This window comes from Miscanthus floridulus, chromosome 14 (assembly GCF_019320115.1).
Source record: "Miscanthus floridulus cultivar M001 chromosome 14, ASM1932011v1, whole genome shotgun sequence".
Lineage (NCBI taxonomy): Eukaryota > Viridiplantae > Streptophyta > Magnoliopsida > Poales > Poaceae > Miscanthus > Miscanthus floridulus.
In genome coordinates, this window is record NC_089593.1 from 37,678,517 (window position 1) to 37,750,605 (window position 72,089).

Here is a 72,089-nt window from a genome sequence, read left to right on the forward strand (position 1 = left end):
ATTTTAGGTTTTTGTTTCCATTTGGCTATGAAACCGAACACCGAACTTAGCACCGAACTTTCAGTGACCAAAAACCAAAGCCAAAACCGAAAACCATAAAAACGAGATTCGGTTCGCTTCGGTTTTTGGTGGATTTTTGCCTAGCCCGGCATGGTATCACGAGACACAAGACGCTTCGCTCTTGCGACCTCTCCTCGTTCCACAAACCCTAGCAGCCATCGTCGTTGAGTCTACACTCGCTGCCCCCTGTCACCGTCACTGATCGGTTCTCGCCTATTGACACGCGCCTTCCCGGCGCCGCTGTCTCTTGCTGCATATATCTAAAGTTAGGTGTCATATATTCCCTTCTTCTCAAAATAATTGCACATCTCATTTTAAGTCAATTTTTTAAGTTTGGTTAATTTTATAAATGATATTATCAATGTTTGTATCCCTAATATGTTTATTATAAAAATAGAATTTCTATTAATGTAGTGTTCCTTATTATACATAATAAATCTTAGTATATTTTTATATATATTGATCAAACATAAAAATGCTTATCTACTCAAAACATCATATGCAGTTACTTTGGGACAGAAAGAAAATATTGGAAACTAATAAAAAAATGAAAAATGCAAAAAAAAACATGCACGCTGGATAGGGCCCCGCCGGACCAGCGCTCGTCTGCTTGGCTCTGTTCGCTTAAGCTTATAAGACAGAATTAACCTTACTTTTTTAATCATAGAATAATATTTTTCTCTCGTACCAGCCCTGCCCCCGCAACGGTAATAAGTCGTGCCGAATAGAAACGTGTGACCCTCCGGTGCTCATCTTTTTCCGACAAAACCCAATCACCCCAGTGGCGGCAAAGCCCTAAAATTTCAAAATCAATGGCCAAGAACCCCAAGGCGGCCGACACCCGCCGTGGCCGTTCTCCCACAAGAAGGCCCCAACCGCGCCGCGCCAAGGCGGCGCCGGCAGCCTCCTCCTCCGCTGCTGACATCGAAGACCTGGCTTCCGCAGTGCCTGGGGCCGCAGCCCCGGGCGCCGCCGCACCCGCCGCGCTGCGCGCGCAGCTGCTCCGCTGGTATGACGCGCACCGTCGGGATCTGCCGTGGCGATGCGCAAGCGGCAGCGAGGAAGAGAGGGCGTACGCGGTGTGGGTGTCGGAGGTGATGCTGCAGCAGACGCGGGTGCCCGTGGTCGTCGGCTACTACGAGCGGTGGATGGTGCGGTGGCCCACCGTGCGAAGCCTCGCCGCCGCTACGCAGGAGGTGAGCAATAGTTCATAAATCAATTGGGCAAGAGAAGCAAAAGTTTTTTTCTTTTTGTGGGGAAGATTGGATCTTTTGACGTCGAAATTTCGTGGGGTTAAATTAAATTATAATCGAGTTCTTGATTCGTGGCTTGATGCTTGCCGCAGGAGGTCAATGAGATGTGGGCGGGTTTGGCTACTACCGTAGGGCTCGATTTCTGCTGGAGGTGAGTTGTGGTGATAATGGATTGATGGCGAATAGTTGGGGCATGTCAATTGGAAGATTGACGCTTGCTTGCCAACCTTTGCTGCTGCGCACATTCCCTGTTTGATGTTTTGCCTCAGAGAGCCTGCAACATTAATTCAGAGTTCCATTTTCCTTGAAATGAAGGAAAGGAAATCTGATTAGTAGTTCATCATTTGCTTTGCATTTGAACTGATTTTGAGATGTCAAGATATTGACATTTTGTGTCAGGAATTTGGCCTTTTATGTGGCCTTCCTCTCTTGTTCTTTGGTTTCCAGCTTATACAAGTTACCTTAATTTTAACAGTTTTGTGGTCTTTATATAACACTATAAACCAGGAATGAAGGATTTCTATCTGTGGTTTATGGTCGATCTTCTTTATGATGGAGAAACAGGGAGCAAAGCAGATCATGGAAAAGGGGGTGTTTCCTCACACGGCGTCAGCCCTCCGTGAGGTTCGTGGCATTGGGGATTACACAGCTGGAGCAATCGCTTCAATTGCCTTCAACGAGGTTGTTCACAGTTTAGCAACTCGTCAAATTAGCATGTGCATTTTCTTTTCCTTTTTCAAATGATTTTGTGACTTTTTCTATCATTATTATAGGTTGTACGAGTGATCAGCAGGCTTTACGCCATTGCTGACAACCCAAAGGAATCCTCAACAGTGAAGAGATTCTGGTAGGCAGCATTATCCTTCTTCTTGTTTGACAGCTTATAGAGGTGTTTGGTTGATCCATCATCATCTCACTCCTTACTGATTTGTGGAATGGAATGGGTTGATCCACCACCACCTCATCCCTCACAAACTATTATAATTACTATATAAGCCTAAGGGATGAAGTTACTCCATCGGAATTCATGGGCTGAACTCACGATCGACCACTTCATCTAGAATGTGGTGGTTCCTCAAACCAAACACCTCACAATTCATCTTGTTAGTTGATTGTTCATGGTAGTGTTTATTACAATGTTGGATTTTTTAGTAAAATAACACCATATACTGTAGTTTGTCCTACATTTTCCTTTTTGCACTACAATAGACCTGAATAATACTGTACACTGTGCTGTATCACCAGTTGAAATAAAAATGCACATATTTGATCTAATTTAAACTCTTGATTTGCATTTTCAAACCCCTCCTAACCTCAGTACAGGATTTATCCATAGTTGGACAGACATTGATTGATACTGATTCATCTGTAATCATGTTGTCTTGCTGTGAATCCAATTCTGAATTGGGAAGCTTTACACCAATCTCAGAATCTGCACAATGTACATTTTTCATCATAGGGAGCTTGCAGGTCAGATGGTTGATCCTTTGAGACCAGGAGACTTCAACCAAGCAATGATGGAATTAGGAGCAACGTTATGTAGCAAGACAAAGCCTGGTTGCTCTGAATGCCCAGTCTCTAGCCACTGCCAAGAGCTTGCACTTTCCCATGAAAATTCAGTCCGAGTTACAGACTTCCCACGTGTGGTTCCAAAGGCCAAACCTCGGAGAGATTTCGTTGCTGTTTGTGTCGTTCAGATTGCACAAGGCTTGGAGGAAGAGGTGACAGCTGCAAAGGGCAACGACCATCTCTTTTTGCTGATCAAGAGACCAGAGGAGGGCCTGCTTGCGGGGCTCTGGGAGTTCCCACTGGTCCTTGTGGATGAAGGGAAAACCGATTTGCTGAACAGAAGGAAAGCAATGGACAAGTATTTGTCAAAGTTGCTTAACATCGACATAGGACAGAAATCTGTCGTGATCTTCCGGGAGGATATTGGTGAGCATGTCCACGTTTTTTCCCACATTCGCCTGACAATGCATGTGGAGCTGATGATTATTAATATCAAAGGTAGAGTTTGTTGGTTTTCGTCACCAGAAAAAAAAACAATCTGTTGTCCTTGAAAGCCCTTCATATCTTGCTTGCTAACTAACTACAATGTAGATGGTGTGGATCGACTATGCAAAAAGGAAGCTGATAGCACAAGGTTGAAACTTGTCAACGAGTCCTCCGTGGAGTCCATGGGATTAACATCTGGTATTCGGAAGGTAACTCCAACTGAAGCGTTTATACAATATGAAATTGCATTAAACTCAATCAAGATTAATGTGAGCTTCAATACAGGTGTACAACATGGTCAGGGCTTTCAAGGAGAAAAGGCTCCCTGTATCTGAGACAGGTCATGTACCCACGAGGAAAAGGACTAGACGGTTAAAGCAGTAACCGAAGCAATTAGAAAGTAGAGACAAGGACTAGACGGTTAAAGCAAGTAACCTAAGCAATTAGGGAGTAGAGACGGCTAGTGCAGTAGAACATGCAGCTTGTAAAGTGCTGATTTCTATTTTGGTGCATGTATCTGGCGTGCTGAGTTTTAGAACTGCTAATTGTTGCAAGCTCTGGAAGAAAGAAAGGCTGGTACCCAGTACTGTAGTTTATCGTGCAATTTTGCTGCATTTCCAGCCGTGAAGTGATACATTGCATTTTATGTACGCTTTGGTTTGTTCCATTTGGGGCCCTCTTCTGATTTACACAGAAATTATCTTGACCATTTTGACTGCAGATAGCGAGCTTCATATTATCATCTGGATGCACAGAAGCGACAAGCTGGTAATCAGACAACAATTGCATTTGTCTAGTGATGATTTATTTGTACAATAACATGGTGGTACAACTGATGAAACAACACAAGCCAACCCAACAGGTTTCAATTCAATAGTTCGTTTTTTGCTCGAAACAGTAACAAGTACAGCATTCATATTAAATCCACCCTGTTGAATCGCATGGATGCTGGCGTTGTGCTTTCTATCAACCAAAGCAGATTATTCCTGGAACGGAGTGAGATCGATCTTCAATGGCTTCTCTCCCTTGGTAACTCGCTTCACATGATGGGAGAAAAAGGTGGAAAAACGTAAGGTAAATTTACTGAGATTTGGCTTGAATATACTGAAGGATATCAAACTTACAGCGATTGCAGTCAATTCCTCCAATAGCTCTTCCAAATTGTGCAATGGCTAAGAAAGAAAAGAGTGCAAACAAATAGTATGCGGGTTATATGATAAACATCATCAATGCTACATAAGGTGGAAAAGATTGCATGAATGAACTTGATTATACCCATTGAGTTGGGCCATCGCATGGTGCATTCAAGGGATCATCATGTACCTGTGGGAATGCAATAAAATAGATTTAATTTGATAATTTTGCTTAATGAGCATAACAGCAGATTATGCTAAAGGAACAACATAGCATCCTCATTTCTTTATTTTCACATCTCTTTACCTCCATGAAAATACCATCAACACCAACAGCAACAGAAGTCCTTGCAATGCATGGTATTAGTTCTCGTAGCCCCCCGCTTGCAACACCTCCACCATCAAGCTTACAAAATAGAACACAGCAAGCCCCAATTTAACGAAAACAAACACCAGCAAAAACAACGATGAATTCAATATAAGGTAGTTCTGAAGTTGTGATAGAAGTTAAAACAACTACTGTTTTGGTGGCTGGTTTTTTATAGTAGGTAAAATTTCAACATAATAGTGAGACTGTTTAACCTAAAATAGATCTGAAGGCCCAAATTTTGGACATTACAGATTCTTGTGATTGTGGTTATTAAATATAGATATGAGACCATGACTGGAACAGCATAGCACTTAAAATGTTGCATGCAAGTTTACATCAGGTAGCAATTGGTAAATGCACATCACAATTGGTAAAGATACCTTTCTTCCAGCCAGTTGCTGTAGAGCATGTGTTACATCAGCTACCTGAAATGCATATTAGTGGTCTATAATTTACAACATAGTTGTTGCTAGCTACCACATAGTGGGATCAAGAAGGGTACAATAAAAAAAGGAAAACAAGAAGCATGAAAATGACAAATCACAAATGAGTTGTGGATATTAATAAAATGGAAAAAGTCTACTTAACGCCCCCACATTTCATACTTGGTCTACTTCACCCTCCAACTATGAAACCGTCTGTTTTACCCCCTGAACTTTCCAAAACCGTCTATTTTACCCCCGGGCGGTTTTCAACGGCGGATTTGCTACAGTAACAGCGGGTTTGCTACAGTACGGTGGTTTTACTACAGTGATGGCGGGTTTGAATTTCCTTTTTTAATTTATTTTCGGTGAATTTTTTAAAAATCATAGTAAATCATAGAAAAATCATAAAATGAAAAATCTAATTTTATTGGATTCCACATGAGTAGATCTACACAGTAAATATATAATACGGTATGCTTTAGTACAAATTTTTTTTGTAGCTTTAGATTAATTGGAAAATCCAATTTTGTCTGTAATTAATTGGAATTTATTTATAACTAAGTTATACATAGTCCAATGAGTACGAAATTTTTACTATAGTTCAAGCATACAATAATTAGCGTACCATAAAAATTTCACCACAATTGGACCATAGAAGCTGCAGCTATGAATTATTCCAATTAATTACAGACAAAATTAGATTTTCCAATTAATCTAAGGCTACAGTAAAAATTTTGTACTAAAGCATACCGTATTATATATTCACTATGTAGATCTACTCATGTGGAGTCCAACAAAATTAGATTTTTTATTTTATGATTTTTCTATGATTTACTGTGATTTTTCAAAGATTCACCGGGAAAAAAAAGAAAATTCAAACCCGTCATTACTGTAGCAAACCCACCGTTCTGTAGCAAACCCGTTGTTACTGTAGCAACCCACCGCTGAAAACCGCCCGGGGGGTAAAATAGACAGTTTTGAAAAGTTCAGAGGGGTAAAACAGACGGTTTCATAGTTGGAGGTGAAGTAGATCAAGTATGGAAGGTGGAGAGGGGTTTAATTAGACTTTTTCCTTAATAAAATGGAACTTTTCCTAAGCATCAGACAGAAATACAACCACTTTCTGGTGAAATGTAGAAAAGGCTTGATCTTAAATTATTTTTGTCCAAGATTGGTGAAATGCTGTTCCAGTACTAGCATTCGTTGTTAACATCTGTGTTGTTGGAAGATTAATGTTTATCTGAATTAATTGAAATTTAACAACGTAGGTTCATTTTTTACAACAGGAGAGAAGGACCACCTTTGTATGTCAAAACAACTGCACCAGATCAGAAGAAAAGGCTCAATGCTAACACAGTTAAATTGACACAAAGGAGTCATCATTCCCATTATAACGATCAGGTTGCATCTATGTAAGGTTTAAGTATTAACTTGATTCTTTTCACTAGTTGATCCACGATTTGAGATTTGTGCAATGCCATAAATATTGAAAAACTAGATGGAAGTGTTCAATAAGGAACAAGTCAGATGGGTCTACACAGGTGGTGGATTATGCAGTTAGGGATGTGAGTAAGGATCCAGATTGAAAGCTTAGACATATTGCGACCACCAACAGTACAGTGACACAAGTGACCCTAAGCTTGATGGATGGAGTGTGAAAAATCACACAGTCTGTTAGGAATTTCTCTCCATGTCTTTCCCTCCATATCCACAGCATGTATACGATGATAACCCTCGCAGAACCCAATATAGTGTAGACAATCGTTAAGAAAAGCAGTTGCTGATTTTGAAAATGTCAACTCAGCTTCCTCGTCCCATTTAGATTCCTTAAAGATCCATGCTGCAGTTTTAGACGAGTAGATCTCCACACCCATGCACAGACCATCCTCCTCCATATATTCAAATACATGGAGGTGCGAGGAGGTTGTCGAATCGAACCCCAATCGAGCCTTACCAATAGAATGGATTCTAGGTGGCAATACCTTTAACTTATGGGTCGTCGGATTGTAGACGACATAGCGGTATTCATCAACCCCAAGGCACTAGCAAAGGATGAGGCCATTGCAGCAATATGAGACAGCTACATTGTTAATAGTGAAGAGCAAGAAGGACAAGGAGGGGTAAACACCAGTGATGTTGTCAAAGTTTTGTTGGCCGTAGATTCCATCATAGAAGAAGCTGGCCATAGTCTGGGGCATCGGCTTATGGTTGTCCGAGATAAGGCGTTTTTAGGTGTGACAGGCACATTTGCAGCAGAACAAAGAGCGGGCGGGGAGGTGGTGGAGGATCTCGACAAAGACATCGTCCATGAGGCTGGCCAGTGCATTCCTCTTGTTGGGGGCCTTCTCCATTTCGTCAGTGTGCAGTAGGATGAGAGCTTGCTCACTAATGAGATCACTGAAGAGGAAAATAATCCAACAAAGATCCATCAGTGAAGTGCACAACTCATACCAAAGTGCAACTTTAACAAACATTAACAATTTTCATGGTACGACCTCATCTAAATTTAGAGTAGCACCACATAGATATATATAACTCAAACTAGAGTAGTAGTTAATGGAGCCGTAACTTTTACAATTCCAGCTAAATCAAGTTTAACCATCACACTTACAATCAGTACACGAGCTCAAAGCTTCTTCCATAGGAGATAGACAAAGATTAAGAGGACTACAATTACAACTGTTTTGAAGGAGAAAGAGGGTGGAGTAGCTATTGGGTTTTGAAGACAGAAGTCATCATCATGAGCTAAGGGTGGATTTGAGTTGGTTCTTGACTTGAAGGCAGGAACTCCATCTTCATAGAAGTTGTACTTTTTATAACAAGCACCACGAAACCTATGAACTTGTTCCTAGTAGTTAGGCCAGTTGTAGTAAACTCCTGGCTCATGGCCATTGAACACAACATAGCAGGGATGACTCATCTCAAATTTGCACAACCCAAATAGGCTGCCACAGTTTTCACAAGTAGAATGTCAGTGCACAAGTGGTAGTGATCATCATTGGCATCAATAGCAGCATGTGAAGCTTAAACATTAGTGGCCTCAATCATGTGAATGATGGACACAAAGCATTGATTAGCTTTCAATGCCTTCCTCTTGTTTAGAACCAAATGGATAACTTGGTTGTCAACAAGAAGACACAGAAATCAAACATATGAGCTGCATCCTAATACATCCAACAGCCATGTAGACATCATTGGCACAAAAATGTGGCCTCAGATATGTTACAAGTTTAAAATACCATAAGGACTCACTGGTCGCACTGGAGCATACGAAACAGTTGCTATTTTACTCTAATCCATCCTAGTTGTGGGGTTTGCCCAAGGCGGCAGCGGCTTGCCTTGGTCGCGCCCTTCTCTGGTTGCGCCGCCCCCTCCTCTGGCCACGCGTAGGAGGCGTCGTAGACCTGACATCGCCGTGCGCTGAGTCTCGCTCGGCCCGCTAGGCCAATTATCAGGGGGGCCACATTGGGCGCATGACAGCCGTCTTCCCTTACAAACGAAAGGTACACACCACGTGATCCAATCTATTGCGGTCGTTTGCCTTGCTATGTTGATCATGATGATCTTCATTATGCCGCTGCTAATCTTGTCCAATCTAACTAGTATGTTAGGGCTCTACGTGCTAGTTTATGAGATTGTCATGATTTATATTCTGGTGTTAATCTGGAAATTACCTCATTTTTCAACGGGGTCATCCCACGAGAATGACAAGGCACAGCCACCGCGGCATTGATCACGACCATGGCCCTAACTTTCTCAAGCCACAATGGGAACCTTGGGGAGGAGAGGGGGTCGTTTTTGCAAGCTGAACCACCGCAGGACTCATGGCACGAACACCGCACAGCAGGGCTAAGGAGGCTAAAGAGAATGTCTACAATGCTACGTTTGGGCAGCCAATCAAATGGTGACCAAATTTGTAAATGGTGCTCAATTTTGGGTTGGATGTCTTGGACATATTTAGGCATAAGTAAAACACATATATCTTTTATGGATTCATATATCCACGTTATATTGTGTTCTAGAAAATATATATATACTACCGTTCCAATACAAACACACACACATATCCAATCAATACATTCACATAATGCTGAGCCATACTATTTTTAATTTAATTAAAGGTAAATCATAATATTGAAATATAACTTCAGCAATACATTACAAAACACTGTATCTATTATTGTGATTACATAAAGACAAACAATACCCGGCAGAAAAGACACAGCCACATGCGTGCCGTCCTTTGATCGAGTACGAGTAATACGTTGGCATTTTTTTGACGAGTTGCTATTATATATATCTTAGTGCTAACTAAAACCCAGGAGCGAACACTACAGAAACAATTAACAGAGAGACTTAAGTGGCTCAAATCATTTTCAAACCCTAGAGCCTCCCGTTCCCATCTTCCATATCTAGAAAAGTTAGGAGAGATTCAAAGGGAGGCTCTATTGTGGCAAAGGCAGCTGTAGGAAGGCAAGGGACAGGATCTGAACATTCCATTCCTAAGCAACATTGCTGCGGTGAGGCGTGGCTGTCTTGTACCAATTCCCTGGCGAAGCTATGGTGGACACCGCATGTAGCGCCGTCATCAAGAGGACCAGAGTGAGGAGTAAGAGGAATACCGGTGACCTGCTGGTCATCCTCTTCGCTGCCGACGCTCCTCTCGCCGCCATATCGGACCGGTGAGGCCACGAACGCATAGGCTTGCTCATCGTCTGCTACTTGCCTGACATTAACGCTGGCGATTTGGCTGTAGTGTTTGGTCCCAGAATGATTCACAAAACATGCCTATTTTCCACGGACCAGCGCAGACGGACAAATCTTGGACTTCACTTAAAATTTCTCTTGCAACTCTATGTGGTGAACGTGTATTATTGCTCTATAACGTCCCTGTACACAATGTCAAGTTGCCAATCACGCATGGGAAATTGCCAAATTGGGACTAGAAAATTGGAGGTTGCTGCCCCCTGATTCACGATGGAACTCACGCAATCGATATCGACATGCGAATGGCGCCAAGCAGCTTGACGCGGAAACCTAGACCCTGGAGGCCTGGCATACTTCGACCAGCATCATAAATTGACTCACTATTCAACATGGTCTTGCCGGTCAGCAGATGCAGATCTGGTGTTCAACATGGTCTTGTGTGTACAAGTGTAAACGCATGCCTTTCCCGCTTTGCTTTGCAGCATGTGTACGTGTAATGTCTGAATCTGTAACTAATCTCGTGTAAACTGTGGACAACATGGACTTCCGCCATCTCTAGGTAGGCCATGGCCCTTGTGAAACTAACGGAACCTAGGCACCTAGCTAGTTTTAAAATACCGAAAATACAATGAAGTGCTCATGAACAGAGACTCCTTTATTTCCCCAATATGCAGGCTTTTCAACAAACTTGTGATCTGTGGAGATGGAATGGTAAGTCCAGTCTACACAACACAAACCTAGTTGAAGAAACCGGACAGCAAGCAATTTGGCAACTTGCATACATAATACTCGTCGCTACAGTTAGTGCTTGAATGATAGGCGTTGCCGAACACCGAATTGGGACGTAACGTGTGTCTATATATGGACGATCCTTTGGACGAAACTTGGCAATCTACCACCACAATGCAAATTCAATTCAGTTTCTATATATTAGAGCCCATGCAAATTAAACCATCGCATGACGATGCACTAAAAACCAAAATAAAAGGCATTGTTATATGAATCGAATTATAGGATCCACTGACATTAAGACAGGCAATTACACGGCGTGAATGATTGTGAAAGCTAAAAAGAAAATTTAAAACTCCCCCCTAAATATAAAACCTAATCATACCTCGTTTCAAGTTACAGTTTACACTAACACTGTACACTTGCTGAAACTGATCTTGATATAAAGTCTTAACTCTGATCTCAAACTTTATCAGAATAAATTATATAAAATTCGCGAACTATCAAGAGGTACGCAAACCTCAACTCTGATTGATCTTGATATAAAACCTTAACTGTTATTGACCGTAACCACTGAATGAGCAAGAGGTATGCAAACCTCACCAACTAGGCCTAAATCTAAAGCAAGCCTTTTTAGTGGTGGTCTAACTAGCCTAAGCACTTCACAAAACACCTACACATATCACCAAATGATTTCACTAAGCACTATAGTGGTAAGAGTTGGAGCCTCAACTCCCTTGGTACTCGATGGAATCTATATTGCAGTTTAGATATTCTTTTATTGAGATCAACTGGAGTGTTAAATATGCAATACAAAGTTAAAGAAGAATCACGTCTCGATTATATGTTCACAAGTTGCTGTATATGGTCATTGCTTGCCATTGGCAGCACAGCAAGTCCGTACCCGGTCCGCAGGCATCACAGTCGTTTCCTACTTGTTCTTTGTTTGGAAACCCGTCACTATTTGTATTGGCACGTGGGTACATTGAATCTAGTTAAAGGAGCAATAATGCAAGATCGGGGACCTAAACATAGGATTGGCCAGCACATCGATAATTCCCGTCGTATCCTCATGTGTGCGCCAATGTGTACAGTTCATGCCACGTCACGCTTAACTACTTCAGCAGTATTTTTCAAGGAACGAACAGTGTTTTCCTCTTACAACAAATCAACATAAGCATCAGTATTACCCAAATTTTAGTGAAATGAATAGGGCCTAAAGATGAAGCCAGACCTACGATTTAAACCGTATGGTCGATTTAAAGGAAGGTAAATGATTGCTGAAGCCAAAAACAAACTTTAACACTCCCCCCTAAGTACAAAATCTATTTAAAGTTCTTAACAGAATAATGCATCTCCAGTTAAAATAATCTCGACACAAATTATTAAACTAGATGAAACTTTCGAACTAACCCAACTAGAATAACATCAATCGAATGTCTGGAGTTTGAAATATGAAAGTAATAAGCATGCTATATCAGTGATTTGTAGTGGCGGCTCGGAACAGAGCCGTCTCTACAAATTTATTTTCAGTGGGGGTTGGACACTATAACTGTCTCTATAAATTTATTTCTAGAGATGGTTAGGAATAACAGTCGCCTCTATAAATCTAATTACAGAGCCGGCAGTATATTTCCAGCCACGTCTGTTATATTTCCCGTCAAGATCAAACTATGAATACATCCGCCTCTGCTACATTTCCTGCCAAGATTCAAGCTATGAATCAGCCCGCCTATGCAATGGTACATATCCCGCCAAGATTATTCAAACTGTGTTTGTAACGACTTAATATATGTACATTTGTTCAAACATCAGAACGTACACTACATTTGGGAGCCAATGTGTTGAAACACACGCTCATTTGGATGCACGAGAACGTTTGATAGTATGAGATAGCACGTCGATAATAATTTAAATCAACTCAGTACAAAATAGTTGTTGAAGTACTGGATATATGGAAACCATCAAATTGCTTTAATCACTTAAAGAGCATCTTCAGGAGTACCTAATATTTATTTCCTAAAAATATAGAGTTTTGCAACTCCCAAAAAAGTATTGGGAGGAATAAAGAAGGCCATCTCCAAGAGTTTCCAATAATCCACTTCTAAAATATAAAAGACAATTTTACATTGGGAATCTTATATTATTTCTAAATTACCGTAACCACTTTTATATATTCTTTCTCTCTTGTACATTTGCCTCACGAACCCTTTCCTACTATTTGTTTTTTCCCACACCTTTAGATTGACCGACCGATATGCACGGAAAAGAAGATACATGCGACCTAGAGTTTGCAGGTCTTTACGCGCATGTGGGGGTTTTTTTTCAATTGCAAAAGATTAGGATATGAGTTTGGGAGTTGTTGGAGGTGATTTTTTTTCATTCTTCCCAAAAATCACGGATTGCGATGGATTATTGGATACTCTGGGAGATGCTCATAGGCCCAAGAGGAGGCATATCAGAGCATCTCCAAGAGTCTTTATCTCACTCTCTAAATCATCATTTGGAGAGTCATTTGCATAAATATCGCTTTTCTATATCTTTTCACTCTCCAACAATTTTTCTATATCTTACGCGCACTCTAGAGAGTCATTCTCATCTTCTATTTTTTTACAGCGAAAAATCTAGAATAGAATATAGCTATATTTGAATAACTATTTAGATAAGCTGTTGGAGGGTAGCATTTAGGAATGATATAGAGAGCCACGTTGGTGTTTTTAGTTTTGTAACTTAAACAGCAGGCTAGTAGAAAAATCATATTTGATAATGGGCTCCCGTTCAAGCATATAGACGTAGGCCCAGTCGGCCCATGTCGACTTGGCAGTTGGACCTACATGCTCTCCGCTTGGTGAAGCTGTCTCGCATCAATTGGCGTAGCGCATTCGCGCTGCTCCTCTGCCCCCATTCTCCCCGCCACATCGCCGCCGCCCCCGCCGCAAGGTGGCCTGCTCTCCTTGGTCCCTCCGGAGTTCAGCGGGGTAGAGATGGTACGAAGCTCTGTGATCGAGCATGTATTACTAGTTTGATTTGTGCGTCTCATCCCTCGATTTGTCCAAGAGGCTTAAACGTGTTTGCTGTTGGTTAATCTTGTTATAATTACAAGCGGGTGAAAAATCTTTGATTCCTGGCATGCTATAGATCTGATTCTTGATTGGTAGAAACATATGCGGATTCGTGTCTCAATTCTTATTTTGCTTTCGCCAGTGTCTGTTATACATTACCTGCGTTAGTCCTTTCTGCTATTATCATAGCAAGTAGAAATTTTACATTCCCTCACACAAAAACAAAAACAAAAACCCCTAGAAATCTTACATACAAATACCTGAGTAGCACGAACCTTGCCGATATGCCAGACATGGTTGATCCTGTATAATCGGCTACCTTTTCTATCTCATGGTTATTGTACTGGTGCTCTGGGCATTCGGTGTTTATGCAGTGCTCAATTCTTCTACAAATGAGTCGGTTAGGATGAACATGATCTTTCAAATGTTTACTAAGATTACTTCTTTTGCAGCCTTTACATGGTGGATGAGCCTTGCGTGCTCATGCCAAATTAAGACGATGCTAGGGATAAAAGGAAGAGAATGAAGAGCTCTTCAAACATTATATAGTACATATATATTTGACATGGGTGGGCATGAGCTCTTCACAGATTTGTACTTTTATCCTTCTCTTCAGAAGGTGCACACTGAATCTGTGAAGGCATGGGTGGGCATGAGCTGGGTTCGAACAGTGGGATCTCTGAACAGGCTGGGTGCTTCTAAGATCTTTTCTGATGATAATAAGTTCGCAGTGCTATTGGCGTTTTCAATGGATATGGGGAGTAAATGTAAATCGATATTAATGAAATTTGGGAACAAGTGATGTTACTGATCAGCTCTATCCAGATTTCTTCTATATGCTGCATGGGCTTATGGTTCGTACTGATAATTCGTTGAGCTTGGTCTTATAGATTGCACATCTGTAGGACTTGCTACTAGTTTCCTAGCTGCAATGGTCTGGTTTTTAGAGATATGAATGATATCATATTTTCATATGCTTATTCTGCTCCTAAGTCATTGTCGTTCAAGGCCGCGATGTCAAGCCAACAGTCATCAATATTTATTTACATTTCAATAATTAATACTGTAGAAAGCTGTTCAATTACTATCCTCTGTTTGTTTGGTCATCCCCAACTAACCTGACACCAAAAGTCATTGTCGTTCAAGGCCGCGATGTCAAGCCAACAGTCATCAATATTTATTTACATTTCAATAACTAATACTGTAGAAAGCTGTTCAATTACTATCCTCTGTTTGTTTGGTCATCCCCAACTAATCTGTCACCAAAATTATGATTTTCCATGGTTATAAATAAGAGCTTGGAAGGGCGGACTTGGTGCAAGCGGTAGTCTTACTGCCTGTGACCGGAAGGTCCTGGGTTTGAGTCGCGGTCTCCTCGCATTGCACAGGCGAGGGTAAGGCTTGCCACTGACACCCTTCCCCAGACCCCGCACAGAGCGGGAGCTCTCTGCACTGGGTACGCCCTTTATAAATAAGAGCTTGACACATCACAGAAAGAACAGCACAGGCTAGAATTATAAAATATTCTTATGGATATGGTAGAATCCATTTTATTGCTCAAATTACACAGGCCTAAAAAGCATAAATTACAGCATAGGCTTAATTGTTTTTGGCTACTCCATATATGTAAGATAGAAGGTTTGATCTTCACATACAAACTATGGATTGGACTCAATACAACAGCTCTATCAAGACTCAAGGTCTGGTTTCAGTTTTGGCTGTGGCTTCCCCATATCACTATGACTGTAACTTTTTTCATTGTTTGTAACTTTTTTCATTGTTTACTTCCGCGTCTATTTTGATAACATATTTCCAGATTTGCAGGGAAATATGAGTGATCTCCACATACAAAGTTTTGGAGCAATGTGTACGCACACCAATAAGAGGTGTCAAGAGTCAAGATTGCTTCCATCTTTGTCTTCCACATACCACTATAATGGTAATTGAAAAGCAGATGCCAAATCCCAAAGCAGTGAAGATGAAAAGCAGTACATCTGCAGGATTTTTCTCTGAAGCGTATGGTAAGCTTGTTTCTGTTTGGTTTATGCATTGATTGGACATTGGAGGTCCACACAAACCAGTGTTCCCAAGAAAAGAGCTATTGGAAAATGTGGAGAACTGAGATGACTCTGGTATCTGTCCAGACAACATGTTGTAGGATAGATTTAATGTCGATAGGAAGTTTAGTGATGCTAGCTCCTGTGGAATTTCCCCATATAACTGATTTGAGGAGAGGTCCAATGTTTCAAGGTTCTTCAGGTTGCCAAATTGAGCTGGAATTGAACCCCCAAGAGCATTGTGAGACATGTTGAGCCCGTGAAGGAGCACAAGATCCCCAATGGTCTCAGGGATAGTACCCCAGAATGCATTGTCTGAGATATCAATCAGCACAAGGGTTCTCAATATCTTCGTGATGGTGACATAACTCCCTTTGTATGTTATTGAAGCTGTGAACTGGTATGTTTGCCCATGATAGTATTGATTTTCCATGATTAATGTCTCGTTATCAGACCTGGTCATCATAGACTTGAGCATCATAGCCCATCGTACTGGCAGGGTGCCACTGAAGTTGTTTGAGGCGATATCAGCAATTCACAGTTCTGTAAATTCACATTTGTTTGCTTCTTCGGTATTGTATGATGGATTCAATAACTTTCCAGTGAACTTGTTAGATTTGAGGACAAGAACTTGAAGTTTGGGAAGTGTACTCAACCAACATGGGAATGAATCACTAATCTGATTGCTTCCGATGTCAAGGAGCTCGAGGTTCCTGCAAGCAACTAGAGATCTGGGTATTTTCCCTTCAATCCAATTGTCACTTAAATCTAACACTTCAATTGCACAGCCTTTGCCAATGTGATCAGGTAACTCTCCAACAAGTTTATTTCCTCTTAGATTTAATACTTGCAATGCACTGACATCCTCCATTAAACAAGATGGGATTGAACCACTTAAGTTGTTATAAGAGAGATCAATGACTTGTAGACTCCAAACTGCACCACACATTGATGATGGAATATTGTTAGAGAGCCTATTTCTAGAGGCCTTGAAAATGAGAGTGCCATTGAGGTAAGTATATAAATCAAGAGGCATGGATGAGAACAAGTTGCTTGAGTAGTCAAGCGTGACACTGCCACCTCGTGGTATAGGTAGGAGCCCCTTGAAATTGTTGAAACTGAGATCAAAGTATTCTATGTGAACAGGAAGCAAAGGTTCAGACCCAATACTTGTAAACATATTATGTGATACATTCAGGAGGAACATGTTCGATCCACTCCAAGTTTCCCATGCCCAATGCGGTATTGCCCCATGGATTTGATTATCAGAGAGGTCAAGACCAATGATGCCATCAAGATGCCTCAAAATGTTGGGAAAGCTAGATATTCTGCAAGATGCTAAACGTAGGAATTCGAGTTTGGGAAAGGGCACGGTCGAAGAACTATTTTCTCCTTCCACAACATGCAGTTCATTGTTTGAGAGATTTAAGACAGTTAGATTTTGCATTTTTGAGAATGCAGATACTTGCACTGTGCCTAGAAAAGTATTTGACTGCAGCAGGAGGGTTTGTAACCTAGTCAAATTTGAGATCTGTGGAGGTATCTTCCCATAAAAGTTGCAACTGTACAGTGCTAATTTTGTCAATTCCCTTAAGCTTCCTATCCAAGAAGGTACTTGTCCAGATAATCCACAGTAAGAGAACTGGAGAACAGTCAGAGAAGTCAGGTTTGAGATCCACGACGGCATGGATCCTACTAGATGCAACCCAGACACCTCAAGCAACTCCAAAGATTTGAGCTCACCTATCGCAGAGGGCAGTAATCCAGAAAAGCCCCGTGCACCAAGGCCCAACATCTTTAGAGACTTGAGATTGCCTATGGAACTTGGTATTGTACCTGAGAAGTTTGTGTTGTCGACAAACAAATTCTCCAAGCTGCTGTCCTGAGTGAAAGTTGGCAGAACACCAGAGATCCCAATATTCTCAGAGATGTCAACTGTTTGTAACTTCTTGTCGACACAGCAAGTGTGTATATGGTGTGGATCTGTAGGAGAATAAGCAGCATGGTTAAAAATGGTTGGAGGTGACACAGATCAGTACTTACTAATGGAGGATGATCAGAGGATGGAACATTGCTTTGTTTGCGTAGTATATATAGAGTTATCTACCTACACTGTATTTTCAGTTTTTCACACATGTAGCAATGCAAATTGTCAGTAACCAAAGTCACGAGTCATAGTTGTCCACCTAACTGAGGCTGTCTTTGGTCGAGTTTCTGAAAAATGCTTTTGCTTTTGTGTTTTGTGTAGTATAATTTTGGAAGCACCTTGAATCCTATTTTTGACGTTTGGCTTTCTGTTTTTCAAAATGATAGAAATGTAGAGTTGTTTTATAGATGCTTCAAGGGAGACAGTGAGAAGGGGTAGGTTTTATACTTGTTCTACCTAAGCAACTTGCATTCACAACAGCTTTTTCACAGCTCACAACTCACATTAGCTTTTCCACAGCTCATAGTTAAACCAAACAAACCCTTAGTACCTAACTCGAAAATGGCCAAAATTGGACAAGCTAATAAAAGAATCCAATAGAAATACTAATAGAATATTAGACTGAATTATAAGATGAAAGAATCGCAAGATAAAAACATAATATGGATGCTTATGTTTTGATAGATTGAAAATAGTAATTACACTTGCTGAAGGATGATGTGGGTAGTTTGCATGAAATAAGATTGAAAGCTAGTGGATGAGTGATGTGGGTATTTAATGGCTCATAACGTGGATAGGTTGCATGTCGACATTAAAAACTAGTAGAGGAATGACGTGGCATTTTATAGGGATTATGTTGATAGCTTGCATTCTGAGATTGCTCCAAAGCTAGTGGAATTTGCTTTTATATGATATATAGATATAGATAGCGAATATATAAGAGAGGCCGAGTTTAGTCAAATTTTTAGGCTCTCACGATTTTCCCATGGATAGTAAACAAATTTCATACGAACTAGTTCAGCTTAATTATAACATGAAAAACGTATGATTTAGGGTGAAAAACAAGCGTTCCAAAGCAGCCAGGATGCAGATATAATAAGCATATCATTGGAGGCTTGTCTCCCCAATCACTATAGGGCACGCGTGCGCCGCTAACCGAAGCGGCGCACACAATGACCCCATGGCCGGAACTGAGGAAGAAGGGGGCGGGGGCAGGGGCAGACGGTTGGCGGAACTGCCAGCGGCGAGGTCGCCATGGCCAGGTGGTGGATGAGGAGACGGCGGCGGCGGTTAGGGTTTCAGAGGCTCTGCTTGTAAGTAATGGCTGCAGCAGCCACGACGCTGCTGCTGCAGCAACTACTTCTACGTCTAGTGTTCAGGACTGAAAGAAAATAGTTACAACGCTGCTGAAGTAGCACAAAGCGAGCAGGCCGAGAGTTTGTGACCATCCATAGCCGGAGGTCTTTGAAGGAGGGATCCGAGGCGGTGGCCGGCCGTGCGGTAGTTGCGGGTTGAGGGGCGGTGAGCGAGGTCACGGCGGTGTCACCGAGCGGGCAAAGGAAGATAATCGGATGGGCTGTGCCGGCGGCGGGGGCGAGGAGTCACCGGTGAACTCCTAGATTGGCATTAAGGAAGGGCGGGTTCGTTTGACGAGGGTGATAGGTGGGCGATGAGGTCGCCGGCGAGGTCGTTGGTAGCCTAGGTGGCGGTTGAGGCGGGTGGGGGTAGGGCTAGCCAGCTGGGGCTCCTTAGAAATAAGAAGAGAAGAAGACCCGAGGAAGAAGAAAGAAGAAAGTGTGCGCTTGTATCTATAGTGGCACGTGCGTGTGAGAGGTAAGAGGATCGGCTTGTCTCTTCCTCTTCCAGGCTCTAGCCCCCAAGCACCTACGCTGGATTCCCTCTTCCAAAGCGGGCCTTAATGTTGAGCACTCATACTATACTGAAGAATTATTTTATTCATTATGCAAAAATTATTTTGTCACTTAATTTACTTCTGGCCCCGTTCGCTTGGCTGAAATTAGCTGAAAACACTATTCCGGCTGAATTTTTGTAAGAGAAAAACGTTGTTCCGGCTAAAAAAAGAAGCCAAATAAGCCGGATTATAAGGTAAGCCGAACGGGGCCTCTGTGTCGTCGTGCATATCTTTGCAGTATTAATAACGCGTAAAGAAAAGCAATTCCAATTGTTGGATGAAGCACGAATGCAGCAGCCAATGCAAGGATAAAAGGAAAAGAGAAATTAAAGGAACAATGGAAAACATACGGAAAGAATTTTGTGCAGCGACACTTACAGTCTTCATCTTTTTTTTTTTTTGATTTTTCTGCGTTTATGGACTACATGCATGATATATTCTGCTTGGGATAACAAAACCGTGAACTCTTCAACTTTCGTTTTCGTACGTTTAATTTGCAAGTATAGGTTCAGGATGGACAATAAACAAGATCTTTGCATTAGTCTAATGCTTGGCTCTTCCATTTAAATTCCAATTTCCAATACATTACAATGATCTCCATGGGGCTGAAATACCAGAACACGATTAGATACATTACAGCAAGATCAAACTACATTTTCCCAATGAGAATAATTCCACTTTTGGGGTTCATAATTCCCTCGACAGTCGTTGAGACATACATATAGAGGGAGAGATAATAACCGGCAAAGAACAACCAGGTATGTCTATGACTATCTCTTGATGTTTGCATTTCTAAGCATTTATTTGGCTTTTAACGACGTTGAATGTATTATCAAACTACTAGAAACCTCCTCTTAATTTCAATGGAGAGGAGGTGGACAAGGATGTCCGGGAGGAAGGGGAGTAGGCATAGAGCAAGAAGACGATCCTGGAGGGACCCGTACCGGACGCATTGCGAACGCCATGCTAGACACCTCCGTGGCTAAGAGGATCAGCGTCAGCGTGAGGAGGAGAAGGAACGCCGGCGACCAGCCTGTCATCCTGATCTGCGCCGCCGCGGATGCTCCACTCCGTGTCGTCACACCGTCGACGATCGATCCCTGGGCAAGTGGCTAATTAATCTTGGCGCAGGCACAGGTTTTGCTAGTTTGTGTTTGCCATGCATATATGCACATATGTATGTATATATATAGAAGGTCGTCTGTCTTGCCACGTGTGATGAGTACCATTATATTATTGCTTCGCAAGTGCCAGCACCAAGCTAAAAAAGCCATCTGCTATATGCAACCAGAATATTAAATTTCTCTTAGTGTTTTGGCATTCAAAATTTAGTATAAATTTTTTCTACTAAATGCCTCCTAGTGATATTTCCATGTGCTATCGCTAGTGGTAGTGATTTACTACTACTTAAAAACACTAGGAGAATTCCATCATTTTGGTATCAGTAGAGTTTGATATAGCTTAGCTGCCAACTAATATACTCCCATGATCATTAATTAAACCTATATGTATATTTGCACCCGTGATCATTAAGTAGAGGCACGGCCAAGCTGCGTACTTTCTTGGTAACGTACTCCTTACATCTCAAAATAATTGATGTTTTATGTTTGTTCTTAGTCAAACTATTTTAAGTTTGATTGAATTTATAGGAAAGAATATCAATATTTATGACACCGAATACAGAAAATATGAAAATATATTTCATAATGAATCTAATAATACTTATTTGATATCATAAATATTAGTATTTTTGTATAAATTTCGTCAAACTTTAAAAAATGATTTAAAATAAATGTAAAACATCACTTATTTTAGTACGGTGCGAGCGGAGGCTAAGACCTTTGGTTCCTTTATCTGGAAAAAAACAACCAGCCTGGCCTATGGGCGATGATCAATCGATCCAACAGGATGCGTGTGTTGCGTCAAGCCGTCAACGTTGTTTATCCATGCCTCTTTTCACACTGCACGCACACGACGCAGAGTTGCGTGCCATGCACGACGCATGCATATATGCATAGTTCCATCAACTGGACTGACTCGTCGCGCGCTAGCTAGCTATACCTGCTGGAACCTGCAGCGAATGTGAACCTAGCAACCCTGGGTGGAGCCAAGGTTGACTGACTTCTAAGTTCTAAGCCTGCTTCGACGTAGCTTCAGGGTCCGTTAGGTTGGGCTTTTGAAAGTCAAAAGCTCAATCCAAAGGACTATTTTTGGAGGCTATTTTTTCAGAAGCAATTGTTTTTTCGTAGTACATTTTTGAAAGCTAGTTTGATTCTGTTTTTGGCTTTTGACTTTCTGCTTTTCGAAATTGGTGGAATAAAAAGTTTTTCTATAGTTGTTTCAAGAGAGATAAAGATAGAAGGTATATTTTATACTTGTTTAACCAAATATCTTTTAGCTTTTCTACAGCTCACAGTCCACAGCAGCTTTTCTACAGCTCACAGCCCACAGCAGCTTTTTCCCACAGCCACAGCTCAACCAAACACACCCTCGGTACATGTGCCAGCGACATGTGATGTGAACCGGTCTGTATTCGACCGGAGCATGCACACCTGTATTATATACTTCCCCATACCAAAATAAATGTCATTCTCAGTTAAATATTTTTAACTTTGACTAAACATATATAAGAAAATATGAATATTTAGAGTCCATAATTAGTATCTTTAGATGAATCATTATATATATATATATATATATATATATATATATATATATATATATATATATATATATATATATATAGAACTACTATCCTGTAGCTAGCTACAGAATAACTTATTCTGTAGCCACTTTGAGTTACGATAATTACTATGTTATTTTACGAGATTATAGTAACTCCTTACTAAGTGGTTTAATATAACATTATGATAAATATCCCCATGTGTTATAGTAACCCAACTATCGTAAATATGTATTTATATTATGGTAAATTAGTATATAAAATTATGGTAAATGGAGGTGGCTACAGAATAACTTATTCTGTAGCTGGCTACTGAATAGCCTCTCCCTATATATATATATATATATATATATATATATATATATATATATATATATATATATATATATATATATATATATATATATATATATATATATATATATAATAATAATAAACTTATTTCGTAGTACATTTTTGAAAGCTGGTTTGATCCTGTTTTTGGCTTTTGGCTTTCTGCTTTTCGAAATTGGTGGAATAAAAAGTTTTTTTATAGTTGTTTCAAGAGAGATAAAGATAGAAGGTATATTTTATACTTGTTTAACCAAATATCTTTTAGCTTTTCTACAGCTCACAGTCCACAGCAGCTTTTCTACAGCTCACAGCCCACAGCAGCTTTTTCCCACAGCCACAGCTCAACCAAACATACCCTCGGTACATGTGCCAGCGACATGTGATGTGAACCGGTCTGTATTCGACCGGAGCATGCACACCTGTATTATATACTTCCCCATACCAAAATAAATGTCATTCTCAGTTAAATATTTTTAACTTTGACTAAACATATATAAGAAAATATGAATATTTAGAGTCCATAATTAGTATCTTTAGATGAATCATTATATATATATATATATATATATATATATATATATATATATATATATATATATATATATATAATAATAATAATAATAATAATAATAATAATAATAATAAAAAACTTATTTCGTAGTACATTTTTGAAAGCTGGTTTGATCCTGTTTTTGGCTTTTGGCTTTCTGCTTTTCGAAATTGGTGAAATAAAAAGTTTTGCTATAGTTGTTTCAAGAGAGATAAAGATAGAAGGTATATTTTATACTTGTTTAACCAAACATCTTTTAGTTTTTCTACAGCTCACAGCCCACAGCAGCTTTCCTACAGCTCACAGCCCACAGCAGCTTTTTCCCACAGCCACAGCTCAACCAAACACACCCTCAATACATGTGCCAGCGACATGTGATGTGAACCGGTCTGTATTCGACCGGAGCATGCACACCTGTATTATATACTTCCCCATACCAAAATAAATGTCATTCTCAGTTAAATATTTTTAACTTTGACTAAACATATATAAGAAAATATGAATATTTAGAGTCCATAATTAGTATTCATTATATATATATATATATAATAAACTTATTTGTGGATATAAATGTTGCTTCTATTTTATAAAAAATCCAGTGAAACTTAAGAAAGTTTGACTAGCATGTATTCCTTAGTGATATTTATTTTGGAACGAAGGGACTATAATATTTTATATTTTATATTGTCCTGAAATGGTCACTTGAGGCTACAGGAACGTGTTATTTGTGTCAGAATCACATGATGACATGTACACACCCTTTGTATTGTTAAGAACAAATGGATCGGATTCTCGTCCATTTGGCCTAATTGGCTAAATAAAATTATCGTCGTAAACTAGCAAGGAAAGACAACGATTATTGTGATTAACAAATGGATCGGATTCTCGTCCATTTGTTGGCTAAATAAAAATCATCGTTGTAAGCTAGCTAGGAAAGACAACGATTGTGACGGACAAATGGATCGGATTCTCGTCCATTTGGCCTAATGGGCTAAATAAAAATCATCGTTGTAAGCTAGGGCTCTGTTTGCTTGGAGGAATTTGGAAGAATATGGATGAATTTAGATGAATTTGTGAGAGAGTAAACAGTGTTTTTCAACCATAAACAGTAAATTCCGGAGGAATTTTGCACCAAACGCCCCCTAGATAGGAAAGACAACGATTGTGACCTCTTAAGTTTTTTGTTTGAATGGATTGGTACATGCAACTTAATATGATATCAAAAACTATAAATCTTGAGTTAACTAGTATAATAAAATAAAATAATTGTCGCTTATTCCATGTCAGAGGCATGAGGGAGCCTCTCCCATCAACCTTATGTTGTCGTAAGAATCACTAATACAGCTGGGCTTTAGAGGCGGCTGGCTTGCCTCCAGCTCTCTTATTCCGTCCCTACAAGCTGCCTCTAGAAATCGATTTGTAGAGGCGGTTGCATTTTAAGCCACCTCTACAAACCGTTGTCTAGAAATTACAAATTTAGGCAAAAAGGGGGGGGGGGGGGGGGGGGAGCTGAAAAAAGCAAAATTTTTAAAATCAAGAGTCCTTAATTATTTGCACGCTGCACAGCCACCGGCACTCAAACTCTAACCACTCCACCCATACAACACTTATGTTCAAATGGGATATTCATTCTTCTCATTTTATCTTTATCTAGTTTTCAAACGAGTATTTGAGACTCTAAATGAATTCGAATGAAAACATTGTCAACTACAGAGTTGCATAACTTTTTGAGATCTACGACTTTCATTTTGATCGTTTCTCCATCCGAGATCATTTAAAAAATTCAAATTTCCAATGTGAGAAGTTCAAGCGTAATTTTTCACGCATTGATGGTTTCAAATAAAAAAGTTTTTAACTATAAAGTTGCATACTTTTCGAGATCTATAACTTTTGTTTTGATTGTTTCTCCATCCGAGGTCGTTTGAAAATTCGAATCTCAAATGTGAGAAATTCAAGTATAAATTTTCATGCATAGATAATTTCAAATAAAAAAGTTGTCAAGTACAAAGTTGCATAACTTTTCAAGATCTACAACTTTTGTTTTGGTCATTTCTCCATCCGAGGTCATTTGAAAAAATCAAATTTCAAATGCGAGAAATTCAAACGTAATTTTTCATACATAGATGATTTCAAATAAAATAGTTTTCAACTACAAAGTTGCATAACTCTTTGATATCTACAACTTTTGTTTTGGTCATTTCTACATCCGAGATTATTTGAAAATTTAAATTTATTATGCAGCTCCTATTTTTAAAGGTGGTGGGAAATCGATTTCTAGAGGTAGAGGCAGCTGAAAATATAGCCACTTGAAAACAACAGTCGCCTACATGGCCCCGTTCGGCTTACCTCATATTCGGCTTGTTCGGCTTGTTTTTTCAGCCGGAACAATGTTTTTCTCTCACAACAATTCAGCCGGAACAGTGTTTTCCAGCCAGTTTCAGCCAAGATTCAACAAGCCGAACAGGGCCTATACACTCGTGATCATTAAGGCCCCGTTTGGCAGAGCTTCTCCACCGGCTTCAGAAGCCGTTTTCTACCAAACGGGGTAAAGTAAAATAGCTTCACTTGTGAAGCCCCTAAAAACATGCTCTCACAATGATTTGGGGTGGGATGGAGCCAAAAAAAGTGGCTTCTCCTGGCTCCTCCTCCAGGGCCCTAAAAACATGCTCTCACAGGGAAGCCATTTTGCCAAACGGTTTACTAAAACCGCTTCAGCTCTACTGGTGGAACTGTTCGTGGAGCTGAAGCAAAAAAAAATAGCTTCACTAGTGAAGTGAAGCCCTGCCAAACGGGGCCTAAGTAGAGGCCCGGCCAAGCCGCCTACTTTCTTCGTAACGTAGAGGCTAAGGTGCTGTTTGGTTGGCTCATTCCCCGGCGTGATCCGATTACATCGGCACAATTGTTTCCGTTGTTTATTGTTTGTTTGTGGCACCTGTGATCAGTTGGCACGAGAATGGTTAGAGCAACTTCCATAGTTTAGCTAAATTTTATAGTTTAGCCATTACGTAAAATAAAAAACTTCTCAAAAAATAAGAGGTCTCCTTGCTTTTTCTCATCTTCATATAGCCAGCGTCCATGGTTAGCTTTATATGGTCACCTACAATCAAGGGATAGCCCGCTTTCTATTTTACAGAGTCAGATAGCACATATGTTAGAGTCAACCTTTTGCTATACAAATTTTAAAATTGCCTCTAAAACCAGAATAGCCAAGCTCGTAGAGTTGCTCGACCCTTTTACGTCCGAACACGATGGCAAAGTGCTCGCGCTCTGCCTGCCGAAGAAGGAAATAATCGATTCCCTTTCCATTACCGCCGTGGAATGGTTACCTTTGCATAGTTGTCTTTCTATAACCAAACAGCATCTAAGAACTTTTGTGCCTTTATCTAAGGCCTTGTTTAGTTGGCCAAATTTTTTGAAAAATGGTACTGTAGCACTTTCATTGTTATTTGACAATTAGTGTCAATCATAATCTAATTAGGCTTAAAAAATTCGTCTCGTGAATTTCGTCTAAATTGTGTAATTAGCTTTATTTTTTATTTATATTTAATGCTTTATACATGCGTCCAAAAATTTGATGTGACAGAGAATCTTGAAAATTTTTGTAAAATTTTAAGAACTAAACAGCACCTAAAAAAACAATCAGGCGCGTGTTGCGTCAACGTTGACTATCCATGCATATCTGCCATGCTCATGCATGTGATTCATATGTGTGCATAGTTCCATCGACTGGACTGATTCGTCGCGCGCTAGCTAGCTATACCTACTGGAACCTGCAGCGAATGTGAACCTGGCAACCCCGGGTGGAGCCAAGGTTGACTGACTTCTAAGCCTGCTTCGACGTAGCTTCAGTACATGTGCCAGCGACATGTGATGTGAACCGGTCTGTATTCGACCGGAGCATGCACACCTGTATTATATACTTCCCCATACCAAAATAAATGTCATTCTCAGTTAAATATTTTTAACTTTAACTAAATATATATAAGAAAATATAAATATTTAGAGTCCATAATTAGTGTCATTAGATGAATCATTATATATATATATATATATATATATATATATATATATATATATATATATATATATATAGTAATAATAATAAACTTATTTGTGGATATAAATGTTGTTTCTATTTTATAAAAAATCCAGTGAAACTTAAGAAAGTTTGACTAGCATGTATTCTATAGTGATATTTATTTTGGAATGAAGGGACTATAATATTTTATATTTTATATTGTCCTGAAATGGTCACTTGAGGCTACAGGAACGTGTTATTTGTGTCAGAATGTACACACCCTTTGTATTGTTAAGAACAAATGGATCGGATTCTCGTCCATTTGGCCTAATTGGCTAAATAAAAATCATGGTCGTAAGCCAGCAAGGAAAGACAACGATTATAGTTCCATCAACTGGACTGATTCGTCGCGCGCTAGCTAGCTATAGCTACTGGAACCCTGCTGTGAATTTCTACCAATGTGCCGTCGAACCTGTGTAGAGAGTTCCACCAATGTGCCGTCGAACCCGTGTGTTGCGTCTTCATCACATCAGATGGACAGAAGACCCCGAGAACCGAGATACTAGCCCGTCGTGATAAGCCACGTGTTGTTGCTTTTTTGCTCGCCCTGTCTGCAACTTTGGTGTCAGACAGACAGATAGATGCTCTGTAAATTATTTCTTGATGATACTTAAATTCCTCAGTAGTTTCTTTTTTGTTTTGGCCTTGCAGCACAAGCAAGCAGCACTGACGATTAGTCGAAAGGAGCAGCGACTTCAGATTTCCTTGGGTCGCCTCTCGGGTTGTGATTTGCCGTTGCCACTACCAACTGCTCCCACTCTCTCTCAAGATATCCAAGTTTCCAATTCCACTGCAGTCTGCACAAGTCTGAGAGTCCACAGGCATGCATGGCGCGCACTAGCTAATCCGGTCCATCGATAGCTACTGCCATTCTCTGAGACTGAGCTACAGTCTTCCTTTTTTTTTTCCATGTGGACACGGGCAACCATGAGAAGCTTCCCCAATGCAAGCTTGGGGCATTCCCAGCACCAAACATGCATAAAGTAGAGGAGTTGCCCAAATATACAAATGGTGGTACCATATATTTCTTGTTGGTGCTGTCTTTAACCTTTATTATCTCTCTCCCTGTTTTTTATTTCCTGGTTGGCACAAGAATGGTTACAGCAACTCCAACAGTTCGGCTAAAATTACTAGCCAAATTTCATAGTTTAGCTATTTTATAAAATAGAAAACTTCTCAAAAAAGAAGAGGTCTGCAACAGCTTTGCTTTTTCTCATCATCGGATAGCTAGCATCCATAGTTGGCTTTATATAGCCACCTAAAATTAAGAAATGGCCAGCTTCCTATTTTACAGAGTTAGATAGCACATCTATTGGAGCCAACTTTTTACTCTATAAATCTTAAAATAGCCTCAATGCTCGACCCTTTTACGACCCAACACGACGGGGAAGCGCTCGCGCTCTGCCTGCCGTTTACTCCGCTGGAAAAAAAAAAGAAATAATCGATTCCCTTTCCATTACCGCCGTGGAATGGTTACCTTTGCATTGAAGTTGTCGTTCTATAACCAAACAACATCTAAGACCTTCTGTGCCTTTATCTAAAAAAACAACCAGGCGCGTGTTGCGTCAACGTTGACTATCTATGCATATCTTTTCACACGCACATGACGCAGATCACCCTGGGCGCTTTTTCACCGAAAACCGAACACCGAACCGAAACCGTACATGAATAGTCAGTAGTTCGGTTTTTCTGTTCGGTTTCGGTTTCCAGTTCTGTGAAGTTCGGTGTTCGGCTTCGGCTTCGGTTTCTATGCCATACTGAACCGAAGTACCGAGAAACCGAGTCGGCCCAACATGCCTCCACTCTCACCACACTCCGCAGTCTTGACCGGTGACGGCCCTATCTGAAAACCGCAAGCACTCGCTCCCGTAGGCCACAGCTGTGCCGCACTGCCCCAAAACCTAACCCTATCCCGGCGCGAGCGAGGGCCAAGGGCTGTGGCAGAGCGACAACGCTAGGGCGAGCGCGAGGTCGCGACGGCGGCGCGATCGCGAGGCTGGCTCGGGCGCTTCGGGGTTTCGACGGCGCGAGCGCGAGACAGGTAGTGATTCGGCGAGAGTTCTCCCTCCGGCCCTCCCTCACGCACGGGGCTCCTGCATGTGCACCCCTCCCACAAGTGGAACGGGGCGTCGCTCCCCTAACCCTAGAGGCGGAGGCGGCGGCGGCGCGGCGCCGTGGCGCAATGGGGAGCGGCTCACGGCGGGCTGGAGGGGAGCGACGCATCTGCTCGGAGATGGGCGGGGAGCGGCGAATCGACCAAGCAGCAGCGGCGAGCGGCGAGCAGCGAGTAGCGGCGGCGTCCGGCGAGCTGCAGCGGCGTCCAGCACGCAGGGGCCTAGGCGTAGGCTGCGTAGCTCCCGGGACAGGCCAAGGTGCGACAGCGGGCAGGGAGGCCACGCCCAGACGCGACGACGAGCAGGACTTGTAGCGGCGGCGACCAGCGGACCAGATGCCCGGGTTAGTTCGGTTAAACCGAAAAAACGAGCCAAAGAAACCGAAACCGAATTCGTCGGTTTTAAGTTCTCTCACAAACCGATCGGTTGCCATAGCTTGGAAACCGAAATTTTTTTAAACCGAACAAACCAAACCGATTTGTCAGTTTAAACCGAATGCCGAGGCTGAGACACAGAGTTGTGTGCCATGCTCATGCATGTGATTCATATGTGTGCATAGTTCCATCAACTGGACTGACTCGTCGCGCGCTAGCTAGCTATACCTACTGGAACCTGCAGCGAGTGTGAACCTGGCAACCCCGGGTGGAGCCAAGGTTGACTGACTTCTAAGCCTGCTTCGACGTAGCTTCAGTACATGTGCCAGCGACATGTGATGTGAACCGGTCTGTATTCGACCGGAGCCTGCACACCTGTGTTATATAGCGCCTGTTTAGATTCTAAAAAATTTTGCGCAGTACTCGTCACATCGAATCTTGCGGCACATGCATAGAGTACTAAATATAGACGAAAAAAAACTAATTGTACAGTTATGTGAGAAATCGCGAGACAAAACTTTTGAACCTAATTAATCCATAATTAGACACTAATTGCTAAATACAAACGAAAGTGCTACAGTAGCCAAACTGCAAAAAAATTTGAATCTAAACGGGGCCATACTTCCCGTACCAAAATAAATGTCATTCTCAGTTAAATATTTTTAACTTTAACTAAATATATATAAGAAAATATGAATATTTAGAGTCCATAATTCGTATCATTAGATGAATCATTATATATATATAATAATAATAAACTTATTTATGGATATAAATGTTGTTTCTATTTTATAAAAAAATCCAGTGAAACTTAAGAAAGTTTGACTAGCATGTATTCTATAGTGATATTTATTTTGGAATGAAGGGACTATAATTTTTTATATTTTATATTGTCCTGAAATGGTCACTTGAGGCTACAGGAACATGTTGTTTGTGTCAGAATCACATGATGACATGTACACACCCTTTGTATTGTTAAGAACAAATGGATCGGATTCTCGTCTGTGGGGGTATTAACCCCTATACCCTTACGGCTAGGCTTGGGCCGGCTCGGATCAGGGGGTCCGGTCCACTAGAAGACGACGCGCGGCCTGGCCAACCTGTTCGGAGCCCCGCGCAAGGAGTCAAAGCAGATTTAGAGATCAAGCAAGATCCTGGTCGGTTAGAATAGGAATCCTTATCCGGCCACCTATAGCAATTGTAATTGGCTAGGATTAGTTTCCAGATCTGTAACCCTGCCCCCCGGACTATATAAGGCGGGCAGGGGACCCCTCTAAAAAACATCTCTCATTGACATACAACAATACAATCAGATGTAGGACGTAGGTATTACGCCTTTACAGCGGCCGAACCTGGATAAAACCTTGTGTCTGTCTTGCGTTACTATCTTGTTTGTTGCTTGCGCATCTGTCTGCCGATAATCTACTACCTTGGGCATACCCCTAGGTAGACTGCAAACCATATTTCGTCGACAGTGGCGCGCCAGGTAGGGGGTGTGCGTACTGCTCTCCAAGCGAACAAGATGGTCATCATCTCCGGCTTCGTGGCTACGCCGAACGGCCTTACGTTCACCATCAGCCAGATCACCTGGACCACCGGCTCCGACGACTTCATCGCTATGACCACGGAGGAGGCGCGGATTCAATCTGCGTCGACCACTGCTTCACCTGCATCGGCTATGACTCCGACCACGGTGGATCTGGCTCCGACCACGATGGATCTGGCTCCGACCATGGTGGATCTGACTCCGACCACGCCCGCATCGTCTTCAGCCACGCCGACAACCCATCGTCCGCTTTCTCGCTACAAAGGGAAGCAGATCGACAACACCGACCTGCTCGACTCCATTGATCGGGTCAGCACCAAACTTGCTGAAACCCTAGCTCTGGTAAGTTCAATTCAAAGTCAACCTAATGAGCAGGTAACCGCAACCCACAACAGATCTACCCGACCAGCTCAGGCCAGTCGTCCTGCACGACTCGGTACAGATCTCATGGTCACATCTACTCCTGAAGGGCGCTCCGCTCGTCGCCGGCCAGCCTCCGCAACGGGTCTCCGGCTCTCCGAGTACGAAGCCTCGATGGAGAACTACCAGGCCCAGCCCTACGGCCTACGAAACACTGCCTCCAACTACGCGTACAATATACAACGCTGCTCGGATTGGTGTTTTATACATCGACCTCGGCCGAAGCCACGCAACTTCGTCAACATGGTTCGGATTGAGGATTATCAAGAAGGATCCGTCCACATAGTCCAAGAGGGTGGCTCCAGCTCCTCGTCTGGCATCGCATCTAATGCCTCTATCCGCACAGAGCTCCAGCCTCATGACGATGAAGGCGTTGAATATGATCTGGATATCCCAGACCACGCCTTGGGTTCCCACAGTTCCCGTCTTTCCCACCAAGGCGAGGGGACTTGATCAATGTTGTCAGTAATGACGAACCACCGGCAGTCGGCGAAACGGAACAAGAAAGGCTCGCACGCGAAGCACGCAATATTGACCGGTTTAATCGCCGACAAATCGAAGCCGAAGCAGAAGAGGAGGCACGACGCATAAGGGTCCAGCCACGCGACCTCAACAATGCCTTTGACAGGGTGGGGGACAAACAGGTCTTCAGGACTCCAAGCGCCAACGTAGCTGTCGCTATGGCGACAATGCAACGGCTACCCAATACCTCAGAAACCCAAGCAGTTCACGACGATATACAAGCTTACCTGATGGCTGCTATGGCCCAGACCGCAGAGATCGTAAATCAAGCCCGGGCTCCATCCGTCTCAGTCGAATCAAGCCACAGCCGCCAGTACTCAAGTCGCTCACAGCCACCCAACCAACGTGGCTTGTGCAACAACAACCCATCAGACAACCGTCAAGGCGGAAATGGTGGCCATGATGGTGGTCGGGACGACAACCGCCATCGGGAGGACAACCGCCGTGACGTTCGGGACAACAATCACCGAGACAACCGCGATAATCGCCGCGATAACCACGGTCGCAGGGCTAATCAGGATGGCAACTGAGATCGCCGTGATGGCAATAACAATCTCCGCCATTACCTCGGAGGACGTGATCTACGTGATCGCATCAACCAAAGAGCCAACGATCGTGCATCCCACGAAAGCTATCGCCGTATGGAATATGATACTGCCCACGGGCCACCGAGTTTGAAGCAGTTTACTCTGCACCTTCGCCAAGTCATATGGCCCAAGAACTTCAAGCTCGAAAAACTTCAGAAGTACGACGGCAAGGAGAACCCTGAATTATGGGTCATGCTCTATGAAACTGCGTGCAGATCAGCCATGGCTGATGAGCACGTCATGTCTAACTACTTCCCAGTCATTGTTGGCCATGCAGGTCACCAATGGCTGGTCAGCTTGCCGGCAAACTACTTTGATTCTTGGCAAGAGCTCAAGCAAGCCTTCATCGACAACTTCATTGCTACTTGCGAGCAGCCCGACAACAAATATGATCTACAGCGGATTCGAGATCGGAAAGATGAGCCACTGCACGAGTACGTCCGGCGTTTCTCGGAGATGCACATCAAGGTTCCGTCAATCTCCGACAATGAGGCAATCGAGGATTTCATCACTGGCCTCTGCTTCCACAATGCCCTATGGGACAAGCTCCTCCGCAAGAGACCCGAATCAGTCACAGCGCTCCTGGCCACTGCCAAGAAATATGCGAATGCCGACGACGCTAAAAAGATAATTATCGAAGAAGTAGCAAGGGTTCCACGCTCCGACCACCCCCCCACACCGCGACGACTATCGCGGCAACCGTGATCGGAACGATAATTTTGACCGCCGCAACCAGCGCAACGACTCCCGCGACCACCACGACCAATGTAATCAGCGACATAACCGCCATGACGATTACAGGGGCAAGCGTGCTCGGGAAGACGACGGCGAGGTCAACACCGTTAAAAAAGGTGGCGGACGTTGTAACTACGTAGAAGACTATGCCAAAGCATTGAAAGGGCCCTGCCAGCTCCATCCCAAGTCAAACCATACCATGGAGAATTGCCGCGTTCTTAAGTCTATCTACACGCGTCAATAGGCTCCGGATACATCCAACAAGCCTAACGACGCAAGGGAACAGCGCAACGAGGACAACGATGATGAAGACGCAGATCCCCGCCACAAGTACGTCAAGCCAACTGATCGCATGCACACCATCATTGGAGGCAAAGTGTCCATCGAGACCAAACGAGAACGCAAGCTGCTCGCCCGTGCTTGCTTGAACGTGGCCAACACCGACAACCTCATCGTCGATCCGTGGCTCCCTCCTTGGTCTCACCGCGAGATCTCCTTCAGCAGAAAGGACCAATGGGCCACAATACCTGAACCAGGACGTTTTTCCCTGGTCCTCGATCCTTGTATCAACAAGTTTTAGTTCGATAGAGTGCTGATTGACGGCGGCAGCTCCATCGATATACTGTTCAAGAAAAGTCTGCTGGCCCTGAAGATAACCCAGATGGATCTCAAGCCATACGAGGCACAGTTCTGGGGTGTTCTCCTCGGATAGAGCTCTACACCTCTCGGGCAGATCACGCTACCTGTGCAGTTTAGGACCCTGGACCACTTCCACACCGACTACGTTAACTTCGTGGTCGCTGACTTCGACGGCACCTACCATGCTATCCTTGGTCGACCATCGCTCACCAAGTTCATGGCCATACCTCATTACAGGTATTTGGTGCTCAAGATGCCTACCGAGAAAGGAGTTCTAACTCTCAAGGGCAACGTATACGCAGCTTATACCTGCGAGAACGACAGCTTTAAAATAGTAGAGGCTCACGACCTCTCTATTCGCATGGTTGAGACCATGCTCGACGCCAAGAAGACCCCAGCCGGCCACTTGGAGATCCTAGAGCTTGAGGCTCCACGCAAGAACATCAAGTCTAAGGAGCACAAGGTGATCCAGCTGGTCGACGGTGATCCCAGCAAAACGGCCCTTATCAGGGCCAACCTAGATCCAAAATAGGAAGACGCGCTCATCAGGTTCTTGAGGAGCAACATGGATGTGTTCACATGGAAACCTGCTGACATGCCCGGTGTACCTTGGAATCTAATCGAGCACTCCTTGAATGTCAACGGCAAGGCCAAACCTATCAAGCAGAAGCTACGATGGTTCACTCGTGACAAGAAGGAGGCGATTAGGATAGAAGTTACATGGCTTTTAGCAGCCGGATTTATCAAAGAAGTGTATCATCCGGAGTGGTTAGCCAACCCGATTCTTGTACGCAAAAAGAATAATGAATGGAGAATGTGCGTTGATTATACCAATCTCAACAAATACTGCCCTAAAGACCCCTTCAGCTTACCTTGCATAGACAAGGTCATAGATTCAACCGCCGGTTGCGAGCTGCTTTCCTTTCTCGATTGCTACTCTGGTTATCACCAGATCGCTCTAAAAAAGGACGACCAGATCAAGACATCTTTTATCACGCCTTTCGGCGCCTACTGCTACACGACCATGTCATTCGGGCTCAAGAACGCCAGGGCTACCTATCAACGTGCCATACAGGCCTGCCTCAAAGATGAGATAAAAGATGACCTCGTCGAGGCTTATGTCAACGATGTAGTTGTCAAGACCAAGGAAGCACATACCCTTGTTGATGACCTGGCACGCACCTTTGCAGCCCTTAATACATTCCAATGGAAGTTAAACCCAAAGAAGTGCATCTTTGGTGTTCCTTCTGGTATATTGCTTGGCAACGTCGTCAGTCACGATGGCATACGCCCTAACCCAGAGAAAGTCAAAGCTGTCTTAGACATGAAGCCTCCCAAAAAGGTGAAGGATGTCCAAAAGCTTACCGGATACATGGCTGCTCTTAGTCGTTTCATATCAAGATTAGGAGAGAAAGGACTACCATTTTTCAAGCTGCTCAAAGCATCCAAGAGTTTTGAGTGGTCAGAGGAAGTAGATGCTGCCTTCACATAGCTGAAACAATACCTTACATCACCTCTGGTCCTCACTGCTCCCAAAGAAGATGAAACTCTCCTACTTTACATTACAGCAACTAATCGGGTGGTCTCCATTGCCATGGTGGTCGAGCACGATGAGCCTAGCCACACCTATAAGGTACAGCAACCAATCTATTTCATCAGTGAGGTACTCAATGAATCCAAGACCAGGTACCCACAGATTCAGAAACTGATCTACGCCATACTGATAACATCCTAAAAGTTGAAACATTACTTCGATGGATATCGTTTGGTGGTCATGACTGAGTACCCTCTGGGAGACATCATTTGCAATAAGGATACGAATGGGCGCATCGTCAAATGGGCAATGGAGCTATGCCCTTTCTCCTTGGAATTTGCAAGCCGTACTACAATCAAGTCTCATGCACTCGTCGATTTCATCGTCGAGTGAACAGACTTAAGCACACCTGCCTCTCGAGGGCCCGATGAGTATTGGAAGATGTACTTTGACAGCTCTCTCAACATCGATGGTGCAGGAGCAGGAGTCCTTTTCGTGTCACCATCCAAGGAGTAGATCTGGTATGTCCTCAGGATTTATTTCCCAACATCTAATAACGCCACCGAGTACGAAGCATGCCTGCATGGTTTGCGCATTGCGGTCGAGCTTAGTGTCAAACGTCTCTATATCTACGAAGACTCGGCTCTGGTCATCAACCAACTCAACAAGGACTGGGACACGACCAGTGAAAAGATGGATGCATACTGCAAATCGATCAGAAAGCTGGAAGGCAAGTTCTACGGCATCGAGTACACACACGTGGTCCGGGACAAAAATCAAGCAGCAGATGCGCTGTCAAAGTTAGGATCATCCTGAGCCAAAGTCCCACATGGTGTATTCGTTCAAGACCTGCTCACGCCTTCCATCGAAGAGGAAGATCCCACAGTCGACAAGCCTCCAGACCAGCTTTTTGTGGCTACAGTTCTGGCGTCAAACACCATCGAACCACCTCCGACCACTAAGAAGCTTGACTGGAGAGTACCTTTCATCAAGTACCTGACAGATGGTAGCGGTTACACCGATCGGACAGAAAATGAACGCCTAATGCGGCGTAGTAAGCAGTATCTGCTCGTCGATGGCAAATTGTGGCGCAAGAACGCAAGGGAAGAAATCTTGATGAAGTGTATAACCTAGGAGGATGGTGAACATCTCCTGGACCAAATCCACTCTGGCTCCTGTGGCAACCACGCGGCCTCAAGAACGCTGGTTGGCAAGGCTTTCCAAGCAGGGTTTTATTGGCCGTCAGCTGTAGCCGATGCAGAGAAGCTAGTCCGCCATTGTGAGGGTTATCAGTTCTTCGCTAAGAGAATCCACATACTAGCACATGAGATTCAGACAATACCAGCCTCTTAGCCTTTCGCATGTTGGGGACCGGATATGATCGGGCCCTTTAAGCCAGCTCCTGGGGAATTTACATGTATCTTTGTGCTAATCGACAAATTTTCTAAGTGGATAGAGTACATGCCTCTGGTACAGGCATCTTCAGAAAAGCCATCATGTTCATCGACCAGGTCATCCATCGCTTCGGCATACCCAACAGCATCATCACTGATCTGGGTACTCAGTTCACCGGGAACGCTTTTTGGGACTTCTGCGATGAAAGGAGCATAGTGGTAAAATACGTCTCGGTGGCACACCCTAGAGCTAATGGATAGGTCGAGCGGGCAAATGGTATGATCTTGGACGCACTTAAGAAGAGGATGTACAGAGAAAATGACAAAGCTCCCAGAAGATGGCTCAAAGAGTTACCAGCCGTGGTCTGGGGCCTCAGAACCCAGCCCAGTCGCAATATCATCGTATCACCATACTATTATGGTTTACGGTGCTGAGGCAGTGCTTCCAGCAGATATAGCCTTCAGATCAGCATGGGTAGAGAACTTCAACGAGGACAAGGCCAATGAAGCGCGGGAGCTAGAAGTGAATAGTGTAGAAGAGAAGCGGCTCGATTCTTGCGTACGTACAGCCAAATACCTTGCTGTTTTGCGTAGGTACTACAACAAGAACGTTAAGGAGCGGTTCTTTGTGGTCAGGGACCTGGTCCTGAAGTGGAAGACGAATCAGGCTGGTGTCCACAAACTCTTTGTATTGTTAAGAACAAATGGATCAGATTCTCATCCATTTGGCCTAATTGGCTAAATAAAAATCATCGTTGTAAGCTAGCTAGGAAAGACAGCGATTGTGACGGACAAATGGATCGGATTCTCCTCCATTTGGCCTAATTGGCTAAATAAAAATCATCGTTGTAAGCTAGCTAGGAAAGACTGATTATGACCTCTTAAGTTCTTTGTTTGAATGGATCGGTACATGCAACTCAATATAGTATCAAAAACTATAAATCTTGAGTTAACTAGTATAATAAAATAAAATAATTGTTGCTTATTCCATGTAATAGGCCCTAGGGAGCCTCTCCAATCAACCTTACGTTGTTGTAAGAATCACTAATACAGCTGGGCTTTAGAGGTGGATGGCTTACCTCCAGCTCTCTTATTTCGTCCCTACAAGTTGCCTCTAGAAATCGATTTGTAGAGGCGGTTGTATTTTGAGCCACCTCTACAAATCGTTGTCTAGAAATTACAAATTTAGGCAAAAGGGGGGGGGGGAGCCAAAAAAAGCATTTTTTAAATCAAGAGACCTTAATTATTTGCATGCTGCATAGCCACCGGCACTCAAACTCAGGACCTGTTGCTTCATGCGTTTGTCCCCTAACCACTCCACCCATACAACACTTATGTTCAAATGGGATATTCATTCTCCTCATTTTATCTTTATTCAGTTTTCAAATGAGTATTTGAGACCCTAAATGAATTCGAATGAAAATATTGTCAACTACAAAGTTGCATAACTTTTTGAGATCTACGACTTTCATTTTGGTCGTTTCTCCATCCGAGATCGTTTGAAAAAATTCAAATTTCTAATGTGAGAAGTTCAAGCGTAATTTTTCACGCATAGATGATTTCAAATAAAAAAGTTTTTAACTATAAAGTTGCATACTTTTCGAGATCTATAACTTTTGTTTTGATTGTTTCTCCATCCGAGGGCGTTTGAAAATCCAAATCTCAAATGTGAGAAATTCAAGCGTAAATTACCATGCATAGATAATTTCAAAGAAAAAAGTTGTCAAGTATAAAAGTTGCATAACTTTTTATCGACAGAATATCGTCGGCAGTCCTCCGAGGGGTATCCCGCGATGGTAGATTTGTCGGTGGGGGTGCGCGTAATCAGGAACCGGATGGTGACACAAGGCGTAGAGACAGCGATTTAGATATGTTCGGGCCGTCTGATCGACGTAATACCCTACGTCATGTGTCTTTGTTGTATTGTATTGATTTGTATGTAGATCCGATCTGATAGATCCTATCCGCTAGGAGACCCCTACCTCTCTTTATATACTCTAGAGGAGGTAGGGTTACAAGTAAAGTAGCCTATTTGGTAATATACAATGTCTTGCGGTGCACGTCGAGCAGCGCCGTGCACGCCTTGATCTTGTGGGCTGGGCCACTCCTGATGGTGCGGCCCATGTCTTGGGGGTCATACCCCCATAGCTAGTCCCCGAGCCTGACAGTAGGTGACATAGTCATGTGGTGCCAGGGTCATAAAGTAGAAAACCAGCCGAGCAGACAGCTAGTCCCCGGGCGTAGCCTCTAGACGAGAACAAGCACATTCACCGCAAGGTGAAGTGTGCCCACTTAGTCTCCGAGCCTGCTGGAAGATGAGGAATGAATCTTGTAGCAGGGTCAAAGAAAAAGAAGTCTGAAAGCTTGCCGACGTCGTCCGACATGTGCGTATCAAGACCCCAGACATGCTGCCCAAGATCAGCACCCTGATCCGAACAGCATGGAGCAGCTTGATAGCACACCGACGAGGCGTAACAAGATTCGAGCACCGAGGAGTCCCCGGCATAGCCGGCGATGTCCGACCAACCAGGGAGTTTCCGGCGTAGCTGGCGATGACCAAGCACCAAGGAGCGAGAAGCGAGGAGTCCGCAGCGTAGGCGGCGATGACCGAGCACCGAGGAGCGAGGAGTTTCCGGCGTCGCTGGCGATGACCGAGCACCGAGGAGTCTCCGGTGTAAGTGGCGATGTCCGAGCACCGAGGAGCGAGGAGTCCCCAGCATCGCTGGCGATGACCGAGCACCGAGGAGCGAGGGGTCCCCGATGTAGGCGGCGATGTCCGAGCACCAAGGAGTCCCCAGCGTAGGCGGCGATGTTCGAGCATCAAGGAGTCCTCGGCGTAGGCGGCGATGATCGAGCAACGAGGAGCGAGGAGCGAGGAGTCCCCGGCGTAGGCGGCGATGACCGAGCACCGAGGAGCGAGGAGTCTCCGACGTCGCTGACGATGACTGAGCATCGAGGAGCGAGGGGTCCCTGATGTAGGTGGCGACGTTCGAGCACCAAGGAGTCCCCGGCATAGGCGGCGATGTCCGAGCACCGAGGAGTCCTCGGCGTAGGTGGTGATGTCCGAGCACCAAGGAGCGAGGAGCGAGGAGTCCCCGACATCGCTGGCGATGACCGAGCACCGAAGAGCAAGGAGTCTCCAGCGTCGCTGGCGATGATCGAGCACCGAGGAGTCCTCGGCGTAGGCGGCGATGACCGAGCACCGAGGAGCGAGGAGTCTCCGGCGTCGCTGGCGATGACCGAGCACCGAGGAGCGAGGGGTCCCCGATGTAGGCGACGACGTCCGAGCACCAAGGAGTCCCCGGCGTAGGCGGCGATGTCCGAGCACCGAGGAGTCCCCAGCGTAGGCGGCGATGTCCGAGCACCGAGGAGCGAGGAGCGAGGAGTCCCCGGTGTAGGCGGCGATGACCGAGCACTGAGGAGCGAGGAGTTTTCGGCGTCACTAGCGATGACCGAGCACCGAGGAGTCCCCGGTGTAAGCGATGATGTCCGAGCACTAAGGACCGAGGAGTCTCCGGCGTCGCTGGCGATGACCGAGCACCGAGGAGTCCCCGATGTAAGCGGCGACGTCCGAGCACCAAGGAGTCCTCGGCGTAGGCGGCGATGTCCGAGCACCGAGGAGTCCCCTGCGTAGGCGGCGATGACCGAGCACCGAGGAGCGAGGAGCGAGGAGTCCCCGGCATAGGCGGCGATGACCGAGCACTGAGGAGCGAGGAGTCTCCGGCGTTGCTGGCGATGACCGAGCACCAAGGAGTGAGGGGTCCCCAATGTAGGCGGTGAGGTCCGAGCACCAAGGAGTCCCCGGCGTAGGCGGCGATGTCCGAGCACCGAGGAGTCCCCAGCATAGGCGGCGAGGTCCGAGCACCGAGGAGTGCCTGGCGTAGGCGGCGAGGTCTGAGCACCGACGTAGCTAACGACGTCCGTGCGGTGAAGTGTGCCCACTTAGTCCTCGAGCACGAGAATCCAAGGGCCGAGGAGTATCCAGCGTCGCTGGCGATGAAGCACGAGCGGCGAACAGTCCGATCAACTGGTCGGTGACGGAGTCCATGAACCGAGCGGTCTGACCAGTTGATCGGCGGGGAAGCCCGAGCACCAGGTGATTCGATCACCTAGACGATGATCCTGCAATGCAAACATATAGAACGGGTAGTATATGACGCACAAATAAATAAACTCCGGAGAAAAATCAACAATGGTGATGAAACGGCGTATGCAGTTCGGCGATTAGTTGGCGTGAAAATATATTTATGTTTAATATAAACCGCTCGAAAAGTTAGTGTGTAGCTGAGTCTCCAGCACTAGCTAGCCCATAGTCCATAACGTCGAGCGCGGAGCCCGTGCACGTGTAGGAGGAACAGGCATAACCAAGGAGCTGCTGTCGACCACCCATAACGCAGAGCGCGGAGCCCGTGGCACGTGTAGAGAGGAGCCGGAGACAGGGCCGTCTCTGGAGGCGTCTGAGCATCAACTTGGTTGTTCGAGGGTTCGGAAAATCGTTTGGAGAGCAAATATGAAGAAAACAGTTCGAAAAAACATTGTGGCGATATACGAAGATCGGAGAATATTTAGAAGAATATTAAAACGTGACTTAGCTTTGGACGGAGCGTCTGGTCGGCGACGTATGGTGTTATCTGGTTGGCGTTGACGGCGAACACCTGGCGAGCGGTGAGTTGTTGGTGAAGGCGACCTCGGAGGTGGTTCCGAGATCGGATCTGCTATTGCAGGGGCTGGTGTAACAGCGATGAATCGTCGTCGTGGACCGGCATGGATCTCCACGAGATTGATGACGAGAACGCGATGTTGATTTGAGGTCCATCCAGCTCACCATGGATCAAGCACACACCCCTACCTGGCGCGCCAAATGTCGACATAATATCGTCGGTAGTCCTCCGAGGGGTATCTCGCGATGGTAGATTTGTCGGTGGGGGTGCGCGTAATCAGGAACCGGATGGTGACACAAGGCGCAAAGACAGCGATTTAGATAGGTTCGGGCCGTCTGACCGACGTAATACCCTACGTCCTGTGTCTTTGTTGTATTGTATTGATCTGTATGTAGATCCGATCTGATAGATCATATCCGCTAGGAGACCCCTACCTCTCCTTATATACTCTGGAGGAGGTAGGGTTACAAGTAAAGTAGCGTATTTGGTACTATACAATGTCTTACGGTGCACGTCGAGCAGCGCCGTACACGCCTTGATCTTGTGAGCTGGGCCACCTCTGATGGTGCGGCCCATGTCTTGGGGGTCATACCCCCACACTTTTCAAGATCTACAACTTTTGTTTTGGTCGTTTCTCCATCCGAGGTCATTTGAAAAATTCAAATTTCAAATGCGAGAAATTCAAACATAATTTTTCATGCATAGATAATTTTTCATCCAAGATCTTAGATTTTAAATAAAATAGTTTTTAACTATAAAGTTGCATAACTCTTTGATATGTACAACTTTTGTTTTGATCATTTCTCCATCCGAGATCATTTGAAAATTCAAATTTATTATGCAGCTCCTATTTTTAAAGGTGTCGGGAAATCGATTTCTAGAGGCAGAGGCAGCTAAAAATAGAGCCGGTTGAAAACAACAGTCGTCTCTATGAATATATTTTTAGAGGCGGCTCGATTTGGAGGACAATGTTGACCAATTTGTAGTACTGAATTGGACAACAACGGACGGGTTTTATGTCTTGCTACTAGTTTCCAAGCTGCATTGGTGTGCATGTGTTCATAGGAGTAAGTGTGCGTGCGTTGTTCGTGTCTGACTTTTACTATGTAATCGTAAAAAGAGATATTAATGATATCATATTTTCGTCTATGGAACCCTCGGCCCATGGACCTATCAGCCAAGGCTCTCCACCGTGCCTACTATATGTATATATGCATTATGATCATCATTAAGTAACACAACATATATACGGTTACATGGTATTCGGGCTAGGCATTCGGTTTAAACCGTAAATTCGGTTCGGTTTTTCGGTTCCCTAAAACTTCGGTTTTCAAAAAGTAGCACCCGATCGGTTTGTTTGAAAATTGAAAAATGACAATTTTGGTTTTAGGTTTTTTGTTTTAATCCGAACCGACCGAACTTGACGTGGCGGTGCCGGCTGTCACCTCCCCACGTCGAGTGCTAGTCGCCGTCCCCGCTCCCTACTCGCAAACGTCGCCGCGGGGCCGCTCCCTGCTCGCTCATGTCGTCGCGTGGGGGCCGCTCCTAGCTGGCCTGCTCATTTGCGCCGCCGCGTCGGCGTCAAGCAGCTCCTTGCCTCCCTGGTTGCTCATGCTATCGCGTCGGGAAGCTCCCTGGTCGTGGATCCGTTGCACGCCATCGCGACGCCGCCCACGCCTGCTCGCGCAGTCACGCCACCGCTCGCGCATGCAGCATGCTCGCGTCGCCGCTCCTGTTCGCTCTCGCGCGGTCGTCGGTCGCGCCGCCACTTTCGCCCTGCGCGCGGTTAGGTTTCCTTGTGGCAAATTGGGGAGATGAGCTGATGAGGCGTGGGGGAGTGGAGGCGGGCTGAGCTGCCAGGGCCGAGGTGGGCCCTGCTCTGCTTCTAGTAGCATACTCGCACATTTTAGGTTCTTCGGGGTTTTGTTTCCATTTGGCTATGAAACCTAACACCGAACTTAGCACCGAACTTTCAGTGACCAAAAACCAAAGCCAAAACCGAAAACCATAAAAATGAGATTCGGTTCGCTTCGGTTTTTGGTGGATTTTTGCCTAGCCTAGCATGGTATCACGAGACACAAGACGCTTCGCTCTTGCGATCTCTCCTCGTTCCACAAACCCTATCAGCCATCGTCGTTGAGTCTAGACTCGCTGCCCCCTGTCACCGATCGGTTCTCGCCAATTGACATGCGCCTTCCTAGCGCCACCGTCTCCTGCTGCATATATCCAAAGTTAGGTGTCATATATTCCCTTCTTCTCAAAATAATTGCACATCTCATTTTAAGTCAATTTTTTAAGTTTGGTTAATTTTATAAAGGATATTATCAACGTTTGTATCCCTAATATGTTTATTATAAAAATAGATTTTCTATAAATGTAGTGTTCCTTATTATACATAATAAATCTTAGTATATTTTTATATATATTGATCAAACACAAAAATGCTTATCTACTCAAAACATCATATGCAGTTACTTTGGGACAGAAAGAAAACAGTGGAAACTAATAAAAAATGAAAAATGAAAAAAAAAAACAAGCACGGCCCCGCCGGACAAGCGCTCGTCTGCTTGGCTTTGTTCGCTTGAGCTTATAAGGCAGAATCGATCGTACTTTTTTAGACATGAAACCATGTTTTTCTTTTATATCGAATCAGCCCTACAAATCCGTAGTAACGGTAATAAGTCGTGCCGAATAGAAACGTGTGACCCTCCGGTGCTCATCTTTTTCCCACAAAACCCAATCACCCCAGTGGCGGCAAAGCCCTAAAATTTCAAAATCAATGGCCAAGAACCCCAAGGCGGCCGACACCCGCCGTGGCCGTTCTCCCACAAGAAGGCCCCAACCGCGCCGCGCCAAGGCGGCGCCGGTAGCCTCCTCCTCCGCTGCTGACATCGAAGACCTGGCTTCCGCAGTGCCTGGGGCCGCAGCCCCGGGCGCCGCCGCACCCGCCGCGCTGCGCGCGCAGCTGCTCCGCTGGTATGACGCGCACCGTCGGGATCTGCCGTGGCGATGCGCAAGCGGCAGCGAGGAAGAGAGGGCGTACGCGGTGTGGGTGTCGGAGGTGATGCTGCAGCAGACGCGGGTGCCCGTGGTCGTCGGCTACTACGAGCGGTGGATGGTGCGGTGGCCCACCGTGCGAAGCCTCGCCGCCGCTACGCAGGAGGTGAGCAATAGTTCATAAATCAATTGGGCAAGAGAAGCAAAAGTTTTTTTCTTTTTGTGGGGAAGATTGGATCTTTTGACGTCGAAATTTCGTGGGGTTAAATTAAATTATAATCGAGTTCTTGATTCGTGGCTTGATGCTTGCCGCAGGAGGTCAATGAGATGTGGGCGGGTCTTGGCTACTACCGTAGGGCTCGATTTCTGCTGGAGGTGAGTTGTGCTGATAATGGATTGATGGCGAATGGTTGGGGCATGTCAATTGGAAGATTGACGCTTGCTTGCCAACCTTTGCTGCTGCGCACATTCCCTGTTTGATGTTTTGCCTCAGAGAGCCTGCAACATTAATTCAGAGTTCCATTTTCCTTGAAATGAAGGAAAGGAAATCTGATTAGTAGTTCATCATTTGCTTTGCATTTGAACTGATTTTGAGATGTCAAGATATTGACATTTTGTGTCAGGAATTTGGCCTTTTATGTGGCCTTCCTCTCTTGTTCTTTGGTTTCCAGCTTATACAAGTTACCTTAATTTAACAGTTTTGTGGTCTTTATATAACACTATAAACCAGGAATGAAGGATTTCTATCTGTGGTTTATGGTCGATCTTCTTTATGATGGAGAAACAGGGAGCAAAGCAGATCATGGAAAAGGGGGTGTTTCCTCGCACGGCGTCAGCCCTCCGTGAGGTTCGTGGCATTGGGGATTACACAGCTGGAGCAATCGCTTCAATTGCCTTCAACGAGGTTGTTCACAGTTTAGCAACTCGTCAAATTAGCATGTGCATTTTCTTTTCCTTTTTCAAATGATTTTGTGACTTTTTCTATCATTATTATAGGTTGTCCCAGTTGTGGATGGAAATGTTGTACGAGTGATCAGCAGGCTTTACGCCATTGCTGACAACCCAAAGGAATCCTCAACAGTGAAGAGATTCTGGTAGGCAGCATTATCCTCCTTCTTGTTTGACAGCTTATAGAGGTGTTTGGTTGATCCATCATCATCTCACTCCTTACTGATTTGTGGAATGGAATGGGTTGATCCACCACCACCTCATCCCTCACAAACTATTATAATTACTATATAAGCCTAAGGGATGAAGTTACTCCATCGGAATTCATGGGCTGAACTCACGATCGACCACTTCATCTAGAATGTGGTGGTTCCTCAAACCAAACACCTCACAATTCATCTTGTTAGTTGATTGTTCATGGTAGTGTTTATTACAATGTTGGATTTTTTTAGTAAAATAACACCATGTACTGTAGTTTCTCCTACATTTTCCTTTTTGCACTACAATAGACCTGAATAATACTGTACATTGGCTGTATCACCAGTTGAAATAAAAATGCACATATTTGATCTAATTTAAACTCTTGATTTGCATTTTCAAACCCCTCCTAACCTCAGTACAGGATTTAACCATAGTTGGACAGACATTGATTGATACTGATTCATCTGTAATCATGTTGTCTTGCTGTGAATCCAATTCTGAATTGGGAAGCTTTACACCAATCTCAGAATCTGCACAATGTACATTTTTCATCATAGGGAGCTTGCAGGTCAGATGGTTGATCCTTTGAGACCAGGAGACTTCAACCAAGCAATGATGGAATTAGGAGCAACGTTATGTAGCAAGACAAAGCCTGGTTGCTCTGAATGCCCAGTCTCTAGCCACTGCCAAGCGCTTGCACTTTCCCATGAAAATTCAGTCCGAGTTACAGACTTCCCACGTGTGGTTCCAAAGGCCAAACCTCGGAGAGATTTCGTTGCTGTTTGTGTCGTTCAGATTGCACAAGGCTTGGAGGAAGAGGTGACAGCTGCAAAGGGCAATGACCATCTCTTTTTGCTGATCAAGAGACCAGAGGAGGGCCTGCTTGCGGGGCTCTGGGAGTTCCCACTGGTCCTTGTGGACGAAGGGAAAACCGATTTGCTGAACAGAAGGAAAGCAATGGACAAGTATTTGTCAAAGTTGCTTAACATCGACATAGGACAGAAATCTGTCGTGATCTTCCGGGAGGATATTGGTGAGCATGTCCACGTTTTTTCCCACATTCGCCTGACAATGCATGTGGAGCTGATGATTATTAATATCAAAGGTAGAGTTTGTTGGTTTTCGTCACCAGAAAAAAAACAATCTGTTGTCCTTGAAAGCCCTTCATATCTTGCTTGCTAACTAACTACAATGTAGATGGTGTGGATCGACTATGCAAAAAGGAAGCTGATAGCACAAGGTTGAAACTTGTCAACGAGTCCTCCGTGGAGTCCATGGGATTAACATCTGGTATTCGGAAGGTAACTCCAACTGCAGCATTTATACAATATGAAATTGCATTAAACTCAATCAAGATTAATGTGAGCTTCAATACAGGTGTAGAACATGGTCAGGGCTTTCAAGGAGAAAAGGCTCCCTGTATCTGAGAAAGGTCATGTACCCACGAGGAAAAGGACTAGACGGTTAAAGCAGTAACCGAAGCAATTAGAAAGTAGAGACAAGGACGAGACGGTTAAAGCAAGTAACCTAAGCAATTAAGGAGTAGAGACGGCTAGTGCAGTAGAACATGCAGCTTGTGAAGTGCTGATTTCTATTTTGGTGCATGTATGAAGTGCTGATTTCTATTTTGGTGCATGTATCTGGCGTGCTGAGTTTTAGAACTGCTAATTGTTGCAAGCTCTGGAAGAAAGAAAGGCTGGTACCCAGTACTGTAGTTTATCGTGCAATTTTGCTGCATTTCCAGCCGTGAAGTGATACATTGCATTTTATGTACGCTTTGGTTTGTTCCATTTGGGGCCCTCTTCTGATTTACACAGAAATTATCTTGACCATTTTGACTGCAGCTTCATATTATCATCTGGATGCACAGAAGCGACAAGCTGGTAATCAGACAACAATTGCATTTGTCTAGTGATGATTTATTTGTCCAATAACATGGTGGTACAACTGATGAAACAACACAAACCAACCCAACAGGTTTCAATTCAATAGTTCGTTTTTTGCTCGAAACAGTAACAAGTACAGCATTCATATTAAATCCGCCCTGTTGAATCCCATGGATGCTGGCGTTGTGCTTTCTATCAACCAAAGCAGATTATTCCTGGAACGGAGTGAGATCGATCTTGAATGGCTTCTTTCCCTTGGTAACTCGCTTCACATGATGGGAGAAAAAGGTGGAAAAACGTAAGGTAAATTTACTGAGATTTGGCTTGAATATACTGAAGGATATCAAACTTACAGCGATTGCAATCAATTCCTCCAATAGCTCTTCCAAATTGCGCAATGGCTAAGAAAGAAAAGAGTGCAAACAAATAGTATGCGGGTTATATGATAAACATCATCAATGCTACATACGGTGGAAAAGATTGCATGAATGAACTGGATTATACCCATTGAGTTGGGCCATCGCATGGTGCATTCAAGGGATCATCATGTACCTGTGGGAATGCAATAAAATAGATTTAATTTGATAATTTTGCTTAATGAGCATAACAGCAGATTATGCTAAAGGAACAACATAGCATCCTCATTTCTTTATTTTCACATCTCTTTACCTCCATGAAAATACCATCAACACCAACAGCAACAGAAGTCCTTGCAATGCATGGTATTAGTTCTCGTAGCCCCCCGCTTGCAACACCTCCACCATCAAGCTTACAAAATAGAACACAGCAAGCCCCAATTTAACGAAAACAAACACCAGCAAAAACAACGATGAATTCAATATAAGGTAGTTCTGAAGTTGTGATAGAAGTTAAAACAACTACTGTTTTGGTTGCTGGTTTTTTATAGTAGGTAAAATTTCAACATAATAGTGAGACTGTTTAACCTAAAATAGATCCGAAGGCCCAAATTTTGGACATTACAGATTCTTGTGATTGTGGTTATTAAATATAGAGATGAGACCATGACTGGAACAGCATAGCACTTAAAATGTTGCATGCAAGTTTACATCAGGTAGCAATTGGTAAATGCACATCACAATTGGTAAAGATACCTTTCTTCCAGCCGGTTGCTGTAGAGCATGTGTTACATCAGCTACCTGAAATGCATATCAGTGGTCTATAATTTACAACATGGTTGTTGCTAGCTACCACATAGTGGGATCAAGAAGGGTACAATAAAAAAAGGAAAACGAGAAGCATGAAAATGACAAATCACAAATGAGTTGTGGATATTAATAAAATGGAACTTTTCCAAAGCATCAGACAGAAATACAACCACTTTCTGGTGAAATGTAGAAAAGGCTTGATCTTAAATTATTTTTGTCCAAGATTGGTGAAATGCTATTCCAGTACTAGCATTCATTGTTAACATCTGTGTTGTTGGAAGATTAATGTTTATCTGAATTAATTGAAATTTAACAACGTAGGTTCATTTTTTACAACAGGAGAGAAGGACCACCTTTGTATGTCAAAACAACTGCACCAGATCAGAAGAAAAGGCTCAATGCTAACACAGTTAAATTGACACAAAGGAGTCATCATTCCCATTATAACGATCAGGTTGCATCTATGTAAGGTTTAAGTATTAACTTGATTCTTTTCACTAGTTGATCCACGATTTGAGATTTGTGCAATGCCATAAATATTGAAAAACTAGATGGAAGTGTTCAATAAGGAACAAGTCAGATGGGTCTACACAGGTGGTGGATTATGCAGTTAGGGATGTGAGTAAGGTTCCAATACTTACAACTGGGCAATTGGCTTCCCTCAGCCACTCAAAGTTCCTTGGGTCAACAATTAGATCATCTGTGTGTTAATTGTAACAAATGTCAGTCTTTGTGTAGAAATTGAGAAATAACTAATAATGAAGGAAGTCATAATATGAGGTGTGCACTATGAGACAGTTTGCGCACTGCTGTGGAAGTTCTAGATGCTTCTTCTTGAGCTGCAGCTTGATCTCCAACCACAACTCCAGAAGTGACGGTATCAATTACTTTGTTGCATGCCAAATGATCTGAAGGCAACCCTAATCTAGCTCTCATGACTTTAACTGGTGAATTCATAAAATGATTATACAGTGACATCATATATTTCAAGAAGCATTCATCCCTCTAATGCTACTTGGTTCATAGTCATTCTACAACCCTACAACATGTTACCTACTCTCCTTAGTGGCAATGTCCTAGAACAACATCAATGATTAATTGTTCTCTCTTTTTCATGTATATTAAGTGGGCGATAAACAGAAAAGAAAGAGCCAAAAGATGCCTTAACTGTAGCCAAACATGGTACCACGTTCACAGACCATCACATTTGGGTTTCCAGCAAGCCTTACTTTCTCTGCAGAGTTCACCATAACCTGGAGATGTAAAGGTTCACTTTGACAAGCAAATGCAAAAGTAAAACAAGTAAATCTGGTAAAATAATTAGCTTCAAGCCTTAACCAGGAGGTCATTCTATAAGAACATCCTCAAAATTGTGTATCTTGTCAAAAAATAGCTATAGTAATATGAAGACAACATATGTCTGGATAATTGTCTTTCCATAAAAAATATCAGACAAATGTATGCTTAAATGGGAAAGGTCATATGAAGAAACATGCACTATAACTCAACAAGAAGATTAATGGATTATCATAGATCAGATAGGGACAGACTGATATCATTTTTGTTAAGTTTCACGTTGTCAGCTAAAGTAATGCGAAAATTCTACCAACTTAAGCCAAGTTACTTCAGAAATTTCATTAGACTCAATTAAATGAAAATTTCCAGCAAGAGCAAAGGGTTCCGCATTCTTTCAACATTGCACCTCATTCATAACAATCAAGTAAGAAACTTCACCAAATTGCTATGAAAAGTAGCACTAAGGACACTATGGAATGTTTGTTACTTTGTGCAACATTTAACAGCACAGAACCTTTTTAGGGTAATGATTTAAATACTAAATTAGCAAGTAGCTAAAATTTCCTGTATTCAAATTTCAATTATACTACCAGTTAGTAAGATGCAACTTACAGAAGGCGCACAGAATTGTCCTTTTTTGATGTTGATAATTTTTCCAGTCTTAGCAGCGGCCACTAGAAGATCAGTCTGTTATCATAGTAATATGTTTGCATTAGAGATGCAGAACATGGTATAAATATGCAGACTCATGCTTAAATATATGAAAAAACTGTTGTTTTCCACAGAAAATCCTTTCATTCAAAGTTGTACCTGGCGACAGAGGAAGGCTGGAATCTGTATAATGTCAGCAACTCGTCCAACAGCTTCACACTGATTTCATGAAATTATTAGGAACCATCTATACCTTTAGAGCAAATAATATGCAGTAGGAGATTGTGACTTGATAAAGGGCAATGCAGGTAATGCGCAGTTAGCAACAAGATGGGTTGTTTGATTATAATAGAGTGGGTAATGGTGTTATTGAGTTCCACATATGCTCAGAAAAGTAACAGCTCACCTCTCAAATTAAGTATGAAATTATGAAAAGCAGATCCGGGTATGAATACAAATCCAGGATTTGAAATGAAACCAAACCATTCAATACCTTCAATTGTGTACCTTCAATTGTGTAGAGAACTAGAGATGCATCTTAAAAAATTGGAAAAGAAAAGTGCATGGTGTCAAAAGTTTCTTTCTGACAATTATATATGACTACACAAACATAACATGACTAGTGGTACCTAGTATGAAATAGAGAATCATTTGCCAGTTTCCTTATGAGATTGGAATGAAAAAAAAAAAACTCAGACATGTCTTACTGTTACTGGAATGCAAGAACAGGTAGCACAAAAGAACAAATTTGTTCACAATATTACTTAAGAACAAGAAACATGTCTTACAGTACAAAATGTACAAAGGAAACATGATCTGGTGCAGAATCAAGCCAAATCGGGCATTGACACAGCAGAATCTGTTGATGGGTTACCTGGTGGCTTTCGTGCACATCAGTGACTACTGGAAGGTCATATGTTGCTTTCACCTTTTCAAGGATCTAACAAAATTGGAAATTAAAAAAACAATATAATATAAACACACTATCGCACGTGAAAAGCTGTGTCAACAATTAGGTACATATACACATCACACAGGCCATTAGTACTTGAACAAATTCCAAGATATGGCTAGTTGTTAATGTTTCTCCTGGAATCTCAACCTAGGCCATTAGGCCAAAATAACAATATAGCACTAGGTATTTGAACAGGTAATTCTAGTTGTCCAGCCACTTCCAATAATTCAGGTAATCACTGATGCCAAAACTATGGCCAATTTAGTTATCATATGAATTGCAGAGAACTAAACAAGTGTCACATAAGAGAAAGAGTGGCTTGACATGAATTTGCACATTGTACTGACTACTGAAGACCAATACAATCAAAACTAGGAAATGCCTGGTCTGATGAAGGATAAAACATGGCTCACCTTTAGGCCTTCTTCAAGACCAGGACCACGGAATGATTTTGACGATGTACGGTTTGCTTTATCAAAGCTGGACTTGAACACAAGTGGAATTCCAAGCCTGTCATGGAGAACAAAAGGTAACAGAGTAGGTTTAATTTAGCCCCGGTTTTTTTATTAGAGAAAAAAAAGACTGATCCCAAGTCTCAACTTCGTGCTCACTTGGTTGTAATTCCTTTAATGTGTTTGGCCATCTTCAGGACATGCTCCTCCGATTCAATCACGTTGGGACCGGCTAGCAAGAAGAATGGTTTGGCAGCCTGTTGCAAGACTGAGATTGATTAAAAAAAAAACACAGGACATAACACATGATCACACTAGTTGTCGTCTGTATCATTCATGTGAGGGCAAACGAAGAAACTACCACAAACACGACACTCTCACGATCGACATTCCTTTTAACCAGAAAAATACACTGCTTGGAATTCCACTGTACATGCTCAAATTCTCAGATCCACTCGAACAAGGTAAATAAGATTTGCTACCACATCGCAGCCGAAACAAAAGGGCAAGAATTTAAACCCTGAACAGCTCGCAGGATGATCGATGAAATGCCGCAGCCCAGATGACGGTGAGAATTACAAAAGCGACTCGCGATGCGCACCTTGAGGGAGTCGAACAGCGCCACGGGTGGAGCCTCCATTTACACGTTTCTTCCTCCCTGCGGCGGCGCAACCAAAAACATCAAGGCCCGTCCGTCCCAGTCCTAGAACCTCAAGAATACGAGAAAGAAATGCAGCAGAATCACGGGAGGCGGGGTGAAGAGCACAAACCCGAGAGAAGACAGATCGAGGGATCGAGATGCGAGTGCCGGACCGCGCACCGGAGCGGAGCGGCGCAGGCAGCAGGGGAGAGGAGACAGGGGAGTGGAGCCTGCCTGAGCGGGGGATGACAGCGACGGGAGGACTTGAGGAAAATATAGGCTGGCTGATTAAGCTGAGCTCTAATGGGCTGTATGGACACAGGCCGAAAATGCTGTGGGCCGGACGGTCGCAGGCTCAGCCCAGCACACACGAGCGCCGGCCAGGCACGCACGGGCACGGCACACCCCACACTCGTCGTGCAGCTCTCGTCCATCCAAACCCTTTCGCCGGCGATGGCGCAGATCCTCCCCGGGCCCGGAGCCCGGGCGCCGCCACCGCTCCCCGACCACCTTGTCGAGGAGATTCTCGTCCGGGTCGCCTCCCCCGCCGACCTTGTCCGCGCCTCCGCAGCGTGCGACTCCTTCCGCCGCCTCATTCCTCCGCCGCTACCGCTCCCTCCACCCGCCGCTCCTCCTCGGTATCCTCACGGCCCGAAGATTCCTGCCCGCCGAAGCTCGCCACCCCAACGCGCACGCCCTCGTCCGCGCCGCCGACTTCTCCTTGGCCTACCTCCCTCCGTGCCAACGAACCGGCTGGATTTACTCCGATGCCCGCGACGGCCGGGTTCTCCTGATACGCTATGAGGAGCGTGCGGGCGGGCATATCCTCCCGGAACTCGCCGTATGCGACCCCTTGACGCGGGGGTGCACGCCGCTGCCTACCATACCAGAAAGCCTAGTAGCCTCCGTCCTTGGTCCGGCCCGGGGCGAGCACATCGGAAATTTCATCGCTTTCTTTGTCCCCGCAGCAGACTAAGAGGAGGAACAATTCAGGGTGGTTGCCTGGACGTACTGTGATGCACTGGCTGTGGCATTTGTCTACTCTTCGCTTTCTGGCACCTGGTCCGATGGCATTTCTATCGGTTCGGATGCGCCAGGCTTCCACGTTCAACAACAATTCACAACACCCGTGGATCTGTGGCCCAGTTATGCGTATGGTTGCTTCTACTGGAAACTGCAATCTTGCAACAAGTTGCTCAAGCTCGACATTAACAGGATGGAATTCTCGGTTGTTGGCCTCCCACCTTACCATGAAGATCGGTGTGTTATTGTTGTGGAGGCTGGTGAAGGAAGGATTGGGATAATTACTCGTGCCGGTCCAGAATTTCCTGAGCTTCTGCACTCCATTTGGCAAACTGACGCTTGAAATGACAATGAGCATGCGACGGAGTCTGCAATCCAGCTTCCCTCTGATTATTACTGCTATTTTGTTTTGGTGTGGCAGAAGGATATATAATCATAGCAGGCTTCGAGAAAGCCAGTGCTAGAAGTTTAGCGTTTTTCTCGCTTAATATCAAGACATTGGAGATTGTGAGGGTCTGTTCTGTTGAAATTGACCATGAAATTGACCACTACAGTTACACTCCGTTTCTGTACTTTGGGTACCCACCATTCTTATCACCGAGAAGGATATGAAGCTGTAAGTCTTTTATCATAATTTCGACTGCCCTTTTGCATTCTTCTTTAAGGCACTGTCACTTACTCCCTCTGTTCCAAATATATGCAGCTTTTCTAGTAAAAGCTATGCATTAGACATAGTGCATATCTAGATGCATAACAAAAGTTATGTACCTAGAAAAGCCTAAACTAATTATAATTTGGAATGGAGGGAGTACATGCCATAGGACTATGATTATTTTTGTTGTGTTCTTGTTTTGCCTATACACACTGTCATGTGTACCATGGATTGCAGTTGCATCAAAATCTTCTCTAGGACCTTGTGGTCACCGTGTAGTGTGTGTGCTATTTGCCTCCTGCCAAGGTATAGACTATTAGGTTATTCTTGTTTGTATTTTCACATGGTTTCATGTATTCTGCTATCATGGAAACAAGCCTATCCAGAAGACATCCACAATTGTGTGTGTGTGTGTGTTTTCAACAATGAGTGCCACATCAATGGGACCTTGTACTATCACATGTGTCATGGAAGATGGAACATACCTCTATTCTCAATAAATTGAAAAAAATGATTTCTCCACAAGCTGTTGGACATGGGCAAGAAGCATAAATTTTACTTCTCATTTACCCTTATTGATTCTTTCACAACTGTAATTGCATTCGTTATTGTCTGGTTGGGTAGTGATCAGTTCCTTCATCGATTATCTTTCCAAGCTTAGTTTCCTAAACATTGACTAAAGCATCATTACGACTTTATGACATTTTTGGCATGCGTGGAGATTCACATTTTTGGCTTGCCAGCTTGCGTTATAGTGGCTCATTCAGTATATTGTGATCTCTAAGAGTATGTGAACGAGTTTTAGTGATGTTTTCTTCAACATTTTACTTTTTAAATTAACAAATATCATTTTGAGCTTACCGTAGTTGTTAAGGCGTGGCGTTTTTCTGGCTCTCGCCACGACGACGCCACGGCTCCGGCGTGTATGGCGTCCGCCATAGCGCCGTGGCGTCCTGTGGCGCCTTTGTGCGCTGTGGCGGGCGCAATAGAGGGTGAGGGTGAGGGTGAGAGTGAGGCCATGAGGGTACCTGTATAGGCCGAGTGGCCGATTGGAGCCCTCCGAGACCGAGCCCGAGACGCAACCGCAAGCAGCCCTCCGAGCCGCCGCCGCCGGGACGGTCGCCCTCCGCCCGCCCTTGCCTGGAAATCCGTCCGCTTCGGCCTCCGTCGGCCTCCCCCGCCCTCCGTTGGCCTCCCCCGCCCTCTGGGGCAAGTTGTGGAGGTGGCGGCGACGCCGGCGAGCTCGCCCCCGGGGCGCGTGATGTCACGGATCCGACGAAGTAGTTGGCAGAGGAGGGAAGGACGCAAGGGCGTGGAGGAGGGTGGCTGCCTGCGCGCTCGAGGCCGGTGCTGGGAGCGTGGAGGAGGCGCCCGGTGGTGCGGGAGGCGTAGAGGAGTTGGCCTCTGATGCTCGGCGGTTCTGGGGGCCGCGCCAGCGCGGAGGTGGAGCGAGTGTGTTGCAGCGCGGGCTCGCGACTCTCGTGCGGCGCGGGGAGGGTAAACTCCACGAGGCGAGCGGCTCTTGCAAAGCGCAAAAGAAAGACACCGGGCAAGGACCTAGGGTTTTGTGGAATAGGGAGCATGGGCCTTTAGCAGGCCATGGCAAGCAAGGACTTTGGCCTTTTAGTCTAGTAGCGGGCCTTGTACCGGGCTGTGCCGGGCCTCCGTTGAAGAAGATGAGGAAGAGGGAGAGGAAGAAGAGACCATTTTGGATGATGATGATATAGATGATTTTGGTGAACAACCAATGGATGCTACTGAAGATGGTGGAGAAAACGTGGATGCTTCTAACGATCTTGATGAGTTTACATTGCTATTTTGATTTGCTAATATTGTACACTATATCTTTTAAGCTACATTTGCATTACCATTTGTCAATATAATTTCCTAATATCCTAGACTATAATGTATGTATTCGCCACGCCGATGTGTGTATGGCGTCGCCACGCCGCGCACTATAGACGCTGTAAAGGTGTGAAGGTGGTGGGTCGCCGCGCCTTGCCACGCCGCCGTAAAAACTATGGAGCTTACAGAAATATGACTTATTGTATGTGCCATAAAAAACTGGCTCAGCCTAAGCATGCCAAACAGGCCTTTGGTGGTTTTAATGGGCCTAGGGTATTGTTTCTCATGCATGTCCTTGGACTCGTACTTGTTTGCACTCTAGTTATTGTCAATAGTTTACTAATTCTCGTGCTGTTAATAATATTGTCTTGTGACAGACCACTTCATCCATAAGCGCTAGACTAGAAATTACTTATAAAGGCCAATAGGCAGTAAAGGGTGCACTTATTAATGATGATTGGCTAACATATAATTAAGCTAACTAGCTTAGATGTTAATTTCTCCAAAAGATTTGTTAAAAGAGGCTGGGCGCTTACATGAGGTTAACGAGTGCAACCTCCATCCACCCCTCGCCCCCAAACACACACATACAAAATCATTATTACATTAATCCTAAGTAAATAAGTTTGTAGAGAAGATTGTCAACATTTATGACACCAAATAGGTATACTATGAAGATATGTTCCACGGTCAATTGGTATATTTTTGTATAACCTTTGTTCAATGTGTTAAAGAAGACATTAAGCGTACACTTAGGTATGATTACTTGGAAAATGGAACCCAGTGTGTCGTTTAGGCCCTGTGCGGCAAATTCTAGGTGACGCAGAAACATGAAAAGGCATCTGCCATGCAGTCTTTTCACAAGCGCGGGCAGGAGCAATTGCGTGAGTGCAAGGGGAATATGAAACTCCATATAGCTCCTAGAATCCGCGCGCTCACGGCCATCCTGCCTACTGTTTAGGTACGGCTTTCCAATCATTGAGCATGTGGGAGCAAGAAAACAAAGCACGAGGGGATATGTTGCTGGGTGGTGGATAGGGATTGCAAGTTTATAACCTGAGCCCCTCATGTGCTTGCGTTGCGCCGCCGCTGTCATTTCCTCCTTGCATCACCGCCGGAGAGGGAAGTGAGCTCGATCTCTTCTGTCTCCACATCACGTGTGGCCTCCTCTCCACCCCTCCCTTCTCGTGTCGCCACTGGAGCAGCCTTGGTCCTCTACCTGCCAAACTGCCAACCGACATGGACGTGCGACCTCTGTCTGCCTGCCAGCAGGATCCCCCTGCCTCTGTCAACTCCTCGGCTTGTCATCCTCCCAGACCCCGTGCTTCTCAGCTCAGACCCCAGGCTCATGTTACTGCCGCACTTATCTGCAAGTGCTGTATGCAAGTCTGAATGATTGAAATCAAATTGCCCCTGATGTCTGAATGTTTTCTATCTTCCTGTGGAATTGAATCTGGGCATTGATGTGTTGCATTTTTTTTGTTAGTTTCTGATTAGTGGGTGTGTCACTTGTGTGCTAGTACCTAGTAGCGCCTTTTATTGTTATGAACCTTTGCATTCTTTCAGCCCTGAATCTGCAACTCATGACAACTGTACATGCTTTGAGCCTGGGTCGTCGATTTCAAAATGAACAATGAGTATGAACCTGTTAATGTGAGCAGAGCAATCCTACTAATGCTCTCAACATTTAGACTTCTGTCCTTTACATTAATTTCAGAATTAAGTCTGAACCTGATAATGATTTTTTTTTTTAAAAAATGCACAAACGCTCATTCACGTTTAATCTGTGTTTGATGCCTTTTGGAACTTAGTTTTTCAGGGAACATTCATCATATTACACATATTTATTTCTTTTGTGTCGTCGTAGATATTTGGGGTTACAACTAAGGTAGCTTATGTTGAAAAGAACAGCATTATTTCATTCTTTTTTTGACATCATATAGTTGTATCGTTTTTTATTCTTATAACTCAAGGACCAGAGAATGGTGCATGACTGCATATTGTTAGGGTTGGCTGCAAGTAAATTTGTTGTCATTTTCTTTATTATTCTCCAATCTTTCATGCAAATTAATGATTTCAATGTATGGAGTCTGCTCCAAGTCAGTGAAAAAAGTATTTTGATGCTCCTTCCATTTTGATACTCTTTGGCAATGAGGCTGAACTTATGCACTTCAGATTTACTCACCTAAGTCCTCTTAAAAAACATTTACACACCTAGATTATCAAAACTGTCGGAACTGGGAAGTAATGGTTGCATTGCATCTGCAATGTTTTTTTGCCCCTTGCATGACTAAAATTACAATCAAGGTGGTGCCTTCTTCAGTGTCATGGTGATGTAGAGATAGGAGATGATGGCAATGGCGATGCTGCTTGTGTTCTACTAGGTTCTTTCGGCAGTCGTTCATCTTTTTATATCCTCTGCAACTCTCGTTATCATTGGGTCTGGTCTAGTTATAAAACTTAGTTGGTCTATGCGTTCAAGACTTCAAGTACTAATGTTGTTGGAACACTTACTTAACTCCATATATCGAGTATCAGATTTGTCTGGTTGTTTTGGAGAACTAGGACAACGTGATAATGACAATAGAAGGCAGATCTATGTCGCACTGAATGGCTATGTATGCTATTTCTGTAGCTGATTGAAATGTCGAAGATATCTGTGGCAATCAGATGCACATTAGTGGTTGTAAGAAGGGTGTATCGCACCGATTCACTAAACACAAGCTAGTACAATGGTATTAAAAATTCTTGAGTTCAGGATCACATTAGACAGGCAGCCATACCAAATGTGACTTGAAACTGCTGCTTTTCAGTGCTCCAGTTTCATAACATGACGATAGAACTTTGGATCAGTCTCATACGCCGCGTGTAACACCCTGTGTTAAGCATTGCATTTGGCACTTGCATTTTATGAGCATAAGCATCATCCAAGCATTTATGAGCATGAGCATATGAAATCTCATCTTATTTTTACATATTATCACATGTGATGTTGATTATATACATGTATATGCTTGTGATCATGCATTACATTTGGCATTTGCATTTCATGAGCACAAGCATCATCCAAGCATTCATGAGCATGAGCATATGAAATCTCGTCTTATTTTTACATATTATCACATGTGATGTTGATTATATACATGTAAATGCTTGTGGTCATGTGTGACCAATGCAAGAGATGGTTGTGAGGTAAAAAAAAACACCTTAGACACATCTAGGATGGAAAATGGAACAATGTTTGTATTCATGACATGGATCAATTTTGCTTCTAAGTACTAGTTTACTCAAAACTTTATTTTTGAGGATACTACTTTGACTAGACTTGAACTATAGCATGGAGTGTTTGCATGGCAGTGCACCCTTAATAAAAGTTGTAGCTCTTGACATGGGTAACAAACTTTATTTAAGGGTCATGAGCTAATTCAGTGTCTAACGTGGTCAAATAGGGCCCACAAGAAGCCATAGTATGCTGTTTTCAGGACTTAGAAATTTTGTTAAGTCAAAAAGCTGTTTACAGTTTCAAAGTAGCCCACTTTGGAGCTTTCTAAATTTAAAACCATGGCGAATTTGACAAAACTTTCTAAAGCAAAGTTGTAGATCTCGTGTAGCTCTACATTTTATATCAATGAAGTTTTCACAAACTCGCCATGGATTAGGAGGTAATTAGGCGCAAAGTTGCTCCGTCAGTCGGTCTGATGGCCGGTTTGAACCGGCCACCGCGCGCGTCGTCGTGGCCGACCACGCTAGGGTTCGCCCGCCGCGTGGCGCCGTGCGCTTGCCGTTGCCCATGTGTCGCCGTGTCAAGAGGGAGAGTGACCCAGCTGCTCCTCATTCACACTCACTCGCGCCCTCACTCTCTTCCTCTCGCTCACACTGCTAGAGCGTACCACCGCACCTGCCGTTGCCACCGCGTGCCTCTGCCGTGCTTGCACGTCGTCCACGCCGCACTACCAACCAATCCATCTCACCCATAGCTTTGCCACCATCTCCTCTACCTCCTTGACCCGCCATTGTAGTCGTTCGAGTCTAGGTGAGGCCACATTGCATGTCGCCGTCTCCGCCATGGCCGCGGTGTGCCATCGAGCTCGAGCTCGCCCGTGGCCAGTCATCTCCACTGCTCCTCCTACCTTCCTCTCATTTGGTCTGTCGTCGCCATAGGGTCTAGATGCTAAGGTCGAAGTCGATTTAACCGCTACCGCCGTCATCACACAGGAACGCATGACCGCGCCGTGCGCGTCCGCCATGGCCGCGAGCACGAGCTCACCGCGGCCAACCCCAACCGATCACCCTTAGCTCCCTCTAGTGACCTTTACCGTGTCACCTAGAGCTTTAGCACTTTCCCCAAAGACGAAGACCTGCCTTCGATCGTTGTCTCGTCGGAACAGCGACGCCACCGTCGTGCTCTGTGCGTCGCTGCACCGTCATGCACGTGGCTAGAGCACACCATCGCTTCACTGTGCCCTAGACCTAACCCTAGAGGTCTGCTAGGACTCCCTGATGCTGTAGCGTTGCTTGCCTAGTCGTGTCGTTGCCGGAGACGACGGTCCCGCCGCCGAGCACCTCCGTCGTGCCACCATTGCCACCGACGAGGTAGCTTCGGTGATCCGCCGGGCCAACCAAGCATACTAGTCGATGCGCGAGGGTGTGGGGACCACAACGCCGGTGACCTCGCCGTCAGCGAGTTTGTCGTCGGTCAACCGCGTGCTATGCTCTGTGTGTCTGTTGGGTGGGGTCGATTTGACTGCGGGACCCGCGCGTCAGTCACTATGGGTGCACTGGACCGGGTGTACGTAGCGTATTTAGGGTTTTTGAATTTTTTCTTTATTTATATTCACATATTTGTAGCAAACTTGCAAAAATCATATCTAGAGCTAGGAGTGTCCAAATTGAGTGAACTAAATTTTGTTAGATTCATCATGAAGTGTACTATTTTATAAAAATATGAAACATATTGTTTGGGATATTTTCTAGGGGAATTAAATCAAGCTAGATAAGTGCTTTTAAATTAGTTTCTATCTTGTAAAATGCATAACTTGAGCTAGAGAGATGCAAAAATTGCGATTCCAATTTTTTTGGTCTTGTGTTGACGTGATCTAGCTAGGAAAAATACTAAACCTACATGAGGCACACTTGAAATATGGTTTTATTATTTAACCTTGATTAATTGCTAGTTTCTGGTGAAATTAATTAGGGTAAAAATACATAACTTGTGATCATGAAAATTTTTACACAGTATTCTTGTGCTAGGATAAAAGTAAGAAAAATATGAAATATGTTATTTGACACTTTTAACTAGGCTAGACTATTTTTGCTAAAATAGGCCTATGCAACTGGTCATTTTTGTAGAGGCCGCTATACTTATCCAAATGGTATGAAATTTGTACAGTAGACTATTGGAGTTATATATAAGCTACTGTAATTTTCTCAGGATTTATTGTGAACTCAGAATATTTATTCTTTAAATCACCTTAGTATATAAGGAAATTAATAAATGCATGTAAATAAGTTATTGAGGCTTAACCATGGTATTTTCTATGGTGCTTTTGATGTATATGATCTATTGATATTAGTAATTGTGCTTAAAATTAATTGGTTATAGGTAGCTAGTTAATTATTGCTCTATAATTCAACTAGAGGGCTACATATGTAGTTTCTGTTGTGGTGACGATTTCGTGGTGATAATGATGTCTTCTGTGAAACTTGTTAATAACAAAGTTGTAGATAACTTATTCATATATATTGTCCTAAAATTTTACAGTTATAGTGTGGCAGAACCGACTAATTTATAAGAGCACAAGTATAACAGCAACCACCGCAGCGATCGCACTGTTATACTTGAGCCCATATAAACCCGGTAGTCCATCGAGTATCACGAAGGATCTTGAATAATCCAACAGTTCACCAAGATTATACATGATTCAGCATACAAGTCACATATTACATAAGTTCACCATAGTTCAACATACATTGGAGTACGAAAAGAGTTATTACAATACCAAGTTCAAATACAGTAGTAGCGGAAGCAAAGATAATTTTTAAACTAACATCTCACACCATTGCTCAAATACTTGTCAGTTTATGATCACATTCCACAGAAGCATCATAGATTAGATATATAGAAGTGTCTTGTCCATGGCCTACTTCTTATCCACAGCGGGACAAAAGCAGTTCTTACAATATCCATGATAGACCATGTTATCTGCAACAAGTGGGAAATAAACTCTGAGTACAAGAAGGTACTTAGCTAAATTTATCCGTCATAAACCAAAAATAAAGTGACTTCAAAGATCATACAAGGCTTTATAAGTGGAGCTAGCTTGACAACATTTTGCATAAAAAGCCACCAGTTGAGCTATACATTTTATAATTCAGTTCCAAGTTGATTGTAGCTATTCATCTCTATATTAGCATCTAATCTGTGCCAAACATGTGATGTATGATTATGTAGCATAACAATAATAACCATAGCCGGTGTAACATTTCCATGTTCATCATAACCATCAAATTCCATAGTTCAATTATTACGATGTTGGGACTAGTCGAGTTTCTCACTATTCGAGAGAGAACGATTCGAATCGGTTGCAACCAAGTGGGCAGTTATTCCTAACACAAACCCACACTTCCTCCGTTAGGGTCGCGTCGGGTCACCTTTGGTCATGCATATTTCGCGGGTTCAATCAGCGCCGCAACCTCAGGGACACTATCGGATGCCAGGTCGATCAGAACTCTAACCTGCCCTTGGCCTCACACCGGCTCCTCGCATATCCTTACTACCTCCAGTGTGCACACTCTAACAGAACGAGGCCCGGCCTAAGTTGAGCTAGTCGGCTTCGCGCTTAGAACGAGTTATCCAGCCACCTAAGTGAGAGGCATGCGTTCAATCTTGACAGAAGCTTCAACAACGACATGGTCCTTAATCGACACAGGTGGAATCACATGAGTCAACCTACACATAGACCCTGTCCGTCCTCCAGTTACATTATCCTATGGTTCTTTTTCTACGATAGCAAATATAGCCAACCATGCTCTGGTATCCACCTATATCTTGCAGGTGACAAGAAATCAACCGATTTCTACCGGTCTAAGCATATATTCGATCCTGGACCTATACAGGGTTAAAGATATATTTCTAGACAAGAAAGTTATATGCTTCAAGTGTTTTCAATCAACTCCTATAACTTAATGCATCAAACATAAAGGACACAAGTGATATTTATAAAAAACATAGGAGGCTTAGAATGCTTCGGGGCTTGCTTTTTAGAAAAGAGGTGGGCTTATGATCCGGGCACTCCGGTAACTCTTCTAGGACCTGCTCTTCACCTTCTAGAGCTCCTTGCTGCGGTGCCTCCTAGTCCTCTTGGTCCACAGCCTCGAATTTTAATAGCGTGATTCCTTCCGACGATCTTATATGCATGAGCGCAAAATAAGATACAATAATGCATAGGCAGAGATATGAATGATATGGTACGATGCATAAACATAAATTTCCTTAACAACAAGGTACTAAGGTGATAGCAAGATTAATTGTATTTTATTGAGTAGGTGCATATCTCTTCTTTAGTAACTAATCAAACATCCATTTAAAGTATTTTTTAGACTGTAAGACAACAACCACTTGTTTTGATATTGACGACAGTTTTACATATTCAAATAATATGATCTTGGACTATTTGGAAAACTTATAAAATTATCTATAACTTTCATATAATCATCATAAGTTGATTTAGTAGTTAGCCAGGTCAAACAATTCAATCATTCAGATCTGTCTAGAGAATAAGCAACTCTGGTAGCAGACTTGTAGAAGCTATAACTCTCAAACCCTTTAGCCTATAACTATGAAATTTTAGGACAATACAGATGAGTAAGTTATTTACAACTTTATTATCAACAACTTTCATAGAAGAGATCATTATCATCATGAAATTGTTACCACAATAGAAACTACACATGCAGCCATCTAGCTTAATTATAAAGCAATAATTTACTAGCTGCCTATAACCAAGTAACTTTGAGCATAACTACCAATACCAAAAGACCCTTTGAGCATAACTACCAATACCAAAAGACCATACGCATTACATGCACTATAGAAAACATCATGGTTAAGCCCAATAACTTATTTACATGCATTTATTAATTTCCTTATATAATAAGGTGATTTAAAGGGTAAATATTTCTAGTGCTCAATAAATTTTGAGAAAATTACAATAGCCTACACATGACCCCAATAGTCTATTATACAAATTTTATTTCATTTGGATAAGTATAGTCACCTCTACACAAATGACAGGTTGTATAGGCTTATTTTAGCAAAAATAGTTTAGCCTAGTGAAAAGTGTCAACCAACAGATTTCATATTTTTTATACTTTTCTTTCAGCACAAGAACATTGTGTAAAAATTTGCATGATCATAATTTATGTATATCTACCCCAGTTAATTTCACCAGAAACTAGCAATTATTCTAGGATAAATAGTAAGACCATATTTCAAGTATGCCAACTGTAGGTTTAGTATTTTTTTCTAGCTAGAGCATGTCAAAACAAGATCAACAAAATTGGAATCACATTTTAGCATTTCTCTAGCTCAAGTTATGCATTTTACAAGATAGAAACTAATTTAAAAGCACTTATCTAACTTGATTTAATCCCCTAGAACAATACTCCAAACAATAGGTTTCATATTTTTATCAAATAATACACTTCATGATGAATCCAACAAAATTATGTTCACTCAATTTGGACATTCCTAGCTGTAGTTATGAATTTATGAAGTTTACAACAAAATCTAGAAAAATAAATAAAGAAAAAATTCAAAACCCTAACTGACAGCTGGGCCCTGCGGGTCAACGGGCCCATGCGTCAGCGAGACGTAGCAGGGCACGGCGGTTGACTGGCCACATCTCATCAACGGCGAGCTCATCGGTGGCAAGGTCACCAGCGTCGTGTTCCCCATTCTCTCGCGCATCTACTGGTATGCTCGGTTGGCCCGACGGATCATCGGAGCTACCTCGCCGGTGACCATGGCGGCACGACAGAGGTGATCGGCGACGCATCGGCCGACTCCGGCCACGATGGGCCAGGGCGAGCTTGGCTATGGCTTCATGGTGACCTAGCGGACCTAGCGGGCGTGGATTAGGGTTAGTAGCGGCGTCGGAGGGGCACGATCGCGTGCATGGCGGCATGATGGCGCGAGCACGACCATGGTGAGGTCACTGTTTTGATGAAATGGCGGTCGGTGATGGGTGTACGTCATCTGATAAGTTGCTGGGGTTCACGACGGTGCTAAAACACGCGTTAGAGGGGGATGACAGGGACTGGTTAGGGATGGCTGTTGCGAGCTCATGCTCGTGGCCATGGCGGACACGCATGGCGTAGACGTGCGTTCCCACACCGACGTAGCGGTAGCGGTTAAGCGGGTGGTGGCTCTAGCTTCTAGGACGTACGACGAAGATGAGCCAAATGAGAGGAAGGTAGGGGGAGCAGTGGAGATGGCTAATCACAGGCGAGCTTGGAGCTTGGCGGCGCACTGTGGCCATGGCGTCGACGGCGACGCGCAATGTGGCCTCACCTGTGCTTGTCTAGTGGCGCTAGCTGCTCGAGGAGGTGAAGTAGATCATGACGGAGTTACGTGCGAGGTGGATTGGGTGACGGTGCGGCAGTGGCGGTGTGGTTGGCCGGCGATGATGTGACGGCAGCGGTGCTGCGCTTTGCTCTGCTATGGAGCCGCACTCGAGCGAGATGGAGAGGGCGAGAATGAAAGTGAGGGCTTGAGGGCGTGGGTGGCCAAGCGCTCGCCTTTGTGGCACGGTAGAGCGGGCCAGCGCCGATGTACGGCTGCCACATGGGGCGCGCGGCCTGCGTTGGTCGGCCACGATGTCGCACGCGGCGCCTAGTTCAGAACGGCCATGAGGCCAACTGATAGCGAGTTCAAGCACTTGGTACTCCTAATCTGTGGCGATTTAGCAAAAGCATCATTACTAAGAATTGTAGAGCTATAGAAGATCTACAAGTTTGCTTGAATGATCTTGGTCTAATTCGAGCTGGTTTTCAAATTACAAGGCTCCAAAGTGGGTCACTTGAAACTGTAAATAGTTTTTTGACTTAGCAAAATTTATTAGTCCTGAAAACAACATTTGATTGCTACTTTGGAGCTGTTTTTGACTATGTTAGGCCCTGAATTAGCATATGACTCTTAAATAAAGTTTGTTACCCATGTCAAGAGCTACAACTCTTATTAAGGATGCACTGCCATGCAAACACTGTATGCTATAGTTCAACTCTAGTCAAAGTAGTATCATGAAAATGAAAGTTTTGAGTAAACTTGGACTTAGAAGCAAAATTGTCCCATGTCATGAATACAAACATTGTTCCATTTTACATCCTAGACCTGTCTAAGGTGGTTTTTAGACCTCACAACCATCTCTTGTAGTGGTCACACATGATCACAAGCATATGTAGTTATATGATCAACATCACATGTGATATAGACAAGGTGAATGAAATGAAACTCATATGCTTATGCTCATGAATGCTTGGATGATGCTTGTGCTCATGAAATGCAAGTGCCAAATGCAATGCTTAACACTAGGGTGTTACAGCCCCTCCCCCTTATAGAAATCTCATTTCGAGATTTGAATGACCTACCATTCTTCATAAAAGGTGGGGTAAACTTCACGTAGGTAATCCTCTCATTCCCATGTAGCATCTTGTTCACTGTGGTTATTCCACATCACCTTGTAGAACTTGATGACCTTGCTCCGGGTTACTCCATTTCTTCCAAAACTCGTATTGGTTTCTCTTCATAAGTTAAGTCGGATTGGAGCTTAGTATTGGTGGGTTCAATGTATTCATCAGGTATGCGAAGACATTTTCTTAGCTGAGAAACATGGAAGACATTGAAAATTTCACTCATTTCTAGGGGAAGTTGCAACTTGTAGGTTACCTTTTCCTTCCGTTCAATAATCCAGTACGGTCCTACATATCTGGGTGCAAGCTTCCTCTTTACTCCAAACCTCTGCACACCCTTCATGGGTGAAACTTTTAAATACACATAATCTCCCACTTCAAAGGTTAGTGGTCTTCTTCTTTTATCAACATAACTCTTTTGTCATGCTTGGGCTGCTTCCATATGGCCTTGTATAATTCGAACCTGTTGTTTGGCTTCCCTGACAAAATCAATGCCGTAGTACCTCCTTTCTCCGGGTTCAACCCAGTTCAAGGGGGTCCTATATTTTCGGCCATAAAGTGCTTCAAAAGGAGCCATATTGATACTCTCTTGATAACTATTATTGTAAGAGAATTCCGCAAAAGGTAGCCACTTCTCCCATGATCCTTTAGAGGATATAACACATGCTCTCAACATGTCTTCTAAGATTTGATTCATGCGTTCTGTCTGCCCAGAGGTCTACGGATGGTACGCTGAACTTCTGATCAGTTTACTTCCCAAAGCCTTATGCAAATGTTCCCAAAAGCGAGCTATAAACTGTGGTCCTTGATCTGAGATTATGGTCCTTGGTACCCCATGTAACCTCATGATCTAAGAAACATATAGCTCGGCATATTTCGCAATGTTATACTGTGTGTTGACCGGTACAAAATGTGCTGACTTGGTAAGGCGATCCATAATGACCCATATCGAGTCATAACCTTGCTGTGTATGCGGGAGGCTTGTAATAAAGTCCATACTTATTTCCTCCCATTTCTAGCCTGGAATGGACAAAGGTTGGAGCAATCCAGCAGGTTTCAGATGATCTGCTTTGACCCTACTGCAAGTATCGCATCTAGCAACATAGGCGGTGATTTCCTTCTTCATCTTGGTCCATGAAAAATGGGTTTTCAAATCTTGATACATTTTGCTACTACCCAGATAGATAGATAACTTGGATGAATGAGCTTCATCTAAGATTTGATTTCTAAGTTCACGGTCCTTCGGTACCACTAGTTGGTCCTTAAACCATAGCATACCTTTTTCATCTAATCTAAAATGCTTGGTTTCTTGTTCTTCTATTTTTCTCTTGATGTGACACGCCTACATCTATCTTCTAAAGTTCGATGATCTTGCTTTCAAGTGAGAAACTGACTGTGATGTTGTACAACACAACAGGATGCAATAAATTAAACCCATCCTCCAACAATGCTTCTAAGGCATTACAATGAGATTTCTGACTAAGTGCATCTGTCACAACATTGGCTTTTCCTGGATGGTAGTGCACTTCCAAATTATCGTACTTGATCAGTTCTAACCATCTATGCTATCTTATGTTTAGCTCTGGTTGAGTGAAGATATACTTGAGGCTTTTATGGTCAATGTATATGCGACATACATTTCTCAACAAGTAATGTCTCCATACCTTCAAGGCATGAACAACTACGTCAAGTTCTAAATCATGTTTAGGATAGTTGACTTTATGCTTTCTCAACTGCCGAGAAGCATAGGCAATGACTCAGCCCTCTTGCATTAGCACACAACCAAGACCGGTCCCTGATGCATCGCAAAACACATCAAAGGGCTTTTCTATATCGGGTTGTGCCAAAACAGGAGCTGTTGTTAATAAGGTCCGTAGTGTGTAAAAGGTAGCCTCACACTCTAGAGTCCAATTAAACTTCTCATCTTTCTGAAGTAATCTGGTCATAGGTTTAGCTATCTTGGAAAAATCAGGAATGAAACGACGATAGTAGCCTGTCAGCCCTAGAAAACTCTGAACTTCATAAACCGAAGTCGGGGCCTTCCAGTCCATGACCTCTTACACCTTAGATGGATCTATAGAGATTCCATTTTCAGATAATATATGACCTAGGAAGGGTACTTTCCTCAACCAGAATTCACACTTGCTAAATTTTGCATACAATTTATGCTCTCTCAACCTAGAGAAGACAATCCTCAGGTGCTCTGCATGATCTGCCTCATTCTCAGAGTAAATCAAGATATCATCGATAAACACAATCACGAACTTATCAAGCTCGGGCATGAATACCGAATTCATCAAATACATGAAATAGGCGGGAGCATTTGTCAGTCTACCAAATACTCATACAAGCCGTACCTAGTTGAGAAAGCTATCTTAGGTACATCTTCTGGCCTGATCTTGATCTGGTGATAGCTTGATCAGAAGTCAATCTTAGAGAATACTTTTGTTCTTACCAATTGATCAAACAAAATATGAATACGAGGCAAATGATACTTGTTCTTTATGGTTACGACATTGAGCGATCTATAATCCACACACATCCATAATGATTTATCCTTTTTCTTCACAAACAAGGCTAGATAACTCCATGGAGATGAACTAGGTCGAATGAGACCTTTGTCCAATAACTCATGTAGCTAAATTTTAAGTTCGGCTAGCTCATTTGGTGGCATCCTATAGGGTCTTCTTGAGATAGGTGTTGTACCTGGCACTAACTCAATTCTAAATTCCACATCAATATCTAGCAGCAAACCAGGTAACTCATCTGGGAACACATCTAGAAATTTACAAACTACAGGAATATCACGGAGAGTAGTGGTTTGGATGGCACATGACAAGTTTTGAAGATCAAAACTTCAGGAAAGTGGTACTAGAAAAGCATTACCCCCCTTGGGTTCCCTCAACATAATAGTCCTAGTGGTAGTGTCAATGAGAACTCCATGACCACTCATACAACTCATGCCCAATATCACATCTATGGCCAATCCTGGCAATACTATGAGATCCATAGTGTACTCCCTCTCTTGTATGGAGATAAGCACATCTCTAACTATTTGGTTTGTAGAGATAGTAGCCCTAGCTAAACTTATACTATAACCACCATTGTCTACTTCAATTATCTTCTGATCAAGCTTAGATGCAAATGTCTGACTCATAAAGAATGCGAGGCTCCAGAATCAAATAAAACAATTGCGGGGTGTTTGTTTACAAGAAACATAGCAGCGGTCACAACTTTCCCTGTGGGAATTTCCTCCGTGGCTATATGGTGCACGTACCCAGGACGTGCCTTAGCATTGGCCTGCTTCTAAATTCCCTAATTCAGATTACTGCCTCTCTTGGGATTGGGGCATTCTTTGGCCCAGTGCCCCTTTTGGTTGTAGTTAAAGCATGGCTGGTTGCTTTTTGGCCCTGTGGAGCTTCTTTGCCCGGTATTCCCCTTGGGCATGACAATGGTAAATGCCCTACGAAATGTCTTCTAAGGGTGACTGGCCTGTGCCTTCTACTGGGGAGGCGTAAACTGTGGCGCTAGTGGATGGAACTGCTGCCGCTAGAGCCCTGGAATGTGATGAACCTGAGGCACCCGCCTCAGCTGCTCTCTTATGACCCTTTGCTACCGCATGTAAGTTGTTTTGGTTTTCTTGGGTTAGGGCATCACTAACAAATTCATTGTATATAGCACATCTAGAGTTGGCCATGGTTTTCATCAATTTGGTGCCAAGGCCTCTCTTAAAGCTTTCTATCTTTTTCTCTTCGATGTTCACAAATTCAGGTGCATACCTTAACAAGTTGTTAAAGGCATGCATGAACTCGGTGAGAGTTTTTGTCCCCTATGTTAGCCTCATAAACTCAGCTGCTTTCATTCTCATCAGCCTTGGGGGTATATGGTGTCCCCTGAAGGCTATCTTTAATTGCTCCCAAGTGATATCATCACCATTAGGTATGGCAGGCAGATAATGAGTCCACCAGATATCCGCAGGTCCTTGCAATTGATGGGACGCGTACTCAGCTTTCATCAGCTTGGTGACTCTCAATAGACAGAATTTCTGTTCGATGGTGTTCAACCACTCATTGGCTTGGAGGGGCTCTTCTGCCTCTTTAAAGATAGGAGGCTTGGTGTCCAAGAAGTCCTTGAATGTATTGAATTGATTTGGCTTCGGTCCTTGATTTTGCAGGCGGGCACGCGTAGTATTCTGCGTAGGGTTTCTTCCATCGCTCTCTGATTCCCCAAGAATTGCACGAAAAACTCATTCGCAGAGGGTGGTGGTGGTGGTGGTAGGTCATCATCATTACCACCTTGACTGGTACTAGCCCCAGTGTGAGTGCGAGTCATCTGCAAATTGCAACAATAAGTAATTATTGGGTGATGCTGAGAAATTGTTGAGGAATTGTATAATCATGCCCAACTAAATTTACTAGAGAGAATTTAAAAATTCATACAATAAAATAGAGGCATAAAAATTCATTTCCACAACATACATCACTAATATGATCACTTTTCGTACTCACAATACATTCGCATGCATGTCACATTTTACCAGTACAACGAAACTAGAATTTCATTAGAGTTCAAACCATAGTGGACCAATATGCATGGTTCCAATATTACATCAAAGTTACATCACGAATATGAAACTTAAACTACAAGTCCATTACAAAAGATAGCGGGGATACATCTAGCGTATCGAACTAGTCACTAAGCTGCTCTACTCGTCAGCGTGGTCGCTATCAAGGTCAGATATAGCATGATTCTCATCCACAGGAACCACTTGTTCTTCCTCTTCCCAACCGTCATCTTCAGCGAACATTTCCAGATCCTCTTCTTCTTCTTCTTCAAGGATCGGATGTAGTTGGTTGTTTAGATAATGCACCTCATGCTGAAGATCAAC

General features: G+C 43.6%; 4 protein-coding genes and 1 pseudogene across 4 annotated transcripts; 2 read left to right on the forward strand and 3 right to left on the reverse strand.

Moving 5' to 3' along the window:
• Positions 1–851: 851 nt before the first annotated feature.
• Positions 852–4,011, forward strand: LOC136505909 (adenine DNA glycosylase-like; annotated as a pseudogene).
• A 10,180-nt stretch (positions 4,012–14,191) lies between these two features.
• LOC136505412 (receptor like protein 27-like) lies at positions 14,192–17,957 on the reverse strand. The gene has a single exon (XM_066500565.1). The coding sequence runs from the start codon at positions 17,584–17,586 to the stop codon at positions 16,327–16,329; it is 1,260 nt and encodes a 419-aa protein (XP_066356662.1). The 5' UTR covers positions 17,587–17,957; the 3' UTR covers positions 14,192–16,326.
• Positions 15,631–16,254, reverse strand: LOC136503358 (receptor-like protein 9DC3). Its single transcript, XM_066498456.1, has one exon. The coding sequence runs from the start codon at positions 16,252–16,254 to the stop codon at positions 15,631–15,633; it is 624 nt and encodes a 207-aa protein (XP_066354553.1).
• Positions 17,958–44,562: 26,605 nt separating the features above from the next.
• Positions 44,563–47,772, forward strand: LOC136504722 (adenine DNA glycosylase-like). The gene is made up of 7 exons (XM_066499697.1): positions 44,563–44,963; positions 45,113–45,172; positions 45,585–45,701; positions 45,794–45,891; positions 46,504–47,051; positions 47,144–47,247; positions 47,324–47,772. The coding sequence occupies exons 1-7, from the start codon at positions 44,580–44,582 to the stop codon at positions 47,327–47,329; spliced, it is 1,317 nt and encodes a 438-aa protein (XP_066355794.1). The 5' UTR covers positions 44,563–44,579; the 3' UTR covers positions 47,330–47,772.
• A 58-nt stretch (positions 47,773–47,830) lies between these two features.
• LOC136504724 (2-dehydro-3-deoxyphosphooctonate aldolase) lies at positions 47,831–54,633 on the reverse strand. Its single transcript, XM_066499698.1, has 14 exons — positions 53,123–54,633; positions 52,954–53,010; positions 52,512–52,609; positions 52,314–52,410; positions 51,820–51,885; positions 51,105–51,164; positions 50,907–50,981; positions 50,167–50,251; positions 49,640–49,698; positions 48,945–48,989; positions 48,502–48,600; positions 48,337–48,384; positions 48,186–48,233; positions 47,831–48,098 (listed from the first exon to the last, which is right to left on the reverse strand). Exons 2-14 carry the CDS (start codon positions 52,990–52,992, stop codon positions 48,042–48,044), a joined length of 876 nt encoding a protein of 291 aa, XP_066355795.1. The 5' UTR covers positions 52,993–53,010; positions 53,123–54,633; the 3' UTR covers positions 47,831–48,041.
• Between the last annotated feature and the right edge of the window lie 17,456 nt (positions 54,634–72,089).

What these genes read in the sequence shown, in the direction of transcription:
- LOC136505412 (XM_066500565.1), bottom strand. Translation starts at nt 17,586, where the DNA reads ATGTTGGGCCTTGGTGCACGGGGCTTTTCTGGATTACTGCCCTCTGCG.
- LOC136504722 (XM_066499697.1), top strand. Translation starts at nt 44,580, where the DNA reads ATGGCCAAGAACCCCAAGGCGGCCGACACCCGCCGTGGCCGTTCTCCC. An exon ending in TCGCCGCCGCTACGCAGGAG is followed by an intron (nt 44,964 to 45,112) that starts GTGAGCAATAGT and finishes TGCTTGCCGCAG; the next exon opens with GAGGTCAATGAGATGTGGGC. An exon ending in CTTCAATTGCCTTCAACGAG is followed by an intron (nt 45,702 to 45,793) that starts GTTGTTCACAGT and finishes TCATTATTATAG; the next exon opens with GTTGTCCCAGTTGTGGATGG.
- LOC136503358 (XM_066498456.1), bottom strand. Translation starts at nt 16,254, where the DNA reads ATGACCAGGTCTGATAACGAGACATTAATCATGGAAAATCAATACTAT.
- LOC136504724 (XM_066499698.1), bottom strand. Translation starts at nt 52,992, where the DNA reads ATGGAGGCTCCACCCGTGGCGCTGTTCGACTCCCTCAAG. An exon ending in AGCAACCGGCTGGAAGAAAG is followed by an intron (nt 48,601 to 48,944) that starts GTATCTTTACCA and finishes CTATTTTGTAAG; the next exon opens with CTTGATGGTGGAGGTGTTGC. An exon ending in TTGATGGTATTTTCATGGAG is followed by an intron (nt 48,385 to 48,501) that starts GTAAAGAGATGT and finishes GCATTCCCACAG; the next exon opens with GTACATGATGATCCCTTGAA.